Source organism: Mesocricetus auratus, unplaced genomic scaffold (genome assembly GCF_017639785.1).
Source record: "Mesocricetus auratus isolate SY011 unplaced genomic scaffold, BCM_Maur_2.0 Super-Scaffold_4256, whole genome shotgun sequence".
In the NCBI taxonomy this organism is placed as follows: Eukaryota; Metazoa; Chordata; class Mammalia; order Rodentia; family Cricetidae; genus Mesocricetus; species Mesocricetus auratus.
In genome coordinates, this window is record NW_024429182.1 from 84,762,043 (window position 1) to 84,822,388 (window position 60,346).

At 40.8% G+C, this 60,346-nt stretch overlaps 1 long non-coding RNA gene and 1 pseudogene across 2 annotated transcripts; both read left to right on the top strand.

Annotated features, from left to right (window-relative positions):
• Positions 1 to 365: 365 nt before the first annotated feature.
• LOC106021585 lies at positions 366 to 34,797 on the top strand. 2 transcript variants are annotated; one of them, XR_005881019.1, is made up of 3 exons: positions 366 to 424; positions 1,413 to 1,504; positions 34,523 to 34,797. It is a non-coding gene; the product is annotated as an uncharacterized LOC106021585 (long non-coding RNA). The 2 variants fall into 2 exon arrangements; XR_001196826.3 differs by lacking the exon at positions 34,523 to 34,797 and adding an exon at positions 1,817 to 2,079.
• A 4,434-nt stretch (positions 34,798 to 39,231) lies between these two features.
• Positions 39,232 to 42,044, top strand: LOC121143691 (annotated as a pseudogene).
• Positions 42,045 to 60,346: the final 18,302 nt, after the last annotated feature.

Genomic DNA, 60,346 nt, shown 5'->3' on the forward strand with positions numbered 1-60,346 from the left:
GATGGGAGATACCAGAAAAGAGGGAGCCAGTATAAGTTGGAGGAGAGATCTGGCACTAGTTAGATCTTCACAGATCTACAAGAATGACACCAACTCACCAACTGGCATTAAGGCTACTCTAAATGCCCTCCCATGATAATAAGAATGATGACTACCTTATATGCCATCCTAGAACTCTCATCCAGTGGCTGATGGAAGCAGAGGCAGACACCCACAGCTGTGAACCAAATTGAACTCCTGGAACCCAGTTGCAAAGAAGAGTGATGAATGACCAAAGGAATCAAGATCGGGCTGATGAAACCCACAGAGGCAGCTGACCTAAACAAGGGAGAACACGTGGACCCCAGACTGAAGACTGAGGGGCCAGCATGGGACTGATCCAGATACCCTCCTACCGAACCTGGGTGACAGAGAGGAGGCCTTGGTAATCTGTGGGGCCTTGGAGAGTGGAGCAGTATTTATTCCTGGCATACAGAGGGACCCTGGGAACCCATACCACATGGAGGGATGCTCTCTAAGCTTGGACACATGGGGAAGAGGGAAGAACTAGGCCCTTCCTGGGATGATATGACAGACTCTGAAATTCCCTCGTGGAGGCCCTTGCCCTCCCTAGCAAGCAGAGGGGGGATGGAGTGAGGGTGAGGGGTTGGGGGTGAGGAGTGGTGGAGGAGTAGAGGGAGAGGGAACTGAAAGTGACATGTGTTAAGAGTTAAATAAAAAATTAAAATAAAAATTAAAAGAGGGTGGGTATGCATTGGAGAGACATCTCAGCATTTAAGAGCATTTACTGCTCTTGTAGAACACTCACATGGCAGCTCATAACCATCTATAACTCCAGTTCCAGGGGATCCAACGCCCTATTCTGATATCCAAACATGCCAGGCACACATACAGTATACATGCATACATGCAGAAAGCTAAACACTAATACACATAAAATAACAATACATCTTTTTAAAATAATGAATAACTGTCAAAATAAGCAATCAAAACTAACTTGTCCTTTCTTATTACCCATTTAGATGAATTAGTCTTCAAGAGAAATCTAGAACAGACCATTCTAGAACAATACCCATTTTCTACGAATATCTTGTTATAATCCAGTATTCCAAATGTTCTAAACATAAATATGATTAAAATTCTGAATTTTATTTAAAGTTGAAACCTATCCCCCTGGGAAAGTGCTTTTTGGTAGCAGGAGACTGTTTGGTTAGCTCTGTTTCTGACCCTACTTACTGCTTCTAGTCTTGCTTTCTCATCATTAAGCTGCTTCTTCCTCATCCAGGATTAAAATGGGGAGAAGTATAAACCGTGACAGGAAGCATCTGTCTGGCACTACAGTTGTTTCCAGCTACAGCTAATATCTACAGTCAACTCTGGCTGATATTCAAAGATGACTTCTCTTCCCATAGAATTTCTACAGAAGCTCCCACTTTGAAGAGACTGTGCTGTTTGCCTTCCAGTGGTTACTTACATTTCCTCCTCCTGAAGAAACGTAAATCAGGTAAGCCAGCCCTGTTTGGAGTAATTTCTCCTTTCTGAGTGGAACTCTAGAATTAAATATGAAGTGACTATGGACTAGTTCTGTTCTGTAGAGCCCTCTACTACTTGATAAGAAACATCTTTTCCTGCTTTTGATGTAAATGCAATTAATACTCAAAAAGGTTTAGCTGTCTTTGTCTTTTCTCTAACTTCACACTAATAGCTTAAGCCTCTTATCTTACCTATATATGTTTATATATTTAAATTTCATCATCACTCATCCATTGCATTACCAAACCATCTTTTGTTTTATTGTGTTTTGTTTTTGAGACAGGGTCTCACTACATAGCCCTGGCTGGCCTAGAACTCACTATGTAGATGAAGATGGCCTTGAACTCACTGCTTATCTCTGACTCGTGGATGCTGAGATTAAAGACATGTGCTATCATATCCAGACCATACAACCATTTTTAGTGCCTGCCCAAATATTTCTACTATACAGTTGAGCTTTCTTGTGAAGACCTATAAGGAGCTTGCAAGTGAACATCCCAAGTCAAGTAACAGACTGTAAAATAAAATTTATTCTTTTCTCTTAAATATATGTCCCACAGAAGGGGTTTCTTGTGGATTTTTGCCTAGGGAAATGTAAGCAAGTATTTATTTACCCCAGATAGAGCACTAATGACAGACCAAAGAAATGGTTCCAACAAAACCAGCTTAGTGAAATTATAAGTTTATTGAAGACCATGATTCAAAAAGAATCCCCCAAGTTACCAACAACCCAGGAGACCAGTTCAGAGAACCATGGCAACAGGTTCCAAGGCAAGAAGGGAACTAGTTTTGTGATTTGAAGTAGAAAAATGGCAACTCTTTTGGATTTTAAGTGGGAATTAAGTAAAACCTAGAGAAACCCATGTAAGTGGGTATCCGGAAGGTAAGAACCCAGTTTAGGAAAGAACAAATTTGTAAAATCCTCAGCTATAGTAGTTTGGAGATCCTTACTCTGCTATTATACCATTGATTGGACAGCTATGCCCCTCATGTCTCTTTTCATTAAAAGCCTCATTCCCATCAATTTAGACAGCACCCTCAATCTGGCCTTAACCTATTTGTGTTGCAAAATGGTATGTAAGTTGCATGATGAAGACCCAGATCCCCAATCCTGAGCAACTAATGGCCTAAAACAGGGTCCAATAACGCTGGCTACTGAATATGAGTGCTTGTTTCACTGTTTAAAGTTGAACTCGCTGGTGGTTATAGAGATGGTGCTGTCATTAAGAGCACTGGTTGCTCTTCCAGAAGACCTGAGTTCTACTCTAGCACCCACATAGTGGCTCACAATCATCTGTAACTCTGGTTCCAGTAGATCCAATACCCTTTTCTGAACCCCTCAGACACTTCATGTACATGGTACACAGATATAAATTCATAAAACACACACACATAAAAATAAGTAAATAGAAATTGGAGTTTGACCCACTGAATATTCATCTGAAGATATCTGTCTTAAAAAAGAAAAGCATATTAAGAAAACTACAAAAAAATGAGCACTACACAAAAGTGGGAAGTAAAACCAGAAATAGAGATGTGATGTATATATATATATATCACATTTAACCTTAACTAACATGTAACAACTTGAATCTAAAGTTATGCTACTTTTTAAAATTCCAAATGAATTAAAGTATTAAAATATAGTCAGTATATGTGATGTCTCTTATTTCAAACACTAGAAAGAAACCCATACTTTCAATGAGAAAAAGTCAGATTTCTCATTCCTAATAAATAATTATTGAGCAAATATTTTGTGAATATTGGATTAAAAACACATTTTTGACTTGTACATCTACCTGCCTTGAGCTAGACATAATTAAAATACAAGCATAAGTCATTCATCTTTTGCTGTCCAACTATTTCCCAAGTTCATTTATATATCTTACCAAGGAAATGTAGACCTTTTTATGGGGATTTCCTCAATGCTGTGAAGCTTCTGTCTAGTGATCAAACTATGTCCATAAGAATACATGCAGAGGATGCAATGGGTCCTATTTGCTTCATATACAGGTAATAGTCATTGCCTACAAATAACAGAAGACCTAAAAAATACAACTTTTTATAAAACATTTTTATCTCACATGATCTGAAATCCAAGTAAGTTTGTGGGCAAGCTAAGTAATTTACCATAGATTCAGAGTCTTTCATTGTAGTGTAGCTTTCTCCATAGTTCAGCATCACATGCAGGCATGGCATCTCTTTCCCATTGGAATCTTTGTCATGAACAATTAAACAATGCTCAGAATTCTCTTTAGCCAGAATTACAGAAGGCAACTTGTTGATTTCTATACCATTCACTGATGAGGAACATAAATGGTTTAAGGAAGCACACCTTAAAAATGTGTCTCTACTTAGGCTGACAGAAAATGAGTTATAAGGGGAGAATTACGGTTTTGTAGAAGTGATGAGGAAAAAGAATAGATGCTTAATAAACAACATTGAAGTTATTCATTCATGTTGATGCTAAAATTAACTTTTAGGACCACAAGTGAAACAGACTCAGATTTTGCTGAAACAAAGTTAATATTCATCTCTCCTTGTCTCCTAAGCATAGAATGATATTCTTAAGTTGTACAGGTTTCACCAACTTCCCAATCAAAAGGACAGAGAAAAACTGGTAATATTTCTATAAACATATCCCCAACACTATAGGAATATTATACTTAAAAGGACTCTGGTCATACAGGTTTGGCAGGGATAAACATACTTCTTTTTCCCATTATTTGTACATTGAAAAGCTATGAGAAGTCTTGCCATTAAATAGCTCACAATGTGTTAATAGAATCAAGTCATCTGTGTTCAAGTCGATATTCTATCATTTTCCAACTGTACAGGCTCCATAATCCTGTGTCTCTCATTTGGGGAAAGAGGGAACCTAATGATACTTAAAACTTAATTGGTTTTACTATGATATATGTGTGAGGTATCCATGAGGAGCTTTCAGCACAGTCCTTTGTGCATCCACTCATTTAATGTATTTATTGGTTCTATACTGTATGCCAAGATACCAGGCATCCTGGAACCTACAATCAGATGGTGGAGAGAGGAGGCAAATGATAAGCAAATAAAAAGCAAATGGAACCATGTCAGTTTGTGAATACTCTGGGGGGGGGGTTGTAACAAAACGTTGTTGTAGACGTTGTAGGACGTTGTCTTGTTTAGAGTTTCTATTACTGTGAAGAGACACCATGACATTTTCTTTCAAACCACCACATCCCATTCACTGACAATAGGCTTATAGCACAATACATAATTCCAACATATAATGACACAGGATATACATTACCATTCTAAAAATGTAGGGAAGGGAGCATAGTGAAGAAATATTGGCCCAAAGCAAGACCAAAACTCAGCTAGGCAAACTCCATGTCTGATGTCAAAGTGCTCTTCAGATCTCTAACTCCTTTTGGCTCTAACTGCAATAAACTTCTTTCTCCTGGGCTGGTTCCACTCCCTGTCAGCAGCTTTCCTTGGCATGTGTCCCAGGACTCTGGCATCTCTGACATCTTGGGTCTCCAAGGCAATCCATGCTTCACCTTCACAGCTTCATACACAGCCTCTTTAGGCCTCCATTCATGGACACCCTTGACATATGCCTGGCCTCAGCAGCTTTCCTTAGTCATGGAGGGAGACTCCCTAACCCCTTTCTTATATCCGTAATTCAAAAGTCAGAAACATGTTGCCAAAGTTGCCAAGTTCTGCTGCTTGTTGGGGTTGGAACATGGCCTTTGTCCAAAAACATTTTCACCAGCTTTCTGTTTTCAGTGGTTTCCTTCACTGCCTAAGATTGGCTGTCCTTGAACTCGCTCTAGAGATCAGCCTGGCCTTGAACTCAGTGATCTGCGTGCCTCTATCTTTGGAGAGCTGGGATTCCAGATGTGACTCACCACACCCAGGTCTAAGTTTTACTTTAATTTCTTTTCACCAGCTGGAAGCTTTGCTGAGTGGGGTCTTCCTCTGAGGTCACCACTTCTTCTATTCCAGTTAGCATCAGACTTTTCTTTAACCTATTAATCTCTTGAACACAGGACTTAGCTCCATTCCACTTCCTGGTGCCCCTTTTCTACTCAAACTTCACATTTTATATTCTTCCTTACTCAGCTCCTTTTCATTACAGATCTACCTACGAGTGAACACTAATAACCACACAACAGAGTCAATACTAGGCTGTTCTGAGATTTCCTCTACCAAAACAATTAATCCAAATCTCCTCAATTTAGTCTCAGTCAGACTTTTCAGATAAGGACTGAAAGCAACCACATTCTTGGCCAAAAAAAAAAAAAAAAAAGAAATACTACAAAAGTGTCTCTAGGCCACATACAATTCTCCTCTGAAAACTCTTGAGCCAGGCCCCCACAGTTCAAATTACCCTCAGCATCACTGTCTACCATGTTCCTACTAGTGTGGCCCATTAAGCAGTATTTAAAATATTCAATTGCTTTTCTGATCCAAAGTTCACAATCCTCCAAACAAAACCATGGTAGGCCTATCATAGCAATACCCCAGTTCCTGGTATCAACTTCTATTTTAGTTTGGGTTTCTATTGCTGTGAAGAAACACCATGACCATGGCGACTCTTCTAAAGGAAAACATTTAATTTTACTAGCTTACAGTTTCAGAGATTTAGTCCATTGTCTTCATGGTGGGAAGCATGGTGGCATGCAGACAGACATAGAAAGGAGATGAGAGCTCTGTATTTGGATCCACAGGAAGCAGGAAGAGGCAGTGAGCCACTAAGCCTGACTTGAGCTTCTGAGACACCACCCCGAATGGCACACTCCCTCCAACAATACCACATCTATTCCCACAAGACCACACCTCCTAATAGTGGCACATTCTGTGACCTGATGGGAGCCATTTCTTTTCAAACCACCATAGATGTTTTAGAATCATAGAATGGCATTTCTGAGAAAAAAAAATTTACCCTAGACCTGAGTACTCAGATGCTATTATCAGTCATTCATTCACTCGTTTACCAAACAAATGCTTATTAAGAACTTATTTTTTTCTAGATTCTGGAAACAAATCAAATTAACCAGATAGATAGTATTTATACTTAGGTTACCCAGTTTCTGAGCCTGTGCTCTTTTCACTCTTCCTGGTCCAACCAACATCTAGCCAGAAAAAGGAACAGGTCTGTCAGGAATTACTTTTTTCTTTACAGATGAATGGAAGCATTAAGAAGCCAAATCTAAAATAATGAAGCAATCTACAGATTAATGAAATCAGGAACACATCCTGGTGTTCCCGGAGTAAAGACAAAACAAAACTGCAGGGTAACTGCTCAAGAGGCCATACCCTACAAACAGTAGAAAAAGAAAGAGTAAGAAATACCCTGGCTTCCCCCTTCCCTTATGGTGCTTCTCACTACTTAGGTGGGTTAAAGGCCAAAGAAGACAGAGCATGTAGGATGTAGTTACAACAGAGAGCAGTAGATGGGTGGGAGACAAACAGGATCAGTAGCAAATAGTCATACTAGTAAGCACCCTCTCTTATTGAAATAAGAACTATCAAAAATACTGTGTAATTGCAAAAAGAGGAAATTTGGGGAGCAGCAACAGGAGAGCAGAAAGCAATGATGAGTCCCACAGAAAGGTAGATCTGTGAGTAAATAAAAGTGTTTATTGTGGCTTGAATCTGAAATATCTTCCTGTCTAGGATACTTGTTCTTCATCTAGTGGTGCTATTTGGAGAAACTGGAACCTTTAGGAAGTAGAGCCTAGCTGACTGAAGTAGGTCACTTGGGAACCAGCCTCTGGTTCCTTCTTCCACAACTCTCCTTCCTGTTCTGTCATGATGTGAACAGCCTCAGACACACTCCTGCTGCCATGAACTACATTGTCATGCCTTCCCTACCAGGATGAACTAAAACCTAAAACTGTAAGCTGAAATCTCTCACCCTTAAATTGTCTCAGTAAGATATTTTGATCACAGCAGCAAAAAGTAATTGACAGAATGCTCATGACAGAAACTATCTTAAATGTTTTCCTGTGGACAAAGAATATATTCATTCATTTTAACTCTCTTTACTCCATAGATTAAAATGAAGTATCTATAATATATGTGCACAGTATACAGAGTGATGAAAAGCAACCATATAGCTATTGAGGCACAGGAATTGACACATGATTATCTTTGTTTACAGAAAAAAAATGTTGATTAAAAAGTATATGTGAGCCAGGCAGTGGTGGCGCATGCCTTTAATCCCAGCACTCGGGAGGCAGAGGCAGACAGATCTCTGTGAGTTCGAGGCCGGGCTGGACCAACAGCCTCCAAAACAATACAGGGAAACCCTGTCTCGTAAAACCAAAAAATGTGTGTGTGTGTGTGTGTGTGTGTGTGTGTGTGTGTGTGTGTGTGAAACTGGTATGTGTCAATCTCATTTGATGAAAATAATACCACTACCACAATTTTTGACCAAATTTGAAGCAAACTTTTTTATACTGGCCAGGTCCATGGACACTAGCAAGGTCCATATCCAGGATTCCCAGAATATGGTGCCAAATTACATTAATCAGAGGCTTATAAAGACAAAACCCCCCAAGGGTATATACTTCCCACCTATGTCCAATCAGGGGCAACCACACATCGTGATGTACTTCCTGCTTATATACCTCCTGCCTATGGGTGATCAAGCACATCCTGGGCAGTTGGGATAATGAAGCTTTTTTGTTGTTGTTTTGTTTTGTTTTTGTTTTTGAGGCAGGGTTTCTCTGTATTGTTTTGGAGCCTATCCTGGAACTCCCTCTGTAGACCAGGCTGGCCTCGAACTCACAGAGTCTGCCTGTCTCTGCCTCCTGAGTGCTGGGATTAAAGGCATGTGCCACCAAAGCCCGGCTTCAATGAAGCTTTTTTTTACAAAAGCAAAATGCATGGCTTGTTATCTTACATGAACAATAGCCCCCAGAACTCCAGGAAGTTATCTGTCCTTGGGCAGGTGGGGCTTACAGGTTAGAGGGATTTTTGTTTTATATCTCTTATGCGCAGTAATTTAAGCTTAAAATGTAACTTTAGTTCTCATATTCCCCCCCTTGAGTGGTATCCTGAGTCAAATCCTTGACTCAGTGATGACTATCTGTCTATATTGGAATCTAATAACCATAAGCTTAATGGCACCCAGACAGGAATTTATGTATCTAGTTAAGTCATCAGTGTTGCAAAGATCAATAGTAATTATCAGAAGCAGATGGGTCAAAGGCCCTCTAATGTCTGACATCAAAGTTATTGTCTAAGAGGAGCCTAAAATGAGAATAGAGACCAGTCATATATTTTTATTTTATCTCTGGTCCCCCCCCCCTTTTTTGTTTGTTTGTTTAGGACAGCCAGATGACTTCTAAAGATTTCTGACTGGTTTATATAGAAACAGCTTTTTTTTTTTCCTTACAGCCACACAATAATATCCTTGTTCCACATAGAGCAGGTTGAGTGCCCTATCATATTATAGAACTACTTCAGATAATAAATCTGCCTTTGATAGATCTTGGCCTATTTGTTTTTTAGAGGTACCTTTCCTGGTATGCCAACTGGCACTATAAGTAACCATTTTGCCCCCATATGCCAGGGACTATTGTTGTTGTTTGTTTACCTGGGGTTTTGTGTGTGTGTGTGTTGTTGTCGTTTTACCTAACACTCCAGCCTGTTGAGGATAAGGGGTAATGTACTATCTTCGGTAACTACTTTCTGCTGAAATTAGGATGTCATTGTCAGGGACCAGGGACCTAGACTGCTAATCAGGGCTGGGAGGGGATTCAGGCAATGAGGCCTTTCTCAGAAGCATCTGGATCACTGACCCAGCTGAAGAAACAGAGAGCAATCACAGCAGCTAGAATGGTTCACATCAGTTTGGTTTCAGCAAGCCCAGGAGCAGTTTGGAGTCCAAAGTGATTTCTTCATGGTGTCTGTCAGCCAAGTGGAAATCTGCTGGGACAGATACAGACTAGGGTTAACAGTTAAAGTTTAAGAACTTAAAGGAAAATCTTATGTTCAGAGCTTTCCCCTCAGGGATAGGCAAGAGGCAAGGAAGTGTAAGCTGTTGATTGGCATGACAGGAGTACTTATCTGGAGTCCATTTGACATGTGACAGTTGGATTCAACTCTTATGTCTCCCCTGACTCCCTGATGCTTACATGAATTTTTTAGTTCACAAATATATAAAAGTTTTAGATATATTAACATTACCACTATTTGTAATCTATACTGAAATTCACATTGTAAAAAAAGCAGCAACAAAGTGGAATATACTCAGGTCTTTGAATCACAGTAAAAGCCATTGCTTTGGGTTTTAAAAACATGGACATTATTTCTTCTGTCCAGAGAGTTGGGTATATAGATTGGACAGAGGTATTTTTAGCATGTTGAGAAGCACATTTAAGTCTATACTTAGAAGTCAACCAAAAGAAATTTAAAATCTTTGAGCTTGTGACTAAAAATAGTAGTCAGTGCTTTACCAGCTTATCAGAACTCCATTGATTAATGTTAAAATTCTGAACCTTTGAATTCTTAGTATAGCAATAACATGGGGGGGGAAGAAATCTGAAAGATTTCTAATTTTTAACACCCCTTAAATCACTTCCTTAGACTTTTATAACTTGCATTTACAAATTTAGACCTTCACAAATTATTAAGCTTTCACATCCTCAGAGTTTTACAACCTGTATTTGCCTCAGAACACTTTCTTAGACCCTCAGAACTTGTTTAAATGTTAAACCTTTCCAGCTCATCTATTACCAGAGACATGAGTAGTTATTAATGAGAAAAGTCATTGCAAAGCAACTTCTTTTAAATAAAGGAATAGTAAATTACACATGAAAGCTGTTTATCCTTAATATGAAACCTGTTTAGCAAGGCACACATGTCTGCCTTTCTCAGCAGGAGACCTAGTAGCTCTAAAACAAGCAAGGCCTCCTTTTTTACATATGACATGAACTAACAAGGGTAGCTGAAGCCATGGATCAGAAGCTGGGTGCCTGCTCTTCAAACTGAGAAAGCTGCAATTAGCTGTCATCATTATCAGAGATCTGAGAATGATAAATTATAGCAGGAAATATAATCTGAATAGTCTACATATTAATTAAAATGGCAAGAATTACCCACCACCTAGACAGTTACCCTGGGCTCCTGTGGTCTCTATGGCTTTGTTGGGCAGCAACAGTCTTCAGCTGCCAGGCTCAGATCTGAGAGATTTTCCTGTGGAGGAGGAACTTGGGGCACTGACCTTACCTCGTCTAGGCAAAAATGGAGCAATCAACTCTGCAGTGCCCTGTTTGTCCACAATTTGGGCAGGATCCTGGTGGCAGGCGAGGCCTGGGGCAGTTTTTTTTTCAGTGGTTACCATTGCCACAATCCACATGTCATCATCTGTGCCCCAAAGTCTTCTTTGGAAACCTTAGGGTGGGCACTAGGAGCTGCAATTTCTGTCTATCACAAGAAGCTTTTCCATAAAACATTTTAAATGCCATATTCAGCAGATCTCTGAGGAGTTTCAGAACCATAATCTATTAAGTATCCCTGATTTTAAATAAACTTTACTTGTTTTTAGTTACTTGGCTTAGAAAACATATGCAAGAAGCTAAATAAAGCTTATTCCTGTAATTAATTACATTTTAATTTAACATAATTACAGGTATAATTCTGAATACATTAAAGAATTTGACCATAAGCCAGGTAATGGTGGCTCTTGCCTTTGATCCCAGCACTCAGAAGACAGACTCAGGCAGGTCTCTGTGAGTTTGAAGCCAGCCTAGTTTAGAGCTCTAGGAAAGCCAAGGCTACGCAAAGATACCCTGTCTCAAAAAAAAATGTTTTTGACCATGTATTAGGTGAGTATTAACTTACATGTCTTAATCACCTTTAACAATTTATAACAAGTTAGTGACTTTTGTAAGATTAGAATTTGCATTTTATCCCTGTTATATTTAGCCTTAAAAATTACAATTTTTAATTGAAGCTCTTTTAGTATCAAAATGAAACTTTAAATTATAAATACAGTCCATAAGGAGACTGAGAACTTCATATTTTCTTGGTCCTTACATAGTGCACTATTAGAATATATCACAATTTCTTATATGACTCAGTTGATCAAAATAGCTAAAGTTTAACGAAGTTAGCAAATATACGGAGGCTAGACATACACTCTTAAATCAATCTGTGCTAGCCATAATAGCCCTTTGGGAAGGAGAAGGCAATAGGCTCTTTGCCAGACTGCTTAGGTCATTGTCTTGCTACATCATAAGACAGGGATATCCCAGTTTCTAGTGTTTAGTGTTTGGTACTCATAGTTGTGGCCCTAACTCTTTAGCCTTGTTTTGTTTGCTAGCATACTGATAAAGACATCATAATACAAAACATTTTATTAACTTAAAACATCCCATAGTCTTACAAATTTAAAACTTTTTTTTTAATTCAGAGAGAAAGTCGATGCAGACATCCAGTTTGAGGACTATTTGCTCTATGTTGCCAGTCCAGATATGGTCCACTAAAATTCAGAACATTGAGCTGTCCCCTAGTATAATACCAGAGAATATCACTACTACCACATCCTTGAGAGACAGGTAAAACACAAGAAGGGGGACAGAATTCTCTCATCTGCCACGACTCGACAGTCATAGAGACTCCAAACCTGTTATGAGTTGAATGGTCGGGACTAAATCCTGGGCTTATAACCATCCAGACTTTCTGGTTCTCATCCTCGTAGTAACCAGGACTTACCCAGGTCAGCCTGAGTGGGGGTAACCCCAAGGGAGAAGCAGTCATATTCAAATTTAAAACTTTAAAAGCTGTTCCTTTTTTTAAAAAAATCCGGCTTTGTAAATTTAAATTTTCTGTAAAATTCCAAAAATTTCTTTTTAAAAAAAGTTTAAGATCTCTCAATAGTGGACTCCTACAATATCAAAAAATAAATGAAGTACCTAATTACTTCAAGGGGGAAGAAACAGGGCAACAGCCACAGTCTGGACAAGGCAAATCCAAAATCCAACAGTGCAAGCAACTCCATTTCCAGTATCTGGGATTCACTCATGGTCCTCTGGCTTCTCCAAAGGGGTTGGGTCGCCTCTCTGACCCCACCCGCCCTTGGCAGCACACATAGTCTGTCTTTTTTCTTTTTTTTTCTCCAAGACAAGATCCAGTGTATATCCAGGGATGAGAACTCACTGCACAATGACTGGGGAAATGGCTCAGTCAGTGAAGTGCTAGGCCTGTAGGCAGGAGTTCAATCCCCGGAACCCAGGTGACAGCCACTTGTCAGGGTGTGCCTCTGGGGAGGTAGAGAGAAGCCAGCCCATCTAGCTCTACGTTCAGTGAGAAACTCTGTCTCAAAAATAAGAGGAAAGGCAAATGAGGAAGACACTCAACACAGAACCATTGTCTCTATAAAACATGTGCATATACAAACTCACGCGTGCACACATGCACACACAGAAAACCCACTACACTGAGATTGTAGAGCCAAGGTGAGGCAAAAACAGAACATGGAATAAATAGGAGGGTGGGCAGAAGGAGCAAATTTCTATATCCATATCAGAGATAGGGCTACAGAGCTGCACTTTCCATGTCAGGGTGGACTCTGTAAAAGAGGAATCAGAAGAGCAGTTGCTTAGTGAATTGCTGAGAACATAGGATGGATCAGAGATACATAAAGGTTTTAACATAGGGATAGAATGTTGATAGTTTAAGCTTTTCATCCAGAATAGTTTGTCCTCTGCCATGCTTTCTATGGTTTTAAGCAAGAATAACCATGCATTCAGAATGACATTTTGGCCATATTAGTACTCCTTAAGTCCTGAGAAGTGTTAAAATACATTTTTAATATGTATAGCAATACATTTATGTCTTACTATTGTTATGCCATCTTTTTGGAGATAAAGAGAGAGATTAACCTATTGAAACAAAAAATGTTCTAACCACAGGAGTCTTTAGTTCATGGATCAACAGTGAGTGAACAAATGAAAATGAGGCCTGGAGAGAATTGGGGCCAGTAGTCATCTTCACTGAGGGATTTGAATTTGACAGCTCCAGAAATGCAATTGTAATTCAGTTAATCAATTAAAAGGTATAACTGATGTTCCCCAGAGAAATTATTCCCATACTGTTATCTTCTATAACCCTTTCCCTTTCCAGCTATATTCAGTCTTACCCTAGAGGCTTCTGGAGTACCCTAAGGTTATCATTCCTGCAATGAATAATCCCAGTCCATGAAAACATGTGGAAAGAACCAGAAACACCAGCATCTGTTCCCTTGTAATGAATGAGACTCCAGCTTAGCTCAATACAATTGACAACCGGAAGCAAAACTGTGCCCAAGTGCAAAGAGGAAAAGGACCAAAGACCAGTCACAGAAAAACTGCATCACAGGTGAAATTCAAAGGGAAACTGCCCACTTAGTAGCAGGATGTATGCAGAAGTCCAGGTACCTCAGGAAGGGGAGATTCAAGATAGGTTAAAACTGGTCTCATCAATTTTAAGGATAAGGGATATACATGAAATATTTTAGAAAGCTTTGCAAGTAGCCCAGTTTTGTCTTGTTCTTAGTGAGATCCTATTGCCCCTGAAATGATAGCTTCACATGTGTATAATCCCTTCACACCCCCCAAACTGCTTCCATAAATCTGGACAGTGGTGGCATGACTCAGAAGAGAAACATGCCTTTGACTTTGGATGTCCCTACTTCTCCCAGCTGCAGAGGCTGCTAATTTCCCCCTCCCTTATATTGTTGTTGGTAAGGCATTTCAGCGCTCTTATGGAGCTCTGATCCAATATGAAAATTGAGAAAACTTTCAGGAAAGGAGGATAGTGGGCTAGCATGAACCCTCAACCTCATTCACTGTGTCTAAGTGCTCTGATGCTGCAATTGACCCTATGGGGGGAGGGCACTGCTTCTGGGGGTAAGAAAGAAGGGTTTTTGGGTTGAAGGACAGAACCCTATGGTCATGTGGAACAGGAAAAGAGTTTCACCAAGGCAAGGGACTGCTGTTTTCAGAAAACTATAGAAAGAAAAAAAAAAACAATAATGGTCAGATACCTGCCGCTGTCTATCAGGTTCACACAGAAGTAAAAATAGGTGATTGAAACAATTTGTGTAAATCTTCAGGGTTTTTTCCTACTGTTAGGTCTCCTTTGCTAGGGAATACATTTAAAATCACCATCAAACTCCTGGTGTTCTGTCCTTGCCCTCTCTGCTACTCTGCTTTTACCCCCAGCCTAGAGTCCACTTGGGTGGAAATGCACCCTATAATGAACCCAGAGTTAATCATCTGCAGGTTTCCCCTGATAAGTCACAGTGTGTTTGCTGTGCTCCTTCCAAGAGTCAACAGCAGCTGCAGGGATGTGCCCACAGTGGCCTATGGCATGCTGAGTGCTGGTCCAGATGGGAGGCCATGTGCTGGGGAGTATTCACGGCTGAGTACTACCATCTGGAATGCCTCTGTTGCCCCGAAGGCACTTGTCTGGGTCTGCAATGGACACAGCTTAGAGATGCCAAAAACTGAGCCAAATTCACTGGATGTACAAATGGCCTGACGTCAATGGAATTTACTCATAATTTAGGCCTTGTGTGTGATGTACTGTCTGAACTAAATGATCTGTCAAAACAATCAGGGAGTAAGAAAAAAGGAAGGAATGAGGTGGGAAAATAGGAGGGAGAACAGAAGAGGTGACAGAAAAGAAGAAGAAGAGGAGATCAGGACCCAGCCAGGAGCTGTGCTGGAACAGGTTCAGCATTTGGCTCCTAAGGCCAATGGTGCCTGCAAGTTTACTAGAGCATTAGTGCCAAGTAAAACATGGCCTTTTACAGCACTGAATTACGTGAGTGCAGCGCTATTAAAACCAGTGTAGCAAAAATCCAACCAGGTTTGGCCAGTGCCTCAAAGTAAAAAATAATAATCATGCGTCCTGGTGACACCTGAGTTTCCCAGATGTGGTGGCTAAGACAGACTGCTTGGATACACATCCAGATCTCCATTCTTTAAAACAAGCAATCTGCAACCAAGAAATGAACACCTCTGATATGTTTTACTCTGTGTCCAGAAGAGGATGTACTGTGAAGCTCACAAAATTTCAGCCATAGAGTCCTTCTCTTGCCTGTGTCCCTGGAGTCCTGAACCATTCAAGTGAGGTGAGGTGACGGTATTACAGTCACTAAGAGTGAGTGAGTATTCTAGCATTTCTGGTAAACTGCCTAACTAGGCCTTAGGAGATAATAACCCAAATCACCAAGATTCTTATCATTTGTTAGGATGTTTATTTCGGTTCTAAATAAAACTCACTTTTATACCTGTTTTAAAACCTCTAAATTATTTTTATTAGAAACCAAAATTACAAAGTTTCAAGTTATACACAATCTGACTCTATCCTTATCTGCCTCTGCTACCTTTTCCTCTGGTAACTATACCTTGATTTGCCTTTGTGGTAAGGTCCTTCTGTCCACCCAGTGGTGGACACATGATCCAGATCCACCACATCAGGGGAACTGAGACTGAATGGAATTTACTCATAATTTAGGCCTTGTGTGTGATGTACTGTCTGAACTAAATGATCTGTCAAAACAATCAGGGAGTAAGAAAAAAGGAAGGAATGAGGTGGGAAAATAGGAGGAAGAACAGAAGAGGTGACAGAAAAGAAGAAGAAGATATAAATATATGATCCAATTTGTGCTAGTGAGAATTGGGGGCCAATGTCCTTGCCAGATCTTCTACCAGTATAAGATTTTAAAATGATGGCAATGTAAGTCTGACACTGCCAACAGACATCAGGAAGCTGCCTGAAAATACAAATAGCAAAAAGAAATCTGGACTGAGATAAAAAAGAAGCCAGGACCTGATTGTATGTCTTTACACATGACTCAGTTGGAAAACCTCACCCGGTGAAGCTGGCCGTTGGGGTGCTTTCCCCAAGATGGGTCCACAAGCACAAGCCCCACATAGAGTGTGCCAGACACAGTGGAAAGCCTGAATGCACCCTTTGAGATCATTAAGGAATGCTTCACTGCTCAGAGGATTCATCCATTTAGTGGCTAAGTATACAGCATGGGATCCAACCCTCCCAGAACCTTAGGCAATGATGGAGAACATCAGACTTAATCTAAGGAAGACAAAACAGGATACTGGTAACTTACGACACAAACCAACTCAATCAGGCCCTCTGCTTTCCTTTTTAATGTTTTTAAAAATTTATTTATTTTATGAGTGTCTTGCCTAAATGTATATGTGTGTACAACATGTGTCCCTGGCAGCCACAGAGGTCCAAAGAGGGCATCAGATCCCCTAGAACTGAACTTAGAGATGAGAAGTGCTTGAAACACAACCCCTGGGCCTCTGCAAGAACAAGTTCTCTTCACTGCTAAGCCACCTTTCCAGCCCTGAATGTGCTTTCTTATAGGCAAACAGTCCAGAAAGCCTCTCATACTCCCTGAGGATGAAGGCAATAGCTAATAAGATAAGCAGGAGTTCTTTGTCTACATTCGGTATTTCCTTTCCTAAGACTCAACATTGTATGAATTGTTTGAGAAATATTATTTATTTTTACTGATTTTGTTACAGATATTATGATGTGCTAAATTAGTTAGAAACTAAGACTAATCTGCTAAAATCATCTAGTATATTGTATCCATTTGTCTCCTATGCATATTCAGTTAAAAACATCAGAACTGTTAATTTTTTAAATCTCAAAGTGAAATAAAATACCAGTTGGAAGTAATCTAGCCTATTATCCATTCATAAAAATGATTAATAAAATGTTCATATTTTTCTAGAAAAGTTATAAAATTACTTTTTTGGGGGGGAAAATATCTAATTAGAGGCTTTTGCATAAGATACTTCACCAAAAAGAGTGTTTTACAACCCAGAGGACATCCTTTGGGGAGATACATGTTTTTCAAGAATTATCGATCAGTTGTAAGCTGCAAAGCAACTGCTGCTTTTTCACTAAAAACCATGTTAAGGCAATCATGTAAATTGCATTTGTACTTAGATAGGTCTTCAATTTAACAGAATTTTCAATTTTCTATTAAAATGAATCCATCAGCATACTAAAAATATGACTTGTTTGGGGAACAGAGGACCCCAATCTGGGTTCCAACACCCATGTCAGACAGTTCACAACCAACTATAACTCCATTTCCAGGGCATCAGATGGCCCCTTCTGGCCTCTATAAGCACCTGTACATAGGTGAAGCATTCGATACACATACACATAGACAGAGACACACAATAAGTTAATAAATCCTTTTAAAATATATGACTTGTTTTCTTTTCAAACTACATGAATGGTATGGTTTATGTTAGAAATTGACTTTGTACATTTTTAGAAAAGCACTGAGTTAATCTCAGCAGACAATGCAATCAAGACTTGGATTTTCAGATGTTACTCTGGTTAAGAAACATGTTTTAGCCTGGCAATGGTGGCACAAACCTTTTATCCCAGCACTCAGGACACAGAGGCAGATGGATCTCTGTGAGTTCAAGACCAGCCTGCTCTACAGAGTGAGTTCCAGTACAGTCAGGACTATACAGATAAACCCTGTCTCAAAAAAACAGGAGAGAGAGAGAGAGACAGAGAGACAGAGAGACAGAGAGACAGAGAGACAGAGAGACAGAGAGAGACAGAGAGAAGCATGTTTTAGGATTTACCAATTTCTCTTTTTGATTCAAATATATAGCATACTTTCATAAATAAGGTATGGTAAAAAGAAAAAAAAGCATAAGAACACACCCATGGTGCTGTGTAAAGTAGACAGTTTATCATTAAGGAAAAAGAAATAGATAGGGCTTTCCAAAGAACATGTTGTCCCTTAACGTAAATACCAATTAATTAGTAAACAGGTATAGTAATAAAAGGAATTCACAAGATATGTTAAAAGGGACCATGAAAGTAACTGAGTTCTCTCAGGAACATTTTATTCCTAGGTTAAAGGCTTTGACTCAACATTCCCTGACTCAGCCTCCCTCAAGGACTGAGATCACTGTGTGTGTCACTATTTGCCACCCTATATTAAAGGGAACAAAGTCTTCTGGTGTCATTTAAGCAATGATAGGGATACAGCTCAGGGCCTTGCAGATGCTGGGCATACATCCTACCTCTGAACTACATCCCCAGCCCTTAGTTTTTGAGACAGGGTCTTGCCTTGGAGCCCAGATGGCCTTTGAAGTTACTAGGTGCCCTAGGCTGGCCTCATGCTCATGATCCTTCTGCTTCAGCCTCCTGAATTCTGGAATTAAGGGGTAGGCCACCAGAGCTAGCAAGATCAGTCATTTTAAAACATTGATCATTATAGATTCCTTAGTGGGACATGAATGCACCCATATACATACATTGTGGGCCAGCAAAAACAGGAGAATATGAGTGGTGGAATTAAAAAACAACTATATCTTCCATGAGATATATGTTTATTTTGCAGGGTACTAAATCAAAGAATCAAGTCTTGTACAGTGTTTTAAAACATTGACTAATTTTATTCCAGACATGTGAAGTACAAATGCCAGCAAACACTTCTTATGTACTTAGGATTAGGAGTAGGAATTTTCTTTTGATTTTCAAAAAATTCATTGTTGATCTTTCAAAATGAACTAAGCCTTTTAAAAGGATTAAAGTGAACATTTTGTTCCTTGTAAAAGTTTCTACAATGCCTTATTTGAATGTTGTTATCTACTTTCTAAAAATGTTGTCAACTGCCTAAAGTTATGAATTATCACTTAGGTTAGCAGGCATACATGAGTATCTGTTAAAACATAATGAAATATCAACAGTGTCGCTGTTTTACTTTGTCTCTAGTCCTTATAAGCCTAATCCACCAACCTTTATTTCTACTTCAGTGATGACTCATTGACTTTATTCTAATAAGTTGTCTTTAAACAGTTCTTTAATAAAATACATGGATGTGGAAATGCAAATTTTAATCCAGATAATATCTCTTTCAACTCCAAGGTTGTTTCTAAAATACTAAGAAATCAGCATCTATATTTTTGTAATGATACTCCTTATATTTGGTTGAATGTTAGCTCCAAAAATACGACCATGTCCTAATATCCAACCTCTGAAAATGCTACCTTATTTGGATGATAGGCCCTTGCAATTATAATTTAAGGATCTGAGATGAGACCATCCAGGTAGGACTTAAAGCCAAAACAAGCATCCTTATGAGAGAGAGATGGAGACAAAGACAAAGAGGAAAAGGACATGTGGAGATGGAAAGCAAGAATTCAGTTATAGTACCACAAGCCAGAGAATGTTTGGAGTCACCAGAAGCTGGTCAAGGTATGGAAGGAGTCAGAAGTGTGGCTTTGATGACACCTGGATTTCAGACTTCTGACCTTCAGAGAGGGATTACAGATTCGTGCTGTAGTTTAAACCACAAGATTTGTGGCAATTTGCTATCCCCTAGAAATCTAATCTTGTTTGTTAATTTTTTATTTGTGCATATTAATTAGTCGTACTAGAAATATCATTGTGAGGATCTAGAAAGTATAGAAAGTGCCAACCAGCTTCCAAATGAAGACATGGAGACTTATTGTTAACTATGGATGCTCAGCCTTAGCTTAGGCTTGTCCCACTAGTTCTTTTAACTTAATTTAACCTGTTTCTATTCACCTACATTTTGCCTTAGGGCTTTTTTACCTTTCTTTCATTCTGAATGTCCTACTTTCCTGCTTCCTCCAAGTGTGGCTGGTTGGCCCCTGGCATCTCTTTTTTTCTTTTCTGTGCCTAAATTCCTCCTCCTACTTACTCTCCCTGCCCAGAAGACCAGCCTATACCTCCAACCTCACCATTGGCTGTTCAGCTTTTTATTAGATACCTTAGGCAGGCAAGGTAAAACAGCAACACATCTTTACATAGTTAAACAATTGTAACACATCTTAACATAGTTAAACAAATATTCCTCAACATAAACAAATGTAATACATCTTTGCATAGTTAAACAAATAGCCCACAACAGAGATTGCTCAGTAGTTAAAAGTAAGTACACGCTTGCAGAGGACCCAAGTTCAGTTCCCAGCATCCATGCTGGTCAGCTCACAATATCTGTAACTCTAGCTCAGGAGATAAGACTTCCTTCTTCTGGCCTCTCCAAGTACTCACACACAAGTGCACATGTGCATAAATACATAGACACATGCACACATACATGTAAATTAAAATAAATATTTTTAAAATAATATTGAGATGTTCATATGTGCATTAGATATTTTTTATTATACCAATCTTCCATAATGCCCCCATAACCCTTTCTTCTCTCCCTCCTTGATCTTCTTCTGAGTCCTCTTAACTCTTAACGACTCTTATTTTGTACTGATCTCTGACTTAAAACTAGACCCTCTCATCAGCAACTTCTGTGTCCATTCACTCCTCATAAAAAATATGATGTACTCCTTCCAGTTCAATGAGTTTCTGACAACTGGTGGCCGAGAAGACACTCCGTTTCACATGCATGCCACAGCTCTGTCTGAGGATGACAGACAGAAATCAGTTCTCTCCTTTCTTTGTGTGGATTCCAGGAATCAAACTCCGGTTGTTACCCAGTCACATCAGGCCCCACATCTGTCAGTAGGTCATGCTTAACTGTCTTCAGGAAAGACGATTTTCCAAAGTGCTGTATAATAATATCATGTAAATGAAGTTAAGCAAAGTAACTTACTCTTTCTGAATCAGTTTCTTTTTTCAACTTTTCTACTAGTCCCAAAGATAATGAAATAAAACTAAACTACCCAGCAGACATTTGACAAAAGTTAGGTGTTCAAAGATCTATCCTTTTGCAACATACACTCCCAGACACCTTTGTGAGGAAAAGCCTCCCAGGGCAGCACTGGGGAATTTAACATGCAAAGTCCTGGGTCTGCATCTGACTCTTTTGCATATGACCACTTAGACCCATCTGCTGTCAGCTCTTGTTTCTCACCGACTAACCACCACCCTCTCCCCCAACCTTTTCTACTTCCTGTTTACATATCGCTGCTTCCTCGGGGAGCAGGAGAGTTTCTGCCAGGCTGGCTTTCTCCTGGACCCAAACTAAGTATGCCTTCTTGACCTTCTTCTGGTTCTTGTAGCAAAGCCACCACATGAACCAGGCAGGAACAAGCTGCTTCTTGAACCGCTGTGGCCACTGAACTGAGTCAGATGAGCATTAGTCTTCCTGTTTCTGGTGTAACAAAGGCAGAAACCTGTCCCTTCTTGTCCCAGCCCCTTCAAGCTGTTAGTACTAAGCTCAGTCCTCACATAGCACTAAGGTAACAGTCACATGTGGCTATGGCCAGCTTCTCCCATGGGTGAGGTAGGCATGAATTGAGGTCCTCATGCTTGAACAGAAAATGTTCATACCCACTGAGCCTTCTCCCCAGCACACTGATGGTTGTTTTAAACATCCCTCTCTGAGTACTAACCAAAGGGTAATTTGGGGAGGCAGGAGTAAGAGTTATCAGCCACATGCTGATGAAAGCACATGCCTGTAGTCTCAGCTACTAAGAGGCTTAGACAGGAGGGGAGTTTGAGATCAAGAATTTGAGGCTATACTAAGAAATAGTAAGACACACCATCCCATAAAACAAAACAGAAAAAAAAAACAGATAAGACTTTCATTTTATTCTACTTTTGTTGGACTAGTGATTCACTCTGACACTGTAAACTATTAGATGCCAACTTAAAATTTTTCAAAGTTGTATTACCTTTACAGATTCAAATGTGGGCTTTGTTTGCTCTGAGAGTAGCATTGGCTCTGAGCAAGGCAGACTCTGAAAAGACAGCTCAGTAAGGCAGACACTGAGAAGACAGCCTTAGGATCTTTGGAAGCAATGATTCTCAAAAGCACTGTGTACTTTCACATACCTCAGCCCCATCATGATAAGGGTTTCCTTTTCTGTAATGGTTTCCACTGTGTGGGGCCCAGTCAGCATCATTCCCAAGAGAGCTCTGACTTCCTCTCTGATGACGCTCTGCCTGTTGTACAGATGACTGTTTGGAGGACCTCGTTTCTTCTGTGTAATTCCTGCATTATTCACTCACTGAATGAGATGCACTGCACACTCTCTTTTGTTCCACAAGCCATTGTCCTTACAGAGCCCCTCATGAGCATCCGGTAAAAAGCAGAACTTTGAAAGAACTGATTGACTGGGGAAAACTAGGACAGAATGCTCCAAATTACAGGGCTGATGGTCAGATTCCGGTCTAATAGTCTAATGTCACAGTTATGACACTCTTTTAATGTGGTAGATTTTAACCAAAGAAAACGAGTGAATACAGTCTCTTTGTTTTTATTCATGGTAATTGTTTATAGTAATAGTTCCATGATGATGTTTTCTTATGATATGTGTAATTGTAGTAAGATAAATAAAGTAGACCATATAAACTACCCAGAGAGAAGATACCTTGGGGTTTGTAAAAATATGATGTGTAATTTTGAAAAGTGAAAGTCTAGTAATGTTGAAATCAGAAGTGGTACAAAGTTGAATTCTAATTTGTTGCATCTTGAAATCAGATTCTACTTAGAAAAATTGCAAATATCCAGTATCTTTTATATTAAATGATAATATTAATAAAAATCTATGTATAAATTCAGTCTCAAAAATAAATAAAATTCAGTCTCATAAAGTCTGTGGCAAGGAAATACATTGCTAATCACATTTGACACATGTAGTAATAAAAGCTTTATTATTTGAAAGGAAGTGTTATTATCTCCCTTGGTAAAATTACATTCTCCTGAGTGTTGCAAGTCATAACATACCTGTTTATATTCTCACAGATTTTAGACTGCTAGCTTGTACTAGAAAAATTCAGCAAGTATGTATTAGATTAGTGTTTAAAAGTGATGGAAAGACTATCAATTACTAATAAACATCTTATATTAATCCAAAAGCTAGTTTAGTAGAACTTTATTCCTTTCTAATACATCATTTACACTGATATGTACCTTGTTTCCCAAGGTTGAACATTTGCTGGTCCTGAAGGCAAAAGAGCCTAAACTCAATCCAATCAGTTTGTTTATTGCCAAAAATCTTTACTACAGTGTAACAAGTGCCCATAGGTGTCTGTGTGAATCCCTGAGGTTCACTACCTGGCCAGGTTTAAACACCCTGTTGTAGTATGCTCTCTTTGCCTTACCAGCTGTTCAGATGAAAGAAAAAATAACTTTGACTTAGATCCCTGGGCCACAGCTAAGGAGAGCTGCTTTCCTACATTATCGTGGGAACTGGGTGAGTTTAGGAATGTGAAACTGGTGACACAGAGCAAGTTCTCAATGTTGGTTCCCTCTTCTTACCCCTTAGTGTACAACAGTACCTCATATGTCTTTAGGAAATGTCTAGTATCTTTTCCCTACCACATTCACTACTCTCTCTCTCTCCTTTCTGTGTGTGTGTGTGTGTGTGTGTGTGTGCGCGCGCGCGCGCGTGTCAGAAAAAAAAGTCACTCCCAGGTAGTTTTAGGAACCAATAGCTAAGGATTACTATAGTTCATGTAGAATGTCCCCAAACATTAACTGAGTTACTAAAAATATCAGTGAAGTTACTATTAGTACCTATGATTCGTGGTATGATGGGCAGCACGATGGTTTGAATGAGAATGCTTCGCACCAGCCTCACAGGCTCAGATGTTTGAATACTTGGTCCCCAGTTGGTGGTGCTGTTTGGGTAGGTTTAGGAGGTGTGGCCTCACTAAAGGAAATATGTCAGTGGGGTTAACTTTGAGAGTTCAAAGACGTGCGCCATTCCCAGATTACTCTCTGCTTTTTGCTTGTGATTTGACATATGAGCTCTCTGCTCACTGTTCCTGACACTGTATCTTCCACCTGGTACCACAACTCCCTACCATGATAGACTCTTATCCCAGATACTTCTATCAGTTTCTTGGTCATGGTATTTTATCACAGCAATAGAAAAGTAACTAATGGCATGGCAGGCTTATTGTCTTTTTTTCTTTAAAAACAATTGAGACATATTAACCTGTCTGTCACAATAAAGAATACAAGTATTGTTGAAGAAATAAAAAACAATGTCTTCTCTCTACTCACCTGTTGAGAAGAAAATCCAAAGTACCTTCATGCTCAGTATAATACCCTGTATCATTTTATATAAAAAGTCAAGCCAAATAGAGACTAGTCTTTCAGGTCTGGGACTCCCAAAAACATCATAGAGGGATGGCACAGGCTAATATCTAAGGCATTTATTAGCATCAGTCTTAATGCTAGAATCAGAGAACAAGGAATGCATATAATGATTTTAGAAGGCAAACTGATTGTTCCCAAAGAAATCTACATCCTAGTCCCTCAAATCTAAGAATATGTCATGTTACGTACCAGTGTAAACTACAGAATTATGGAGTTAAAGGGTTGTGAATGGAGTTAAAGTAACTAGTCAGCTATCCTAGATTATTTGAGCACATTCAGTATAATCATACTTAAATGAGGAAGAGGGAGACAGAAGAATCACAATGTCTTAGTCCATTAATGTTGCCATGATAAAATACCTGGACCATTAATAAAGCTTAGACATTCCCCACCTTTCTGGAGGCTGGGAGATACAGGATCAAGATGATAGCAGGATGGGTATCTGGTGAGGTTCCATTCCATGCTTTTAAGATGGCCTCTTGTACTTCATACTTTGGAGGGGCCAAATGTGTCATCACATAGAAGAATACACAAGGTCCCAAAAGACATAAGCTAGTTCTCTTCAGACCTCTTATAAGACACTTAATAACTTTCCAGAAAGTTCCTGTCTCTATTTTTTGTTTGTTTGTTTGCATGCTTGTTTGTTTGTTTTGTTTTGTTTTTGAGACAAAGTTTTTCTATATAATTCTGGAACTTGGTATGTAGATCAGGCTGCCAGAAACTCACAGAAATCTACCTACCTCTTCCTCCTTAGTGCTGGGAGTAAAGGCTTGTGTCACCATGTCTCTTTATACCACCACAATGAGATTTAAGTTTCAATATGATTTTTGAAAGGGCCTATTCAAACCACAACACAGAAAACACAATGGTCATGAAAACTGAGACTGGCCAGGTGGTGGTGGCAGCGCAGGCCTTTAGCCCCAGAACTCAGAAAGCAGAGGCAGGCTGATCTCTGTGAGTTCGAGGTCAGCCTGGTCTTCAGAGTAAGTTCCAGGACAGACTCCAGAGCTACAGAGAAATGGTGTCTCAAAAAAGCCAAGAGAGAGGTGGGGGGGAGGGAGGGAGGGAGGGGGAAAGAGAGAGAGAGAGAGAAGAGAAGAGAGAAGAGAAGAGAAGAGAAGAGAGAAGAGAAGAGAGATGAGAGAAGCAAAAACAGAAAAGAAAACTAAGACTGTAATGACTCTAGCAGGACCAAACCTGTCACTACTGACTTTGAAGATGGCAAAGGGCTAAAGGCCAAGAAATGTAAGTGGCCTCTAGAAGATATAAAAAGCTTGGAAGAGATTGTTTCCTTCAGAACCTCTAGAAAAGACTTCAGCACTGTGGAACAACCGAATTTTAATCTGTGTAACTGCTCTGATCTTCTGGCCAACAGAAAAGTAAAATGATAAAAAAATATATGGTTTAAGCATGAAGTTTAGGAGAATTTGTTATAGTAGCATTAGAAATCTAGAGCAATGGATGGTGGTCAGACACTGGCTTCCTATGCAAGACAGTGTTTGTATTTGTGGGAGCAGAGCACAGAAATTCAAGCTATGGGAGTCTGTGTCAGGAAAGCTGAGGAGGTGAAGGTAAACACATCAATGCTGAAGGTGACTCCATCCCAGTCTTTCTAATCTGTTGCCTCATTTCTTGGATCAAATGGAGAGGACCACATTTTATGCTCCAGGCCTGCAGATGTAGAGCAGTAGGCAATGTGGACAAACTTTCCCAAAGTCAGCCTTTCTTTCTTGAAACAAAAAGGAAAAGCAATAACCACCAGACATGATAGTATTACTAGTGTGAACAAAAACACCCTCTGAGTTTTATAAGCACTCTTTATACACACACACACACACACACACCTATATATTTTCTTTCTTTTTAATCACTATGATCCCATAAAGTAAATCTTTTCTTTTTAATATTTATTTATTTATTATGTACACAGTATTGTGTCTGCATGTATCCCTGCAGGTGAGAAGAGGATACCAGATCTCATTACAAATGATTGAGAGCCATCATGTGGTTGCTGGGAATTGAACTCAGGACCTCTGGAAGAGCAGTCAGTGCTCTTAACCTCTGAGCCATCTCTCCAGCCCAAGTAAATCTTTCCTTAACCCATATATATGCTCATCCCTCATAATGCAAGTAGTAGCCCAACTCAGTCTTACTCCAGAGTCCATATCGTTGTATGCCCCACAACCCCGTGCCTCATTTCCACACTGCTTCCAGCTACCAGGGACCTCCAGATCCCAGAGCGCCCCTCATACAGAGCTGAAAGCTGGACAGAAAGTCACTTATGGTAATAAAACAACAATCCAGAAATAAATCACGTTCTTTCAGCCCTGACTTCCTGCTAATGTTGCCCCCTGAGAGACTTCCCTTCCTTAGGCTCCCAGGCAAATGTACCCATTTCTTCCTGGGTTCTCTCCCCTCCCTCCTCCCTATTTCTGTCCAATTTCATTTGCCTTAAGGGATAGAGGAAAGTGTTACACAATAGGTTTTCATCTTGGCACAGGCAAGACCCAGAACATGTTCTTAACACATAACATATATCCTTGAACAGCAGCAGCATGGGATTTTATTCAGGGAGCCTATATGTATTTTATAGGTGTTGACCCATTCCTGAGCATGCTCAGTTTCAGTTCCTAATTGAAGAAGGAACAATGGTAGATGTATTTTGGCCATACTTTGCTCAAGTGTTGAAAAGATTGAGAATGCTTACAGAAAAGGCCACTAAGCATACATACTTCCATCATATTATTTTAGCAGAAAAGAAAGGAAAGGACACTGCCAGTTGTCCACTAAGGCACCAGCCTCACTTAGCAGCTAACAGAAAATGGAGAGGAAGATGAGATGTCATAGAGGGACTAAGCTAGGGAGAGTAAAGGATAAGAATTCAGAGCTCTGTGTGCCTAGCAAGTATGGAAACTGAAGCTCGGTTATTGGCTCAGAGTCAAAATAGTATCACAGCCCAAACACTGTGCCTCCTGCCTCCTCTTCTACTGTTTTTCCATCCTAACTCTTGTATGAGATACCCAGGTCCATCTTACTAGAAGAAGTAAAGGTAAGCCAAAGGGGAGAATAAAAAAGAAGGAAGCCGAGACGATCAATAGAATAATTGTCCAATTCAGTTTCTTTCCATCCCTTGGCTGCTAAAGAGTGCTTTCCTTCGCAGTGCTGGTTCTACTATGTGCCCCGAAGTTCCCTTTCTGTTATCAGCCTACACCAGTGTTTTCTTCCTGGGGAAGAAAGGTGGTGTTGTGGTTTAGCTATGAGGTGCCCCCCCCCACCAAAGTCTCAAGACTTGGTCTCCAGCTGGTGTATTCAATCATTAAGAGGTGTGGACTCTGACTTAATCAATGAATCGAACCATTGGCAGATTCATAATTTGATGGCATTACTGAGAAGTAGTAGAAACTTTCAAAGGTGTGTCCTTATTAGACAAAACAGGCCCCTGGGGTCATGGGATGTGTGCTGTCACCAGCCTCTTCCTCTGTCTTTTCTGCTTCCCGAATGCTGTGAGGTAAACAGGTCTATTCCACCAAACTCATCCACCATAATGTTCTGCTTCTGTCTCAGCACAGGAACCAGTTGGTTGTAGGTTGTAACCTCTGACACCATGAACGAATATCCTCCTTTGCTATCCCAGGTATTTGGCAACAGTAAGGAAAAGTATGACTACCAAGGTGTCGATCTAATCATTAATTCAACAAACATGTTGAACACCAACTGTATGCTGGATTGGTGATTCTGAGATCAACAAGGAAGAAGTTCTTAACATACGGGAGCCAAGTCTTATGCTGTGGACTCCATGAGGCCCTTCCATAGCAGAGTTTGGAAGAGGCTGAGATGCTCTGAGCTACTATGAGGTTCAGGCTTTGAAACAGATAGATAATTTTGCTTTACAACTTCAATCCCCAAGTATATGCTTGTCTTCTAAGGTCATGGGTCACCATGCAAGGAAGAGTGATGCTTTACCTTGTATGGTCAATTCTCATCAACAGGGCATGGTTGCCTGGAGTCATATGCTGAGAATCATATAACTCCATGTGTTTTCCACAGGGAAAGGAGCTAAACTAAACTAGAAATTTCTGTCAGTATAAGATAAGGGAGAAGATAAGAGTACTACACATTTCTGTCTTAGCATTTATGTAGAAAATTTTCATTTTCACAATTGTTTTATGACTATTCACTTCTCAGTGGTGTCATAAGTTCTAGGAATGGCAGCATTGCCTGAAGGAAGGAGGGTTGGAGGCTGAACTCTTCTGAAAGGAAGCATGGTGGAACACAGAGAGCACAAAGCAACGGACTCAGGGAAGCAAGACTTTGGAACTGGGCACCACACCCTTCCACAGACTGAGTCTAGACCTGTCCCAGTCGATTCTGGTTTTTCACACTAGCTGTGCTCTGTGAAGTCTTTGTGAACTTGGAATGAATGTTTGCAAATGATCTCAGTTCTAGGAAAACAGAAATTTGGTGCCTGCGAGCTGTTGCTCACATTTTCAGCAGTAGCTAATACAAATCTCATCCCATTCATTTAAAGTTATTTTAATATAAACTGTTACTCAATATAGTGCTTTGCACCAGTAATCTCAACGCTCAGGGCTAAAGCAGGAAGGCCATAAATTTAGGGCCAACCTGGGCTATATAGCAAGATCCTGTCTTCTGGAGGAAAGGAGGGAAAGAGTGTGTGTTTGTGTGTTTGACTCAGCAATGAGCTTGAGACCCAAAGCATATTAAATAAGACTGAGTGACGCTTATGTGATACGTGTTATTTTCTCTGTAAGGCATAGACAGTCGTATTGTGCTGAAGAATGGCACTTTACCATCACAATTTGGACCATTTTTAAAAGTGAAACCACCAACAAAACACAGAAATGGGGGAACCAGCAGGAAGTAGGCTGCAAAAAGAATCTCATTTACTTGCAAGAGTGCAACAAAGCAAGCTATCTCCTTGCTCTAGCTCAGCTGGGAATATGCACATTGACAACTTTTGTTGTTTTAATGCTCTCCGTGTGTCTGTGAGGAGCCACAAAGGGATTGATTTGTGCTGACAAATGACATCAAGTGCACAGATTTGCAATTATAGAATGTATGAACAGTGAGGATGGGTTACAGTAAACCTTGGTGAGCCCAGGTTATGGTACTCCCACACCCTACAGGTCAAATGAAAAAGTACATAGTATGTTTCTGTGATGCCAAGTAACCGTGTAGACCAAGAAAAGTGCATTTTCTCTTTCTGCACCTCATCTGCCAAGCTCCAACCAGAGACACCAAGAAGTTTCCTGGCAAATACATCATCTTTTTCCTTGGAGCACAAACCAAAACCTACTCCTACTGGCTCAGGTAGCAAAGGAGGCTATTGCTGAGCACTGTGGTCCGTATCTTTATATGTACTCAGAAAGCAGGGGTAGGTGGATCTCTGTGAGCTCAGTGCCAGCCTGGTCCACATAGTGAATGCCAGGTCAGATGGGGCTCCTGCCCTAGGAAAGAAGGAGGTGGTGGCATTTAAATATATACAGGAAGTAACCTTTAGAGCACACTTAAGTGCCAGGGTCACAACCAGGCCACCATGAATGGAACTGACACAAAACAGAAGCAGTCCCACCTCTCATGGCTACACCCTCTGTCTTCCTCCTGAGCTTGGGAGATCTGCTGTGCTTTTCTGCTCCTCTCAGCAGACAGCCTTCCTCTGCTTTCTCTGGCTTTCCTGCACCTTCCTAACACTGGCTCTTAAAAAATACGTGGTTTTGACTTCCGCGGCACTGATTCAAGCCAGTCTCTACAAGGCCTGTACACTGCACACCTGTCATGCTGCTCTGTCTGTCACCGCTCTCATTTCTTGGAACAGATGAACTAAGAGCACCTCTGACTCCAGTGTGGGCTTCCAGCCAGCCTTGGTCCCTGGCTCTCCCCTGGAAGTCTGATCTGGTCTGGTTATCCTCTGTCACTTCTGTCATTGCTCTGTGTATCTTTCTGCTGCCCCATGGCTTTGTTTACTCAGAGCTCCTGTTTATTCGTGGCTTCTGCTTACTCATGAAGCCTGACTGCTGACTGCTGCTTCACTCATTTTCCTTTCTCCAGTTTAGATGCCTAAAAGAAAAATCTTTTTAGCACAGTTAATCACCACATATTTGGGTAGAACTTTCTTTCCAGGACATCTTCTAAGTTAGTGATCCACTGCCCCTAGATAAGGGTCTATCACTGACTCCAAAGCAGGGGGGAGAAGGGTAGAATTGGAAGAGTCAGAGGAGGTATGTAGTGTGTGGCCATATGTGTTTAAGGATTTCAACAAACTAATTACCCAAATCTCTCTTAAAAATATATTCTCTCTCTCTCTCTCTCTCTCTCTCTCTCTCTCTCTCTCTCTCTCTCTCTCTCTCTCTCTCTCTCACTCTCTCTCTCTCTCTCAAATCCTTCGCTCTTAAAAATATTTTTCTGTGTGTCTGTGTCTAGTCTGTGTGTATTTCTCTGTCTGTAGGTATCTGATAGAGAGAGAGAGGAGTGTAGGTCATAAAAGTAAGGGGACTACTGAGTGGGGGATGAAAACAGAGACCAATGGAATACATGTATGTGGTGGTTGGTTTAAATGTCAACTTGTCACACTTTAAAATCACCTGAGCAGAGAGCCACACGTGAAGAATTGTCTTCATTGCCTTATAATTGCTACAGGGAGACCCACCCAAAGCATAGACTGCACCTTCTGGTAGCAGCCCAGATAACAAAGAACACAGAGAAGAAGGATTATTAAGCTGTTAATGGCTTGCCCTTCCCTCTGCTGCTGCTGATTCTTTCGCTGGTGTTAGAAACAGCACTTCAGGTTTCTGCCATGGACTAAGGACCAGTGGCTGTCTGCCATGCCTCCAGGTGTTTGGTTCCAGATTGGGATTGCTGTTTCTCAGCCTTTCAGGAGTGAGACAACTGTTGTAACTTTTTTGAAGGCATTGTATAAGATAATGTAATAAATTCTTTCTCTTTCTCTTCCTTTAAAAATACTACCTGAGCCAGGCAGTGGTGGCACATGCCTTTATCCCAGAACTTGGGAGGTAGTGGCAGGCAAATCTGTGAGTTCGAGCCCAACCTGATCTACAAAGCCAGTTCCAGGACAGGCTCCAAAGCTACACAGAGAAACCCTGTCTCAAAAAACAAAACAAACAAACAAACAAAAAAGGTGATATAAAATCATAAGAAAGGCATAGTTTAGTGAGAGGTAGGGGCTAGTCAGAATGCTTCAGGAAGATGGAGAGTGGGAATGAACAAATGTATAATGACATGTTTGTGAAACACCACAAGGAAACCTACCACTCCAGATACTTTGTACTTTAAAGTGTAATTTTTTTTAAACCTGAGTTACATGGTATTTGTTACTCTTTTGCTTTAAGTTCACTAACCTCACATCTCAATCGTTTCACTATAATCAATAGTAAATTTAAAGGAGATGAGAAACTATCAAAACTAACCATTATGGTCTGCAGAGGTGGCTCAGTGGTCATGAGAACTGGCTGCTCTTCCAGAGGACCCACAGCTCACAACCATCTGTAACTCCAGTTCCAAGGGATCTGATGCCCTCTTCCTGGTCTCTTCAGGAGAACGTGGAACACTAACATGCAGGCTGCCAAAGCACCCATTCACAGAAAATAATTTTTAAATTTTAAATAAATAAATCGCTGCCTTTCAAACTAGGTGATAGATTGATAGACAGACAGATGCACAGTGCTGAGGATCACACTCGAGGTTTTAAGCTTGCTAACCAGCCCCTCAACCATGGGAAAACACTCCCAGCCCAAGGAAATAGCTTAAATATGCAAATTTGTCTGAGTGATTGTCCATATCCCACAAAAAAAAACATTAGAAGAAAAGATACTAGCCATAGCATTTTTAGCTTACTCATCTTCTCTTTTATTTTCTGTAGTGAACACACACTGTTTATGTAATTTCAAAGCACACCACACTTTAACACACGGTTTAGAACCCCATCTGTTGACTGAAAATCTGTAACCAATTCTCAAGTAATTTGTCATGTCAGCCCTCAACATTATAGAAACCAACAGCTCCCAAAGTAACCAGGCAGCTTTGGCTGTTAGAAATTCCAGCTGGTGAAAATGAAGGCCTCTAGTGCTGTGCCTCTGGGGTTAGGGACTCGCATTTAGTTCCTACATGGGTCAGTTATCTTGGCTTATTGACCGAGGGAAATGGTAAAGGTACACCACTCACCTGGCTCCCCGGAGCAAGCATTGTTAGGCATGTCCACAAGAGACACAAACACGGAAGGAGCAGGCAGTGAAAATCCAGCTCTGCTAAGCACTGCTCCTCACACTGGACAACGGCTCTCTCAAGTGGTCAGCAGGAAACAGATGTTAAAGCCATCCCTATAATCTTATCATTACAAGCCAGAAGTAAAAATGTAAAAGGCAATCCTGTTTACAATGGGAACTCCATTAGGTATTTTGGGGCCAATTTAGCAAGAACTATTAAGAAAACTCCAAAACCATATGACACACTGAAGGAACTCAGATTAGCAGGATAGCAATTTCTATACATTGACTGGGAAGACTAAGCAAATGGCATGACACATCCCATGTACACTCATATATTTAATGCTATTATGATTTGTATATGAAATGTCTCCACAGACTTTTATGTTCTGAATATTTATTTCTGAGCTGGTGGCACTATTCTGGGAGGTTGCAGATGCTTCAATAAGTGGAACCGACCCAGCTGAAGAAAGTAGGTCACAGTAAACTAAGTCTTCAAGAGTACCTTGTCCCTGGACCCTTTCTGGTCCCCTCTATGTCCTTGCTATCATGAACTACTCTGTTCTATCATGCCCCAGCTAGAAGCAACAAACTGTGAGCTAAGTAAGACAAGTCCTTTCTCTATGTTATATGTGTCAGGCAATTTGTCATAAAAAAATGAGGGAAGTAACCAATACAAACTGATTGATGAGACACTAAGAGTTTTATAATACAGAACAGCAAAACAATCACAAATTTTGCATCAGTAGAAATGTATTGTTAGTGTTATGCAACAAAGAAAAATATTTTTGTGAATGTCAAACCTTTGTGATATTCTAATGTAATTAAAAATTACCAAAAGTCTTAGTTCACTTGCCTGCTGCCATACTGGTTGCCTGGCAAAACATGAGACCCACTGGTGTGAATGTGTCATAAAGGCTCTGCATAAACTATCCACTTCCTGATTGGATGGAGGTCTGCTCTGTGGGAGGAAATTCCTGCTTGGCACTGTAGACACAGGCAAAAGCCTATGGCTAGGAGGTCACAGACCCTATGGAAGAATCTGCTACTGATGTTCGCTAAATGGATACGTAGGTAGACTTCTTTTCAAGTATTTACATTTATACCCAGGGTCCAGTGCAGTCTCAGCCTTAGTCAGAGAAGCCTCTTTTGCCATTGGCAGACAGTCAAAACAGGGACTTATAACTGGTCAAAAAAATCCTGTGAGTAAGTTGGATTCTCAGCCCTAAAGGGATATCACCCCCTCCAAGGCACAGGGCATATCACAGAAGGGGGTGTGGAAAGTCTGTGGGATGTGGAGGATTGGGGGTAGTGCTGTGACAGGATTCTGTTTATGCCTGGCCATTGCAATAATGAACACACAGCAGCTGTGACCACTTGCACAAAATGTGCTCAAAAAGGTGGTGCAGGAAGGAAGAAGGGAGGGAAGAAGGAGGGAGAGATGGAAGAATGGAGGGAGGGAATGATGAACGAAGGACTTAAAGGTAGGAAAGGGATAATCTGGGAAGAAAGGAGTGGGCATGAGTTGGAGAGGGAGAGAGATGGTAGTAAGTGGAAGGAATATAAACACTGCATAGTATACAAGTTTGGAATAGTAAAAGAAATTAAAAATAAAGAAAAATGAGTTTAATTTAAGGAGCTGTCCTGGGTTATTCTGTTAAAGGGAAATGTTAAGGAAGAAGTCTTGGCTGAAGCCCACTCAGAGGTAAATGGCATCTATTCCAAGAACAGAACTGAGACAGATGTGGACAGCAGAGGACATTTCAGAGATACCAAGGAGTGACTGTTGAGAGATCTGCTCATACAGAGTGTCCTGCTGAATGACATGAAGGCACTCGGAAGCAAATGCCGTCATCTAAAATTACCTTAATGTGACCTATTTCCCAACCTCCCCCTCTTACTATTACTTTCTTATAAATGCTTTGTTCTTTAAGTTAACATTTTCATTTTCCTCGTTTTATTTGAAGAGTTTCTCTTTTTATAAGCAAAGAAGGAGCAGGTGGTAACAATTGTAAATATAATATATGTTAGGATAGGTAAATGAAAAATGCTAAGTTCACCCAGCATTACTCACTGTCAATTTTTTATTTGTTTGAATATCCATGTGATTGTGTGTGAAGCCATGTGCATATTTGTTTAAATCACATGCACTCCAATTATGCAGGCAGAAATAAAAGGAAGGTTATATGACACACTTTATACTGTGTGTTTCGAAAAATTAAGAGGCATCAAATCAAAACTTATTTTAACTCAAAGATTAAAATTTTAAGTATTTATCATAAAATGTGGGAGGTTATACAATTATCTGCTATTCCTGACAAATAATATGCTATCAATTTTAGAGAGACTTGAGGTGTAGCTTAGTTAGTCATACAGCATTTGCCAAGCAAACATGAAGCCTAGGACTCAATACTCAGCACCCTCCTGACATTCATACATTTAATTTAGTATGTATAAGTATTTAAGGAAATCATGGCTTTCATGAATGTGAAGGCCAGTAGGTTTTATACTGTAAAACAAAATAAACTATTTAATTAAAACAGCAAATTATAAATGAGGAACAGTGGAATGAGAAGCCATGGATAATGAAATGACAAAGTTCACTCTCTATACTGCAGGAAGGTTTGATGAAGGTTTGAAAAGTCATTGTTGTCTAAAGAGATAGTGGAAAGATATACAAAACAAAAGACAAAAAAAAAAAGAAAAAACTGGACATGTTATCAGCCTCACTAATTAAAGAGGCAGAATTTAAAACAACAGTGGGGTGAGAATTCACCCTACCATCAAAGGTTAAAATGAGAAAGACCACTGTCAGCCTAGTCTTAAGCAAGAAGGTGCTCATACACTGTTTTCATAGGACCATGAATTAGCACAGCCTTGCTGAACAGAGCAGAGCAGACATCTCCATCCTAGGGAGGATGGAAAAAAAAAACATGGAAAAGTTACTTGTATAGTTTTGCCACATACTATAATAAAACAGCACATAGGTGAAAAACACTCCAAAGAGAGGACATAAATAATCCCGAAAATATTATTGTTACTATGTCTACAAATTATGTGATAATGCAAAGCAAAAGCACAAATTAAAATGCTTCTTGAGTAAGACTATATTAATATAATACTTACATAATAAAGGTATTTATATAATAATGATACCCATACAATAAACATGATATCTTCCACAATAAAGTAGAAACCAGCAGAATCTTGGAATTAACATGAATTTGATGACAAAGTCTTCATTTCTTTGACCTATTTAGAAATAATTTTTGCTGTTAAACATACATGAAATTGATATGTACAGTTTTTATTAATTTTTATTTAAATTAAAACAATCTTATTTTACATACCAATCCCAGCTCCCTCTCCCTCCCCATCCTCCCATTCTCCCTACAAATCCCCCATCTCATCCTCTATCCACTCCCCATGAGAGTGAGGCCTCCCATGGAGGATCATCAAAGTCTTTCACAACATTTGGGGCAGGACCTAGGCCCTCCCCATGTATCTAGGCTGAGAGAGTATCCCTCCATAGGGAATGGGCTCCAAAATCTCATTTATGCACTAGGGATAAATACCGGTTCCACTGCCAGAGGTCCCATAGACTATCCAGCCCCCCCCCCAACTGACACCTACATTCAGAGAGCCTGATTCAGTCCTATGTTGGTTTCCTAACTGTCAGACTGGAGTCCATGAGTTCCCCCTTGTTCAGGTAGCTGCTTCTGGGGGTTTCCCCAGCATGGTCTTGGTCCCTTTGCTCATCATTCCACCCTCTCTACAAGTGGATTCTAAGAGGTCGGCTCAGTGTTTAGCTATGAATCTCTGCTTCTGTTTCCATCAGCTACTGGATGAAGACTCTATGATGGGATTTAAGATAGTAATCTTATTACAGATTTGTACAATTTTAAACACATTTTCCTATATGAACAACTAAGATTGGCATATAGTTCATCTCATAAGTTACTCTACCATCACCATTCTAAAACTGCTGAAATTTGGAAAAGAAATTCCTACAGCTTAATTATTGCGGTGAAATCTATGCTGCTCTATCTAGATGTTCCCTTCTCAATGAGGAAACTTTTATCTGATGAGGGAGTTGGCAGCCAACTCTTGACCCCAGGTCTTTCTAAGATTTTTCCTCCACTGAGAAAAGCTCCCCTGCCCAAGTTTACAACCCTTTCCTGGGTTCAATGATAGGAGACAGGGTGTAAGGCAGGCTCTCTTGCCTCCTGAAGGGGAGATCTGAAGTGTAGTTCCTGTGAAAGGCTCTTTCCCTAGGAGTCACTCTAGTGACTCCATCACTCTTTCTTTGTTTGTTTGTTTTGTCTTTGGTGGTGGATTTGCATTTTGTTGCTATTTTGTTTTATCTTAGATGTTGCTGAGATAGGGTCCCACTATGGCATTCAAGCTTGCCTCAAACTCACTTTGTAACTAAGACTGACCTCAAACTCATAGTGACCTTTCTGCCCCAGCATTCCACAAACTGAGATTACCAGTGTGCTCCATCTCCCCCAGCTTGTACCACTTTGTCCAGCCACCAACACTTGAGCCTCCATTAAGACACCATTTTTCCAATTCTTCCATGAAATCGGTCATCCATCCACTTGATAGCAAACCAGTTACACCAGAAGGATCTGTGGTTTATTTTGACTAGAACTAACAATAATCTGACTATTGATCTACCTTTTCTGCCCTCCGGAACCCAGCCCTCACCATATCTAAACAAATATGGAGTATCTGATCCATCACCACAGAATTCGGCATAAATATTTTATCAGACTCAGAAAACTGCAGCAGAGTAAATCATCAGTGTATATAACAATGGGCTAACTGTTCTTATTCCATTCAGCTTCTGTTGCCAGAGTTGTACCCTGGTGGTGAGGATGTAACGGCCTTTTCAAGGTCCAGCTAAAGTGCTACTGCATAGTTGATACTCACTAAAGACGGAGTGGCACCTTTCAGAATGCAGCATGGACCCTAAATCTACAAAGATAATACCAGCATGTGTCTCAATAAGGTAGATGGCATTCCTGAGAAACAGTGCCTGAAGCTGTCTTGTGGCCTACACACACACACACACACACACACACACACACACACACACACACACACAGGTTCACATAGAACCCTGGAAAGTCTGAATGGAGGCACCAAGTGCCTTTGAAGATGGGCTTGGGGCGCATGCAGAAGGAGATTGATGGCAAGTGTTCATAGTAGCTGCTTAGATCCCAGATCTTCTTCTCAACACAGCAAACCAGATGACAACGGTCCATCTTCCAGGATACCTCACAGCCTCTTTGCCCTCACAGGCTTTCATGTTAAGATGCAATGGCCTCAGAGGAAGTTGTCCAGGAAGCGGGAATCCTCAAACCTTCCAATTTTCCCCAAATAAGGGACAGCTAGAAGGCAGTTGAAGTCATCTCATTGCAAAGTTCCTGTTACAAACCATGAGAAAACACTAAAAAACTGTTGTTTAGTGGATCAAAATGTTCAGTGTTTGGGTCTTCTATACAAATCTCCCAAGTGGCAGGTTTGGGTTTTCAGTGAGTTTTAGGTTATTACTATTATTTTAACTTCTTTTTTGTATATTTGGGTTTCATATAATGCATTCCTCCACTCCAATTGCCTCTGCTGTGACTAAAGAAGAATAAAAGAACTTAAGAAAAAAAGAAGAAGAAGAAGAAGAGAGCACCATTTAAAGCAAACTAAGGACAGATGGACATCAGGGAAGTTTCGAAGAACCAGAGAAGGCTGTTGTGAAATAAAAGTAGAGTCGGGCAATGGTGCCTCACACTTTAATCCCAGCACTTGGAAGACATAAGCAGGAGACCTCTGTGAGTTTGCCGCCAGCCTGGTCTATATAGTTCCAAGACAGCCAGAGCTATATAATGAGAGTCTGTCTTTAAAAAAATAAAAATTTTAAAATAAAATAAAAGTGTTATGGCAGAAATTTAAATTTAATAGAAGTGTTAGAAGAAAAAAATTAGGAAATCACTGGGGTGAAGGGGGTTAAAGGAGTAGAGGCAAGTAAGGTCGACGATCAATGTGCAAGATCCAATAAAGGAATCGGGAACTGGGGGAAGGGAGTAGCAGGGGAGATGGGAATTAGGAATACTCGGAGACTAGAAAAAAAATCTATCAGAAATTAAAGCACGTTGGCAGGAATTTTTAATTAAATACAAAAACCAGAAGAAAAAAAGTGTGGAAACCTTAGACAAGATGCAATAGAGCAAAGAACTAATGCAGAAGGAATCCACAAGAGGATGTTTAAAAAAAATTCATGCCTTTAATCCCAGCACTCGGGAGGCAGAGGCAGGCGGATCTCTATGAGTTCGAGGCCAGCCTGGACCGACAGCCTCCAAAACAATACAGAGAAATCCTGTCTCATAAAACCACACACACACACAAAAAAAAAATTCAGGAGAAAGGAACTCTCAGACAGCTGGATGACTGACTAGAAACAACTGTCCCTACCCAGAGCAGGACCAGTGAAAGAGTCCATACAGACGTCCAAAACCACTGTCTGTGAGAGGCTGAGATGGATAGCATTAACACAAGCATTGGGGAGCAGAAATCCATGCAGGAAAACTGAAGTTTAAAAAACTTAAGCAAAGAGCTCTTTCCTTTCGCTGCTGCGGCCGCAGCCATGAGTATGCTCAGGCTACAGAAGAGGCTTGCCTCTAGCGTCCTCCGCTGTGGTCAAAAGAAGGTCTGGCTGGACCCCAATGAGACCAATGAAATAGCCAATGCCAACTCCCGTCAGCAGATACGGAAGCTGATCAAAGATGGGCTGATCATTCGGAAGCCCGTGACTGTCCATTCCCTGGCCCGGTGCCGGAAAAACACTTTGGCTCGAAGGAAGAGCAGGCATATGGGCATAGGCCGGGGAAGGGTACTGCCAATGCCAGAATGCCCAAGAAGGTGACCTGGATGCGAAGGATGCGGATCCTGCATCGACTTCTCAGGAGATACCATGAATCCACGAAGATTGACCGCCATATGTACCACAGCCTATACCTGAAGGTCAAAGGGAATGTCTTCAAAAACAAGCAGATTCTCATCGAGTACATCCACAGGCTGAAGGCAGACAAGGCTCCTGGCTGACCAGGCTGAGGCTTGCAGGTCTAAGACCAAGGAAGCATGCCGGGAGGAGCGCCTCCAGGCCAAGAAGGAGGAGATCATCAAGACTCTGTCCAAGGAAGAAGAGACCAAGAAATAAAGCTTCCCTCGTGTCTGTACATAGTGGGCTGCCTGTGGCCTCAGGTGGATCAGTCATTAAAATGATAAAAAAAAAAACTTAAGCAAAGGAAAAGTAAAATAGTTTCTGTCAGATATGAAGAGAACAGAAGGTAGTCACCTATAAAAATATTTTTACAATCTAAATAATCTAAGCCCTGAAAATAGATTTAAGCACAATTATGATACAGCGAGAAGCAAGGATGGGTGAGGGAGGGTGTTGTTAATTGTGGTGTAAGAACCAAATCTTAACCTGCTTAGGAAATCAAGAGATATCTGCAGTGCAAAGTCAAGAGGCAAATGCCACAAGCCTCAGAAAAAGCAGCTGAAGTGTAGCAACGGTTGACTGTGGGGGACAGAATCAGAGGTCAGAAGCCTTGGTCAATGGACCACTGTCTTCTTGTTATTGAAACCACAGATGGGACTTTTAATTGTGTGCTTATATTTGGTTTGTTTGTTAGTTTAAAAACTCGGGTTGTGGGAAATAAGAGAGGTGAAAATACTAGGGTAGAAAATACTAAACTGAATCAGAAGAGAATCTTGGTCCAGGGTACATTACTGCAACTGGAAGGCTAAATTTCAGTTCTGAGCTTGTAGCAGCCAGCACAAAGCGGGAAATGTAATCATCTGCATAGACTCAGAGTGTCCAAGAGGCAGAAACAAACCACTTACTCAGGAGAAACAGATCTATTTGCGGTACTAAGACTGAGAGACGGTTTTCCCATCTGTCCACCTAAAGAGGACATCATGTGACATAGTCAACCACATCCTCAACCTGCCTACAGTAAATGTAACGGTGCCAGAGAGCTGCTTATCCTGTCTCTCGGCATAGGTCCCTGGCAAAATGCCAACACCGAGTCCACTGAAAGTAGCTCTGAGAGGAGATGAAAACATGTTCACAGTGAAGCCTAGTGGCTAGAGGCAGACCCAACTTCCAAATCTTTCAAACAAATCATGTCATCACTCCGTGTGTTCGGTGCTCTTACCTATAAAATGGGTCTAAATGTAATCTTTTCTTAGGACTTTGTGACGATTAATAGGACTTTAAAAATAAGATACTCATTACTCAAACTGGAAGTCCTGGGCAGTGCCTTTTTCCAGCACACAAGGGTAGAACTCAGAAAGGTCACTTGAGCCTGTGAGTTTGAGATCACCATGGGCAGCATAGTGAGACTCAGGTGGACACAAAACAAAAAATGAAAAGATTTCCATTACTCAGACACACATTTTTAACAGACCAGTCCTATTTAAGACAATAGAAAACATATTGGTGGGGGGATAGACATGGATCTATGAAATAGAATAATAAAGATGTAATCTCTACAAAAATCCTGGCTTCATAATTCAATGGAGGAAATAGTCTCTCAGAAAATGGTGCCAAACAGTAGGGATCCCCATAGGCAAAGAAATTCACTTCAGCCTAACCACATACCTCACATAAAGATTACTTCAAAATGCCCAAGAGATTTAGAAGGAAAATGCCAAATTGTGAAATTTTAGGGGCTGGTGATGTTGCTCAGTCGGTAGAGTGTGTCTAGCATGCATGAAGCCTCAGGTTCCATCCCTAACATCGCGACAACCAGTGACCAGGACCATAATCCCAGCCTTCGGGAGATGGAGGCAGCAGGTCATCCTCAGATACGTAGTGAATTCAAGGCTAGCCTGATTTGTGTGAAATGCTGTCTACAAACAAACAAGCAAACAAATAAAAAATATTTGGTTAAAAAAGTGGGGAGGGGAAGAAAACCTTTCAGGCCTTTGGCTCAATGGAGTTCTTACATTTGATGCCCAAAACTGAAGCCTGAGCAAAATTGGTAAATTGGACTTGATCAAGTTTAAAACTCTGCAAAATTAAGCTCTAAAAAGATCAGGCCAAAGATGAAAATATAAGACCTGAGGAGGAGGCAGTGTTAGAAGAAACATTTTTTAGTTTGTTGTTGTTGCTTTGGTTTTGGGAGACAGGGGTTTCTCTGTGTAGTTCTGGCTGTCCTGGAACTTGCTCTGTAGACCAGACTAGCCTCAATTCACAGAGATCCGCCCGCCTCTGTCTCCCCAGTGCTGGGATCAAAGGTATGTTCCATCACACCCAACAAGAAGCATTGTTAACCAGACAGCTGACAAAAAAAAAAAAAACACAGAGAGCTTTCAAATAGGAATGAACAATCCAGAAAATGCACAAAAAGTGTAAGGAAATATTTCTGCAAAAGAGGCAAATAAGCAAGTAAAAATGTATCCCATAGCCGGACAGTGGTGGCACATGCCTTTAATTCCAGCACTCAGGAGGCAGAGGCAGGCAGATCTCTGTGAGTTCGAGCCTCCAAAACAATACAGAGAAACCCTGTCTCGTAAAACTAAAAAAAAAAATTGCATCCCATTAGCTCCTAGGAAAACACACATGAAAATCCACTGCTGTGTCAGAATGCCCGAGCAGTAATGACAGCAGATATCATGGAGGAAACTGACTTTTCCCAGACAGCACTGGTGGTAATGTAAAATGGTAAGGCTACTCTACAGTGTACCTTGACAACTGATTTAAAGAGTAAGCCAATACTTACCACATGATCTGGTAATCACGTTCCTAGTAATTTACTCAGAGCAATGAAGTGTCCACACACAGAAACAATATATGAGTATTCACTGTGTGGACTGAGGAGACAGCCCGGTTGGTAAACCACTTGCTTGTAAGCATGAGGACCTGAGCTTAACTTCCAGAATTCACATAAAAGAGCCAGGTGCCGTGATAGCCAAAACAATCCCATATAATATAGGAACTTCTGAAGGCATCACTATACCTGACTTCAAACCCTACTATAGAGCTACAGTAATGAAAAGTTTGGTAGTAGCATAAAAACAGACAGGTAGAGCAATAGAATCGAATCAAAGACCCTGATATTAATCCACACACCTATGAACACCTGATTTTAAACAAAGACGCCATTACTGTAAAATGGAAAAAAGAAAGCATCTTTAACAAATGATGCTGGCATAACTGGATGGTGGCATGCAGAAGAATGCAAATAGACCCATATCTGTCGCCAAGCATAAAACTCAAGTCCAAATGGATCAAAGACCTCATTATAAAACTAACCACACTGAACCTCATAAAAGAGAAAATGGGAAGTAGCCTTGAATGCATTAGCACAGGAAACCACTTCCTAAATAAAACACCAGTAGCTCAGGCACTGAGAACAACAATGAAAAAATGATACCCCCTGAAACTGAGAAGCTTCTGTAAAACAAAAGACACTGTCAACAAGACAAAACAGCTCCCTACAGAATGACAAAAGATCTTCACCAACCCCACATCTGATAGAGAACTGATCTCCAAAATAAAGAACTCAAGAAATAGACAATAAAGACTAAATAATCCATTAAAAATGGGGTACCGATCTAAAAAAAGAACTCTCAACAGAGGAATTTCAAGTGGCAGAAAGACACTTAAGAAAATGCTCAACATCCTCAGCCATCAGAGAAATACAAATCAAAGCAACTCTGAGATACCATCTTACACCTGTCAGAATGGCCAAGATCAAAAACTCTGATGATGGCTTATGCTGGAGAGGATATGGAATAAGGAGACCACTCCTCCATTGTTGGTGGGAGTGCAAACTTATATAACCGATTTGGAAATCAGTATGGCGGTTTTTTCAGAAAATTAATAATCAATCTACCTCCAGACTCAGCAATACCACTTTTGGGTATATACCCAAAGGAAGGACATTTGCTCAGCTATGTTCATAGCAGCATTATTCTTAATAACCCGAACCTGGAATCAACCTAGATGCCCCTCAAATAAAGAATGGATAAAGAAAATGTGGTACATTTACACAATGTAGTACTACCCAATGTGGGGAAAAACAAAAGCAAGCAAACAAAAGAAAACCACTGGCATCTTGAAATTTGAAATTTGCAGGCAAATGGACAGAACTAGAAAAGCCTATCCTGAGTGAGGTAACCCAGACCCAGAAAGACAAATACAATATGTACTCACTCATAAGTGGATATTAGACATAAAGCAAAGGACAATCAGAGCACAGGCCACAACCCCAGAGAACCTAGGTAACAAAAAGGACCCTAAAAGAGAGACATACATGGATCTACCTAGGAAGGGGATAAAGACAAGATCTCTTGAGTAAATTGAGCACATGGGAGTTGGGCGGAGTGTGGAAGGAGGGAAGGGAGGGGGAATGGTGAGTGGGGGAAAATGAATAGCTCAATTTAAAAAATGGCAAAAACAGAAGGAATGGGGATGTGGGGATGGCTCAAGCTAATCTCATTACTGGGTAGATGGAGACAGGCTGATACCTAGAGCTCATTGGTCAGCCAGGCTAGTCTACCTGGGGAGTTCCAGAACAATGAGAGACCAAGTATCAAAAAAATTACAAAAAGAAAAAAACAAACAAACAAACAAGGTGAAGGACCCATGAGTAATGACACCAAAAGTTGTGACTAGCTTCCATATTTATGTGGGCACAAATGCACGTACACAGTCAAACACAAAAGGTAAAGATAAGAACACTCATCGTGCCTTTCCTTGTAATTGCCTGGCATTGGAAACAACCCAAATAATCCTGTAGTAGGTGGCTGACAAAAGCGGTAGTGTATCTAATGGCACGTACTACTATTCATTGATGAAAATAAATGAACCAGTGGGATTCGGCAGCTTGGATTGATATCAACAGAATTTTTTTAAACCCAGGATTCAAATATTAGATGCTATGCAATTCCATCAATCTAAAAATGGTGAAACTGCACAAGTGGAGAACAAATTAGAGGTGCAAGAGATGGAAATAGAGGCGTGCCCATAGCAGGGTAGCATGAGGGATCTCATGGTAACAAAATGGTGCTGTATCTAGATCAGTAATGTTTGTTTGTACACAGAAAAACTTCCTTATACACACACAAAACGACACAGGTACATATAAAAACCCTACAGGCTGGAGATATATTATAGATCATAGTAGAGTTATTGCCCAATATGTATGAAACCCAGGGTTCAAGATTCAACACAGCACACATACACACACACACACACACACAGAACCTTTGAAACAGAAGGTATGGCTGACAGAGTTGGGTAACTGGACATAAGATTTTGAGATTAATAACCCAGCTCTACTTCTGGCTTAAGGGTTTTGCTTTCTGATCCACCAGGATGTAAGGAACTTCTATCACACACTCTAGCCATTGCTTTGCGCTCTGCTTGCCTCTAACATCTGTAATGAACCTTTTCATTTATATAAACTTGACATAATAATAATAAGCTGGTTGTATTTAGCTCTGTCCTCTTCAATGAAGATAAACAGTCATAGCCCCCAAAGGGCAGTTAAATGATGGCTTTAATCTCTTAACATGTACTTACCATCTGTACAGACCACTTCATCCAAAGTACATATTGTTAAATACAGGACACAATGTGTGATTGGGGACAGGAGGCTGAGAGGCGTTAATGTGCTTTGCTGAGATAAAACAGATCCAGCCTCACTTACTGCTAGCTGCTCACTCTGCCCTCTTGCAGGTGGAGCATCTGTTCTTATTCTCATGGCTCCAGCCAATACTCTGGCCTTGAGCACACTCTGACACTTGGCCAGGAGGATGCAGTAGGCGTAAGGGTGAGGTGCACTGCCTGCTGTTGTCATGTGCTATGAGGTAGCAAGAGTGTCTCATTAGAAGTGGTTTTCATTATAGGAAACAACAAAATCAGATTACTGAACACAACAGGGCTCACTAGGGTGAGATATAGAAGCATTTCAGCCCACGTATCAAAATGCTTCTTGTTTCCATTTCAGTGCAGATGAAAGAACAATAAATATTGAGCAAGGGAGTGAATTTACATCTGGAGGTATTCTGCCTGACAAAATAAGTCGTGGGGTCCCAGGAAATGTTTCAAATTATAATACTCAACAATCCATGGGCACATTTCACTAAAGTTAGAAGCAGACAATGTAATGAATATTTTTTACTAAATAAAAATGAAGCCAGGGCAATAGTGGCACACACCTTTAATCCCAGCACTAGGGAGACAGAAGCAGGTAGATCTGTGAGTTTGAGGCCAGCCTGGTTTACAGATGAAGTTCCAGGACAGCCAGGGCTACGTAGAGAAACCTGTCTCAAAAATAAAATTAATATAAATTACATTAAAACCCATAATAGCAACATTACAGCTTTAGGACTGGCTAGGACCTGTTCTGAAGTGTCCACAAAGAATGCCCAATTGTTCCTTCTATCACTGTGTAACCCAGTTAATCCCAAACCTACAACAATCCTCCCACCTCAGCCTCCTGGGTACAGGGATTAGAGGTGTGAGCCCTGATGCCTAGCAGAATTGTCTTTTTTTTTTTCTACACTGAGATTTTTATAAAAAGTACTCTCTTTTTTGTTGTTTGTTAATATGAGGGAAAAAGGGGTGTTTGAGACAGAGTATTACTCTTTATCCCCAGGCTGGCCTAGAACTCATTAAGTAGCCCAGGCTATCATCAGACTCACAGCAATCCTTTCAAGTAGTAGGATTACAGGTGGGTTCCACCCACTTTACTTATCATGAATTCTTTATAAATACAAAATCCCTAGCCAGGCGGTGGTGGCGCACGCCTTTAATCCCAGCACTCGGGAGGCAGAGGCAGGCGGATCTCTGTGAGTTCGAGGCTGGGCTGGACCGATAGCCTCCAAAACAATACAGAGAAACCCTGTCTCGAAAAACCAAAAATAAATAAATAAATAAATAAATAAATACAAAATCCCACACTGAAAATACACTTTTTCTGTGCCCCACTCCTGGTTGGAGGTTGAACTCATGATCTCACTCATGCTAAGCAGGTGCTCTAGTGTGAAGCCACACTCTCTGCCCGATCTTTTTGTTTTGTATTGAATATGAATAGCTATCCGTTTTTAAAGGTTTTCCTGACCTTTTTAAATCCTAGGACTGAGGTGACCATAACTCTCAGTTTCTAATTCTAAACCATAGTCCATACACAACTGTCTAAGGACTACTTCCATCTCACATGGTGGAGAAGTTCAGAGAAACCTCCAGAAACATCACTGCCTTACTTTTCAAATCAAAGAAAAACACAGCTCTCACCTTAAACAGAATAAGAAATAGTTTATTCTGGGGCCAGTTTTGAGTGACCACAGCACATGCTTAGGCATGGTCACAGGTATGTGGGGGAAGGCAGAGATAAAGGACAAAGAAGGAGGGATCACTTTCTCTCTTAGGGTCTGGTCGAGGTTGGAGACCAGCAGAGCGCTGACCTCATTTCTCGGCTTCTCATGTAAGTGATTTCTCACTAATAAAATAACACACTACATCACTATCTGTGTGTGGTAATCTTCCTCATCAGAGCAGGATGAAGTACTGGGATCACAAGTGTGCACCACCATGCCTGAGTTTACAAAGTTCGAAGGGCCAAATGCAAAGCCTCCTAGCTCTACCAGCTGAGCCCCAATCTCCTACCCCAAGAGATCGCTCTACCTCACTCAGTCTCTGTCTTTCTCTCTACAATGTCTACAACCCGAGACTGAGGATTCCCACAGAATCTATACACAGACTTCAGGGTGTTAGTGAACTTGGAAAGAAAAAACTTGCATCCTGTCTTTACTTAGCTTTGCCTGAAGCCCAGTCAGTACTCCTTCAGCATCTGCCCCCTTTGCCCCCCACCTCCTCATCTATAGGTTTACACTGGCAGACGGCCCTTATTATTAATGCAGATGCTGTGTCCACAGACCTTAAAGATTTCAGCAGGAGAAATCGTTGTGTGTATCCTAAAACATCATATTCTCTAATCACTATTTTGTGTCATATTTTAATAGACTCACTGCTACATCTCATAGTCCCACAGCAAACACTTATTCCTAAAATGCAGTGGTTCTCAATCTTTCTAATGCTGTGACCCTTTAATATAGTTCCTCAACTATATTATGGTAACCCCAACCATAATATTTTAGATAGATAGATAGATAGATAGATAGATAGATAGATAGATTGAGACAGGGGCTTTCTGTAAAATTGACCTGGCTCTCCTGGAACTCACTCTGCAGACCAGGCTGGCCTCAAATTTACAGAGATCTGACTGACCATCTTTGCCTCCTGAGTGCTGGGATTAAAAGCATGCACCACTATCACCTGGCCAACCATAAAATTATTTTTGTTGCTACTTCATAACTGTAATTTTGCTACTGCTATGAATCATAATGTAAATACCTGTGTTTTCTGATGGTCTTTGGCAACCACTGTGAAAGGGTAGTTTGACCCCCAAAGGAATCACAACATACAGTCTGAGAATCACTGCTATAATGCAGCGTTGTCTTTAATAATCATTAGCTTTTGATAGAATTTGCTTCCTTGGGTATTTGTTTGTTTGTTTGTTTTGGGGTTTTTGTTTTGTTTTATTTTTTGATTTTTCAAGACAGGGTTTCTCTGTATTGCTTTGGATCCTATCCTAGAACTCACTCTATAGACCAGGCTGGCTTCGAACTCACAAAAATTGGCCTGCCTCTGCCACCCATGTGCTAGGACTAAAGGCATGCGCCACCAATGCCTGGCTGGGTATTTTTTTAAAAAAACATATTTATTGAAAAAAATATAAAATCCACTCATTTAAAGTGTATAAGTCAGCTGAGCCCAGTGGAACATGCTGGTAACACCAGCACCTCAGATACAGAATCCAGAGGATTGCTACAAGCCTGAGCTGTGTGACAAGTTCCAGGCCAGCCAGGAATACATAGCAAGGCTCGGTCCTCACCATCCAGTCCCACAAAGGGTACAAGTCAATGAATTTACTACTTTCACAGAATTATGTAATTAGCACTATAATCTTAATTTGGAACATTTTCATCACTACAAAATAAACCTATACCTACTATGGGTTACTTGGAACACCTCCCCGCTCTCTAGAGCTTTAGTTTCCTTTATTGCTAATAATCCACTATGTGTCGATACTGTGTTTTATTTATCTATGTCATTGGACAGTTTGATTCTTTCTACTTTTTAGCTGTTCAAACGCACATCCTGTGTGCTCAAACTCTCTGTGAGTCCCACCAGCTCCCTGTAACTCTTCCAGTGGTTTTCCCACTTCTCCACTGCCTTGGTCACTCTGCCACCTACTACCTGTCTACCCTCAGACCCTGTCCCTTTGTGGAATCATTCAGCTGGTCCCTTGCCACTTCTGCTACCAGAGCTGCTGCTAGGTCTCCATTGCCTCCTCTTTGTGTTATCCATTCAATCCACCCTGTTAATGCAAAAGGGCTAGTGCAGGAAAGAAAGACTGCTGGAGAGGAGCTTTCAGTAGACCTACAATTGCTAAAATAGTGAGAAAAGGGTATTTGCACCAATCATGACACAGTCTTTCATGCAAATGAAGGACTGTGTTTGCACAAATCACAGACCACTGCCAAGGGAAATGATCCTACTGTTCCTTGAGTGAAAAGCACCACAGGGTCACATGAAGTTCACCAAGGCTTGTTTTGCTTAGCAGGCAGCTTTCAGAAGCTGGTGTGGGCTGTCACAGGAGGTTGTGACTGGAGTGTGTATTCAGCTGTAGCTGTATGGTTTTCCTGCTGCTGGAGCATAAAGTGTCTAGAATAGCTCTAATGACAGAAATGCATGGTCAGCAGTTTCACACTGAAGAGTGTCAGACATAAGGAAAGGGCCCATCAAATATCACCTCTTGACAGTTTAATCATTCAACAAAACATTAAATGGGTGCTTACAGGACTGGGGAGATTACTCTCACTAAAGTAGTTGGTGTACAAGCATTGGAATCTTAGTTTAGATTCCCAGTATCCATGCAAAAGTTGGCACAGTAAAATGTACCTGTAATTCTAAGCACTGGGGAATCCCTTGTACTCACTGACCAGCCAGTCCACCTGAATGGGTAAGCTCCAGGTCCAATGAGAGACTTTGTCTCAAAACATAAGGTGGAGTCGCTTATGCATAGTATCATATGATCTGCAAATAACAATACTTTGACTTCTTCCTTTCTAATTTGTATTCCCTTGATCTCCTTTAGTTGTCTTAATTGCTCTAGCTACAAGTACTATATTGAACAGATATGGAGAGAGTAGAACAGCCTTGTCTTGTTCCTGATTTTAGTGGAATTGTTTTGAGTTTCTTTCCATTTAATTTGATGTTGGCTATAGGCTTGCTGTAAATTTCCTTTATTATATTTATGTATGTCCTTTGTATTCCTGATGTCTCCAGGTGTTCATAGCAGCTTTAGTCATGATAGCCAGAAACTAGAAGCAACCTAGATGTCCCTCAACCAAAGAATTGATAGAGAAAGTGTGATACTTTTACACAATAGAGTATCACTCAACTGTTAAAAAATAATATGAAATTTCCAAGCAAATGGATAGAACTTTTTAAAAAATCATCCTGGGTGAGATAACCCAGACCCAGAAAGACAAGCATGGTATGTACTTACTTATCAGTGAATATTAACTGCAAAGTAAAAGATAATCTCTTCTCTTGCTCTCCTCTATTCTTCCCCTGACTCAATCTTGCTTTTCTCTCATGTCCTCCTCCCCCTTTCTCTTCTCCCCTTTTCTTTCTCCTAGCTCCCTCTCCCCTCTCCCCATGCTCCCAATTTGCCCAGAGATCTTGTCTCTTTCCCCTTCTTCAGGGGACCATGTATGTCTCTCTTAGGTTCCTTCTTGTTTCCTAGCTTCTCTGGCGGTATGGATTGTAGGCTGATAATTCTTTACTCTATGTGTAATATCCATATATGAATGACTACATACCATGTTTGTCTTTTTGTAACTGGGTTACCTCACTTAGGATGGTTTCTTCTAGTTCCATCCATTTGCCTGCAAATTTCAAGATTTCATTGTTGTTGTTTTTTTCTGCTAAGTAGTACTCCACTGTGTAAATGTACCATATTTTCTGTATCCATTCTTCAGTTGAGGGGCATCTAGGTTGCTTCCAGGTTCTGGATATCACAAATGATGCTGCTATGAACATGGCTGAATAGATGTCCTTGTTGTATGAATGTGTGTCCTTTGAGAATATGCCTAAGAGTGGAATTGCTGGATCTTGAGGTAGACTGATTCCCATTTCCCTGAGGAATCTCCATACTAATCTCCAAAGTGGCTGTACGAGTTGGCATTCCCACCAGCAGTGAATGAGTGTTCCCCTTTCTCCACATCCTCTCCAGCATAAACTGTCCTTGGTGTTTTTTTATTTTAGCTATTCTGATAGTAGCAAGATGGTATCTCAGAATTGATTTGCATTTCCCTGATGGCTTAGGATTTTGAGCACTTTCTTAAGTGTCTTTCAGACATTTTTAGATACCTTAATAGAGGGAGCCATTATAGGTTTAAAGAGAAATCTGGCACTAGGGAAATGTCCAGAGATCTACAAGGATGATCCCAACTAACAATCTAAACAATAGTGGAGAGACTACCTTAAATGCCCTTCTCTGATAAATGAGATTGATGACTACCTTATATGCCATTCTAGATCCTTCATCCAGTAGCTGATGGAAGCAGAAGCAGATATCCACAGCTAAGTACTGAGCCAAGCTCCTGGAATCCAATTGCAGAAAGGGAGGAGTAATGAGCAAAGGAGTCATGACCAGGCTGGGAAAACCCACAGAATCAGCTGACCTGAGCAAGTGGGAACTCATGGACCCCAGACTGATAGCTGGGAAACCAGCATAGGACCAACCCAGGCCCCCTGAATGTGGGTGTCAGTTGGGGGGGCTGGGCAATCTATGGGGCCTCTGGTAGTGGGTCAGTATTTATCCCTAGTGTACAAATGGACTTTGGGAGCCCATTCCACACAGAGGGATACTCTCTCAGCCTAGACACATGGAGGAGGGCCTAGGCCCTGCTCCAAATGATTTGACAGACTTTTAAGATGCCCCATGGAAGACCTCACCCTCCCTGGGGAGCAGAAAGGGGATAGGATGGGGGGTTAGATGGGCGGCATGTGAGGATGGGAGGGAGAGGGAACTGGGATTGATATGTAAAACAAGATTGCTTCTAATTTAAATTTTTAAAAGAAGGGGAACAAAAGTAAAAGATAACCATGCTATAGTTCAAAGACCCAAACAGACTAAGTAACCAGGAAGGATTAAGTGAGGGTGGGAGGATCTCCCTAGGAAGAGGAAATAGAATAGATTTTGCTGATGGACTAGGGGCAGGTGGAGTTGGGAACAGGAGGGATATACTGGGGGGAGGGAGAAAATACTGGGAGAAATTACTGGAATTGTGTATTTCAGAAAAGAGATGGAAACGTGTACAATGGCAACTTCATGCAATCTATGAAAGTAACCCCAGCAAAGACTCCTAGTAATGTGGGACACGGAGCCTTCACCGGCCATCTTCTGTAACCAGGAAAGTCCTCAAGTGGAGGGATTGGGACACCAACCCATCCTCAAAACCCTTGTCCTACAGTTTGTTCTGCCTGCAGTGTTCTGGGACCAGAGTCTAGCGAGTCCTCATCAAAGAGATGAAGGAACCTCAAGTGAGAAAATGACTTGGGCTGAGTGCAGACAAGCCTGTTGAAATTTTCTTAATTAGTGATTGATGGGATAGAGCCCAGCCCATTGTGGGTGGGGTCATAAGTAAGTTCTAGTCCAAAAACAATTATATAATGAGATCCTATCTCAAAAGAAAAAAAAGCAAAACATTTGATTTGTGGGATAAAGAGATGGCTCAGTGGTTAAGAGCATTTGCTTAAGAGTACCTGAGTTTAAATCCCTAGCACATGTTCAAAAAAACTGTATGTGGCCATGCATTAGTCTGTAACCTCTGAACTGTTGTGGGTAGAGGATGTTGGGGCTTGCTGGTCACTAGTCCAGCTCTAGGTGCAATGTAAGACCCTGTCAAGAGGATAAGGCAGGGAGTGATAGAGTGGGACAGTCATTGTTCTCCTCTGGCCTCCTCTAGGCTCTGAATGGTCACACATATATCCCACATATCCACACATAAATAAATAAATAATAAATAAATAAGTCATTGTTCTCCTCTGGCCTCCTCTAGCCTCTGAATGGTCACACATATATCCCACATATCCACACAAAAATAAATAAATAAGGATGTTTTAACGTTTGAGAGTCTTTTTCTTTTATTGATAGAACTTTTGATGTAATATCTTTTTCTTAATAATTTATTTTTATTTTATGTTCATTGATGTTTTGCCTGCATGTATGCTTGTGTGAGAGTGTCAGGTCTTGGAATTATAATTGTGAGCTGCCATGTGGGTGCTGGGAATTGAACTCAGGTCCTCTAGAAGAGCAGCCAGTGCTCTTAGCCACTTTGCCATCTCTTCTGTCCCTTAATGTAATATCTTATAAACTGTGGCACTATGCCAAATCTATCACATAGTATATTAAATAAATGGTTTGGATAGTTTATGGATGAGTGTCTATTAAAAAATGGCATAATAAAATGTAGATGAGCTAATAAATTTCTTATGTTATTTTTAACTGATCCTAGAGCTAGTTGTACAGCTTTGTATATATTTAAAAACTACAAACTCTATATGTTTCAATTGGATACATTTTTGATATATGAAATATATTTCAATAAAGTAAAGGAATTGTGCAATCCACAATATAAGATTCATTCCTGTTGCTACTAAAAATCACTTAGTCTGGACTCTCACATTTAGGTACATAAAGCATTTAGAGTTAACTTTTGTATAGAGTTCAAGAAAGGGGTTCAGCCTCAAGTGCTTCATAGTATGCTCTTAAAAATAGTATTCCAGAGGAACCCGGAAGGCTTTCCTGGTCGAACAAGAAGATCCATGACACAGGAAGGGAGAACTCTTGCTCTAGACTTGAATACCCCCAATGTCTCCTGCAAAATATCGGGAAAGATGGAGTCTGTAAGCCCCTCCCATTTCTGTGGCGGTATTTACAATGCGGATGCTGACTGGAGATTCTGATACTTCTGATACTGCGGATTCAGTAACTACCTCAAGTCTGTAACACTGACTACTTCTTTTATTTATTTATTTTTTTTCCCCAAAGGAAGCCATTGTCTGGCACTCACAGGAAGACTCAGCCAGAGTTCTGAGAAGTATGCTAGGGGTAAAGGTGACAATAGGGGAAGGAAACAGTTTCTCTTGAAAAGCAATCAATTACCTTCAATGAGCTGCCAACAAACTGGAAAGTTTGTTTTGTTTTGTTTTGTTTTTAGGTGAGACTGAATGCCAGTTTTTGGAAGATAAATAAAGTGGGCTAGATGACTAGGGTACAGACACCCCCAAATAAGAGAGACTGCTAGGATAATGTGAGCAATAGAAGAAAGCATGCGACTGAGTCATTGTGGCTGAAGTCATCAACAGGAACAAAAATGAGAAAATACAACCAGGGCTCTAGCCTTATCCTTGTAAATTTTACTACTCTCTGTCGTTTTCCTTTTTAGAGTAAATGGCATGGGACATGGTGGCACAAATACGTAGCCCCAGCACGAAGGAAGTTAAGGAAAGAGAATTATGAGTTCAAGGTCAGTCTAGTCTACAAACACAGCAGACCCTCTCCGGCGGAGGTGGGGGGTATGTCATAGAGGACTTTAAGGACTGACTGAGTCTCTTTTAAAATCAATTAAATTCCAGATAACTTGCACTTTCAAGAACTTTAGCTTCGAGTTCTAAAGCAATTTAACACATCTTAACTCTTCCTGCAATCTATGTCCACACGGTAGAAATATTGATAATAATTATGAACAGAAGGCAAACTATGTTCTCTCTCTCTATTCTCCCCTCCCTCATCCCCTCAGCCCCGTCCCCTGTCCCCACCACCACTGAATACGAAGTGAGGTGGCATAAGCCTGTAATCACGGGATGCTCAGAGTTCACGGCCAGCCTGGGTAATGCAGCAAAGTCTAATCTAAAAAAATAAATTAAACACTTTTTGGAGCACTGTGGGCCCAGTGATTGAGCAGTGGATTCAGCCCCCAGCAACACACACACACACACACACACACACACACACACACACACACACACACACACACACACGGCAGAAAAAAATTCCTGTGCTATATTTGCAGACGGTGGGTAGCATGGCATGTTCTCTTGACCTATGGGAACCAGTCACCCTGACACACAGACCACGCTAAATTCTCTTCAGACTCCCTCTGGAACATGTTAGCATCCTTTTAAATTAACAGCCCCACTCCCTTCCCAAGGAAAGGAGAAAATCCTGAGGGGCTCCACAGTCAGGATTCTCTCTTTTCTCTCTAGCACTTTTCAGCCTGTTCCTTTTCCAAGAGGTACCAACCATGTGGGGAAGAGGAGCGTGGGCAGTGAGGAAGCAGGTCAGAGCTCATAAGCCCTGCTGACAAGTTACCAGCCAGCTGGGAAGGGCCTGTCTGTCAATGAGAGCCACAAGGAAACTGAACTGCTCTTGAGGCAGCTGGGCTGGATGGCGGCCAGTCTCGACCTCTTTCCTGGGCCAGAGCTCCACACAGTTCTGTGAACCCCTGCACCAAAACAAAATATGCTCACTGGACATAGCATCTGGTTTCACCTTTGTAAGTGAACAGATTGAACCAGGTTTCCATAGCAGGTCAAGGGACAGGGGACAGTGAGGACCAGATGAGTACGTGCTGTGTGCTGCGTCAGAAACTCACAGGCTTGTTTGGAAAGACTGAAACTAAATAAAGACTTATTAGCATAAGTCGAGCATTGTGAAATTTGGTCAAAGGGTTTTATGCAAGGATGCTCTTAAAAAAAAAAAAACACCCTTCCTGGCGATGAAGAAAGATACAGCATTTTGTTTAAGGGAGAAAACTTATTATGTATCAGCTTGTAGTTTTCATGCCAACAACTGGTTTTTTTTTTTTTGACACTAGACCCTTAGAATGGTCTCCAAAGTTTTGGCCTTCTCCCATGAAAGGAAAGTAAAAATTCTTTTCACAAACTAAAGTGTACTTAAAAAAAAATCTTTAAAAAGAATAGTAAACCAACATTAGACAACTTAATCTTTGTTTTTTCTTCCTTTCTTACCAATCTTCCTCTTTAACTGAGCTTATCTTCAGACGTTCTAAGAAAAAGCTGACGTCAAAGCCCTACTTAGTTCCCTTTTTGCTTTCGTAATAATTTTTCTCACATTTCCTCTATGGTGGTAGTATTATGTTGTCCTGTGAAAACTCAGTCAAATCAAACAGTATCAGTTTTTAGAAAGTAAGCGTAGAACTAAAAAGCAAACCTTTACATGCAGAAATGGTGTGTGCTTTTTGCTCTCTGCATGTGGGTGGTCAAGGCTTATTTTCTGGAACTGTGTGCTGAACTGTGACATCAAGGTGGTGATAGTGCACCTCTCCTGGGGATATATTTCCTAAGTGCCTCTCTAGTGCACTGTGTCTTTCAGAGGCAAGACCCTGAGGACTGGGTCCAAATGGGAGGAGTGTTACCCAAACTGGCCTGAGACATCATGGCTGAATGCAGTCCCAGTTCTCGCTGTCTTTGTTCATTGCAAGGAGACAAGGTCAGGGCACAGGAGGCAACTTTGCACACTTTATACAGAGAAATATGTAGGGAGGCTGAAAACAAGGGAGTCACGAGTTGATGAGAGCTAGGTGGGTGGAGAGGGTCAAGGCAAGAATTTGAGTGGTAAAGCCGCAGAAGACACCTGTGCCCTTTCGTGTTGACTGCAGAGAGGTTTGGATTGGAGTAGCCACCCATCACTACAGGCTGAGTGCAGCAAATCAGCAGAGAGGAGCTATTTTTATTCTTTTATATGCTTCCTTTTTGTCTTGACTATATTTGAAATTTTGTTTATAATATTTTTATTATTTGGGAATTGCATATCACATGCCCCATCACACTCACTTCCTAGTCCTCCCAGATCCTTCCTCCCACCCTTGTAACCTCCAACAGGAAGGAGGGAGAGGAAGAGGAGGAGGAGAAGGAGGAAGAAGAAGAGGAGGAGGAGGAGGAGGAGGAGATGAAGAGAGAGAGAGAGAGAGAGAGAGAGAGAGAGAGAGAGAGAGAGAGAGAGAGAGAGAGAGAGAGGAAGGAGAGTTCAATTTGTATTTCCTGTATACTCACTGGAGCATGGTGAAACCCCCAGTGACCAGTGCTTAAAGAAAACTGAGTCCTTCCCCACCTGCACCCCCACCAGAAGCCCTCAATTGTGGACAACTATACTTCAGCATCCTTATCACAATGTTTAAGTCTCCTCTGAAATGTTTTCCTGTCTAGGCTGTTACTTTTGGGGGGTGGGGTAGGGGTTGCCACCAGAGCCTTCTATTCCTTCCTCAACTGTTGAGACTGCAGTAATTGATGTCACTGTAAAGGTAGCTTCCTTGCCCTACACAGTCAGTGGGAACAGATCCTATGAATCTTTTGCCTTTTTATTTTTTAATTCTTCCTTCTGTAAGTACTGTTTTTAAGCTCTGTTCTTTGATGCTAGTTTATGTTTATTCATTTTTTCTTCCTTTCTTCTGATCCCACTCCTCTTAGAGCTCTATAAAATCTAACTGAAAATTTTCTACCTTTGTACTCTGATCTATAAACCAGAATTATTTTTGTTTGGGGTTTTTGTTTGTTTTTTGAGACAGGGTTTCTCTGTGTAACAGTCCTGGCTGTCTTGGAACTCTCTCTGTATACCAGGCTGGCCTCGAACTCACTGAGATCTATCTGCCTCTCTTCTCAAGTGCTGGGATTAAAGGCGCGCACCACCACCACGCAGCTGTTGTCTATTGTTTGAGGGAAGGCCTCATGTATCCCAAGCCAGACTTGAAGTTGTTTTGTAGCTGAAGACAACCTTAAAATTTTGAGCCTTTCTTCCACCTCTCAAGTGCTGAGATTGCAGTGCGTGCCCACCAAACCACCCTTTGTTTACTGGGGATGGAACCCAAGGCTTTGTGCATTCATTCCAGGCAGATACTCTTATCAACTGAGCTACATCTCCAGATCCAAACCAAGGCTTTGTATTGACTTGGATATCTCAGAACTCTGATCAACTGTGCAAAGTAGACTCTTCTGGCAACAGTGGCAACAATAATAGTAATAACAATAAGATTTAAATAACAGTGAGCACAGTGGCATAAGGAGGAATATGACATGGAGTCACAGCTTCATCTGAAAATATCTTTTCCAGCCAGTTGAGAAGCAACCTTGCAGAAGACCTGCCAACATCTCTAGATGAAGAAAAGAAAGCCATGGGGGAATCTCTACTTGCAAGCTTAGTTAGCTGCTGTGTATGACCTCCTGGTGAAATTCAAATGAAAACAATGGCTGCCTCTAGTAAGATTTCCGAGGCTGCTTTAAAAACACAAGGCGGATTTGTTTTCCTGGCTCAAACTACTTTAGAGAAGTCCCCATTTAAATCCATATAGGGTCATTTTGTATCCACCATTATGCATTCTTGTTTGCTGCATGAAAGTCTTGGCGATGAGATGGGGTTTTTTGTTTTGTTTTGTTTTTTTAATGCTTTTTGAAACTAGCCACACCCCAAACAGCATTAACAGCCCTGTGTATACAAATGCTCTGGAAAGGCCCGAGTCAGGTACTGGGTGTAGGCACAGGACAAACCGCATAGTCTGCCTTGGCAGCCCTGTTCTCACCTGCAAGCTGCCCACACACACTCCCTTCCAAAATGCTGGTCCTCTCATGCCAATAGTTAGCTGAACTGCTGTGAGAGGAAGCCTGTCGTGGAGTGGGGAGCCACAAGAATCAATACTGTATAAGCTTCTAAATTAAAACTTGATTTACCTTTACAACCAAATTCACATTAGAAGTCCTACCTCTTCTTAAAAATCTCAAGCAATCAAGAGTTAACGGGTATGGAAGCTGTTGTAGTCTGGGGCTGCCATCCAAGACCAGCTGAACAGGCAGCAGGAAGGGGTTGGTTCTGGCAAGGCTACAGACAGGCCATCTGGGTGCTGGAAAGACCCAGAACGCCAGCAGCAACTTTTCTTTTCAGTGTTAGGCCTCATTGAGTCTGACTCGGAGAGTCTTAAGTTTGAGATGCAAACTGGGTTCTTCTTGCAACAGGGATTTGATATTTTAAATTTTATGTAAAACAAACATCTACTACATATATTATTTGGCAAAAAGGTCCCTGGGGCAATGTATACACAGGTAAACATATTTAGAGAAATGGGGCTTGGGCTCAATAGAAGACATCTTAGCCATCATACACAAAGTCCTGGTTTGATTCTCACTGTGTGTGTGTGTGTGTATTCATATATATGAAAGAGAGCAGATATTTTAAGTTTAAAAGTATATAGAGACTCTTACTGAATTTCAAAGTTTTTGCTAGAAATCTGGATAGAAGCCAGTCGTTGGTGGCGCATGCCTTTAATCCCAGCACTCGGGAGGCAGAGGCAGGCGGATTTCTGTGAGTTCGAGGCCAGCCTGGTCTACAGAGCGAGTTCCAGGACAGCCTCCAAAACAATACAGAGAAACCCTGTCTCGAAAAAGAAAAAAAAAAGAAAAAAAAAGAAAAAGAAAAAAAGAAATCTGGATAGATTATTTGGAAGGAAAAGTTGTTTTTTATTTTCTATAGTGTACCCCATTGCTGTTCTCCTAAAGATCTATTTTTCCTATAGGCCACTTGAAAAGTAATTGTTATTTGCACTTACAATTAATTTCATTAGGCATAATGTTAGTATGGGTCAACTGAAATTCCTTTTGTAGGATTTTTTTTGTTGTTTTTTTGTTTTGCCATAGTAAAACTGAAAAATACACACACACAAAAAAAATAGCCTGGAGGGAAGCTGTAGCAGTTTCCCACTCTCTATCACTTTCCAACACACTCTAAAAGCCACCTACCTCAAGATACCATCTGTTCTCCACCGGCTATGACACAGTTTGGTTTCCATGTGTAATTCTTAACAATGAAAGGAAAAAGTGAATGCAAATTTGACTGTACAAAATGAAGAACACCTTTCAGAGAAATCTTACCTTACCAAAGAGAATGCACTTGTCTTTCAAAGCCCCATGGATGGAGTGAGGGGAGAATTTTTTATCTTTAGTTGGTTTCCCCTTTTTTTTCAAGGCGTTAATTGCCACCTAGCAGCAGAGAAGGGAATTTCACACTTAGCTTGGAACTGACCTTCTAGAAAACATTTCAAAAGGGTCCATTGCTTTTATTGTGAACAATACCTGAGACATCATTAGCCTACTTCACGATTGACTTCTTCTCTCCTTGAGGAAAGAAAACAGAACAGAGCAGATGAGTATGTCTGAATTATTTATAAAAATATTCTTTCCATCATGAAATGTCCATTCTTCTGTTACCTTTGCCACCTCAGCAACAGGCCAATGGAAAAGGAAGCCTGGAGCTGTACTTGACAATAA